At 44.9% G+C, this 56,989-nt stretch overlaps 1 protein-coding gene and 1 long non-coding RNA gene across 8 annotated transcripts; one reads left to right on the top strand and one right to left on the bottom strand.

Annotated features, from left to right (window-relative positions):
- Positions 1-16,415: 16,415 nt before the first annotated feature.
- LOC139037044 (uncharacterized) lies at positions 16,416-20,575 on the bottom strand. 3 transcript variants are annotated; one of them, XR_011489822.1, is made up of 2 exons: positions 20,366-20,575; positions 16,416-16,669 (listed from the first exon to the last, which is right to left on the bottom strand). It is a non-coding gene; the product is annotated as an uncharacterized lncRNA (long non-coding RNA). The 3 variants fall into 3 exon arrangements; XR_011489824.1 differs by lacking the exon at positions 20,366-20,575 and adding an exon at positions 20,244-20,359; XR_011489823.1 differs by lacking the exon at positions 20,366-20,575 and adding an exon at positions 20,054-20,235.
- A 69-nt stretch (positions 20,576-20,644) lies between these two features.
- Positions 20,645-56,390, top strand: PATL1 (PAT1 homolog 1, processing body mRNA decay factor). 5 transcript variants are annotated; one of them, XM_020900110.2, is made up of 20 exons: positions 20,645-20,801; positions 22,756-22,867; positions 28,323-28,540; positions 29,366-29,446; positions 30,257-30,451; positions 30,833-30,904; positions 31,387-31,488; positions 31,928-32,017; positions 32,256-32,476; positions 34,065-34,154; positions 36,286-36,466; positions 36,930-37,053; positions 37,863-37,960; positions 38,401-38,460; positions 39,470-39,618; positions 40,885-41,044; positions 44,569-44,724; positions 46,761-46,852; positions 46,948-47,097; positions 54,314-56,390. In XM_020900110.2, the coding sequence occupies exons 1-20, from the start codon at positions 20,787-20,789 to the stop codon at positions 54,366-54,368; spliced, it is 2,421 nt and encodes an 806-aa protein (XP_020755769.2). In that variant the 5' UTR covers positions 20,645-20,786; the 3' UTR covers positions 54,369-56,390. The 5 variants fall into 5 exon arrangements, with proteins under 5 accessions (XP_020755769.2, XP_020755771.2, XP_020755767.2 ...); XM_020900108.2 differs by lacking the exon at positions 20,645-20,801 and adding an exon at positions 21,368-22,668; XM_020900109.2 differs by lacking the exons at positions 20,645-20,801; positions 54,314-56,390 and adding exons at positions 21,369-22,668; positions 47,413-48,046.
- Positions 56,391-56,989: the final 599 nt, after the last annotated feature.

The following is a 56,989-nucleotide window of genomic DNA, read 5'->3' as shown; positions in this document are numbered from 1 at the left end:
TAGCCCAAAATTTTGCCTTCATCACATAAAATTTCAAGGGACTTGCATCAAAATAATCATATGTTTGATCCAATCTCTAAACCCTTTAGGTAACTAGATATTGCAATACTTAATATTAATTTTCTTTATATAAAAATAGCACTAGTGATCTTTAGAAGAGAGATTATTCTAGCTGTTGCCTTCTGGTTTATCAACACTGTTATAGAGTATAACATCCACGTAACACCCTAGGAACTATTTTTCAAAGCTGTTTCATTTTTTAAAACAAATTCTATTGGCATACAGGTGATTTACAACGCGGCGTTAGTTTCGGGTGTACCTGTGCCCTGTGCTCAGCGCATCTGACTCTTTGCAATCCCGCAGACTCTAGCCCGCCCGGCTCCTCTTGTCCATGGGGTTTTCAGGCAAGAATCCTGGAGTAGGTTGTCATTTCCTCCTCCAGAGGATCTTCCTGACCCGAGGATGGAAACTTGCTTCCCTGCCTTGGAAGGCGGATTCTTTACCACTAGCACCTCCTGGGAGAAGCCCTTTCAGGCGTGATTAGGAACTGTTTTTAAAACAAGGGAGAGAGTGACATCATCAAGGCAAAGTACCAGTGAAAAGTGTCAGGTCTACTCTAAAAGCTACTAACAGCAAATGATAGAGGCTTTTGGCTTTTCCTGCTTTGAAATTGCTAAGGGCTACCAACCACTGTTGAAGATGTAAATTTAGTTGTTGGTTGTTCAATACTTCTGGTGTCCAAGCTCTGAAAGGGGAATGCCTTACTCTAAATAAAACAGAACAAGATGCCAAACTGCTGAAGAAGAGCTTTGACTTAACAGAAATCCCTGCAGGCAAGTCTGATCTCTGAGAAGGAGTAGCAGTGACAAGGCGTATACCATAACCTGGCACTTGTTTCTGGGCAGGGATCTAGGGATCCCCACGAGATTAGTGTCAGAGATCCCTGCAGGAGCTGTAAGGATTAGGGACAGTGGGAAATCTTTAGCATTATACTTGGCTTAGAAGACAGGTTTATTCTTCTATGGGAAGGTAAGTTCTCAGCCAAACCCAGCATCTCTTTTAGCTGCCTTTTAGGGTGTCAGATTCTTCACCTCTGTGTTTAAGATCCAACTATGATGATACAGACAATAGTAAAGATACAGATGATACCATTTAGAGTTCCTCATAACAATGAAATGATCCTAATTATTCCTTAGGATAATAAAGATGATCTGTCTTTGGTTTTTATAACATCTGAAAAATATGGAACGCTGGCAGCACCACAGAAAGTTTTGACTTTCTTTTGTTCTGTTTTGTTTTGACTTTCTATCCAGATAATCAGACTTATAGACTTGCCATTCATCACGGGACCTTGTTCTCCCAATTCAGTGCATGTGAAGACAGACGAAGGGAATCAACTGAGCAATTTCCTGTTTGGGTTCAGAGTAGAAAAGTATCCGATAACTTCAAAATGAAAAGAACTGAGAGGTTATGCATCTAGTCAAAAGAGTGGTAATGATCTTTTCGCGAGTAGACAGGTCAACTCCTTAAGATCCCATTATGTAACACGAATCTGTGTGGTCCTAAACTCTCAAGTGGAAATTCTTTTGGCTCTGGCTCCAAGATTCAGGATGGTCTAGAGAAGTTCCCTACTAATTTTTGTTTCTTATAAAGGATCAAAATAAGACCCTGCATTGAACTAGTCTTTACCGGAACCTCAAAATCTCCCAGACTATGATATTTATTCTCTCTCTTTCCCAGCACATAAAAGTAAGAAATCATTGATTTATTCATTCATGAATTCATTCCTACATTGTCTCCTACATTCTGGTACTAGTTGCTATGTGTGCAATAGTATGCACAAGATTCAAGAGCCATGAGAGACCCTCCTTCTTGGAGAACGTGAAATGAGAGAAAAATATATATATACAGTCTTAGTCATCAATTACAGTAGTTAAAACCCAGGAAGGTAAAGGAACCCTGGCAATTTCTCACAGAGTTAGGAATATTTTTATGGTCACTGGATTTCTTCATGAGACTGGGTGATACTGGTTCAACTTGGAGTGATAACAATGCCACACCAACGTGCTTATACCTTGTCCTGTGCAGATAATCAGATGCGGGAAGACATATTATTGTACAGAAAGAAATGAAAGCAGAAAAAATGATCATTGGGTTCTTATACGATATTACATCAGAATAACTCATGCTGTCTGATTAAACTCACACAGGGCCACTAGTGCAGTTTTGATCAATCAATCATAATTCCTAGCCTGTTATGACAACACCAGGCCCTGTATAAATCATTCCTTCATTTACCCTTTACAACAATTCTATAGGGTAGATGCTAATTATTTGTACTTTGAAGATGCACCTGAAATGCACAGAGATAAGGCTGTCATAGTTACACAGCTAGCAAGGCCTTCTTGAGTCCAGACTCAAGTTTTTGTTTTTTCATTTTACCAATTAATCTTTTATTTTTTATTTCACACATCAGTATTTTATAGAAAAAAAAAGAACCTCCTAAACTCTAATTAATTACAGTGTTTTCTGGTGGCTCAGACGGTAAAGCATCTGCCTACAATGCGGAAGTCCCAGGTTCAATCCCTGGATCAGGAAGATCCCCTGGAGAAGGAAATGGCAACCCACTCAAGTATTCTTGCCTGGAGAATCCCATGGACAAAGGACACTAATAGGCTACAGTCCATGGGGTCACAAAGAGTCGGATATGACTGAGCGACTTCACTTTCTCTCTTTCTTCTGATACTTTCTAATGTAAAGAAATTTTTACATAAGTTCAATCTGTAAACACAATAATTGGTGTGTTAACACTTTGAGTCTCATTTAAACATTTTTCCATATGGTTTTACATATATCAATACTATTTAATGGCTATATAACCATCTATGATAGCAATCATAATATATAAAAATATACTTATCCAGTTTCCAATTACTGAGTTTTTTTTAAATTCAAATGAATGCAATCACTAGAAATACCTTCACACAAATAGCGTTTTTTTCTTTAAAATATTTTCCTGGGCATGTGCTACTGAGTGAGTTAGATCTATCAAAAGACAGCTTGGTTATAGAGTTCTTATTACAGTCTTCTAAATAGCTCTTAACCCTACCAGACTTTACTGCCAATTTTGCGGACCAGTCGGTATGACTGTGTTTTGAGGAACCAGAGGTTGGCCCCTGTGCCGCCTGTAACCACAGCTTTGAGTCTGTGGACACATGAACTGCTTATAGGCACAGCCAAGTCTCACTCATGTAAGTTTTATTCACATCAGTAGTATTTTTAGAGTAGCCCAGCCACAGACACCTTGTAGATTCAAAGAACTAGCTAGAAATTTGGGGTGAAATTCTTTTTATCTTTTCCTCTAGTTTTAAATGTCATTAAGGTCATGCCTCTGCATATAAAAGGTCTATGACCTGCGAAAAGTCATTCACTGGTTTGTCCTGGGTTCCTTGACTGTTTTCAGTGATATGATCACAGATGGTTCATGGTTTTGGGACAAGAATCAAGCCAAGATGTATGTCATCATTGCTATCTACAAGGAGATCTAAATGCTGTAAATCCCTGAAAGATAGTGAGTCAAGTTAATTACACTTTCTGTGTCCCAGCCCCAAGATGAAGGTAGTAATAGCTAACTTCCTACCTGCTGAACATTTTAGCAACAGTTAAACAAGCTATCTGAATGTAAATACATTGGCGGAGTATAAAGTGGTCTTTAACAAATTGTCCCTGACTTGCTGGAAGACATTTAGTCATGCCCCAAGGTTTGTGAAGTGAAAGTCGCTCAGTCGTGTCAGACTGTTTGTGACCCCATGGACTGAACAGTGCGTGGGATTCTCCAGGCCAGAATACTGGAGCAGGTAGCCATTCACTTCTCCAGGGGACCTTCCCAACCGAGGGATCGAAACCGGGTCTCCTGCATTGCGGACAGATTCTTTACCAGCTGAGTCACAAGGGAAGCCCAAGGATTATACCCAGTGAATGTCTCCCTCTGCTCCCAAATACCCCTTCTAGGGCCTGAAGAACAGCTAAACTGCTTCTGGCAAATAAAATCAGATAAGGTGCTATTGACCAATACAAAAGCATTTACCTGGCCCTCTTAATTTACACGCCCACACCCATCCATCTTAGCTCACATTTTCTTTTTCTGTTTGTTTTTTTTTTTTTTCACATTTTCATTTTAGCTGGGTGAATTTTCTTTTTTATCAGGGGGAAAAAAAATTTAGGAATGAAAGTCTTTATGAGACCCTTCAAATCTTGCCCGTCCGGTAAATATCTGAATGTCCTTCCCATGAGGGTGACTCTGACCCAAGTCCAAGTAGCAATGAACAAAACACATGAGCATTTGGGCGGCTTGTTGCATGATGACTGCCGGGTGGGAGGAAAGTTTATGTGTGTGACAGCACTACAAAGCATCAGAAGCAAGACACTTGTTGTTTTAAATTCTCGTTTCCCTTTGAGAGCCTGTCTCTTCTAGCCCAGCACGCTCCCAATAGTCTAGAGCAGGAGTCCTTAAACTCCAGGATCGAAGGCCCGGTGATCTGAGGTAGAGCTGATGTGACAGTAGAAATAAAGTGCACAATAGCTGTAAGGTGTTTGAATCTTCCCCAAACCATTCCCATCCCCTGCACCCCAGTCCAGGGAAAGATCGTCTCCCAGGAAACCAGCCCCTGGTGCCAAAATGGGGGAGCGCTGGTCTGGAGAAATGTGCCTTCGGTGTTCCGTCCCTTTGCAGTGGTGCAGCCCAGGGCAGTGAGTGCCCAGATGAGCAAGGCACACTGGCCTGATCTCCTTCACGCAGAGATGCAGGGAGAAGGAGAGAGTGGATATTCTCCTCATATGGGAAAACAGTGGGAGCTCTGAGCTCTGAACGATTTAGAGCCAAACTGGTGGTGGAGTCGCTCAGGCGTGTCCGGCTCTTCCTGACCCCATGGACTGTAGCCCACCAGGCTCCTCTGTCCATGGGATTCTCCAGGCAAGACTACTGGAGTGGGGTGCCATGTCCTTCTCCAGGGGATCTTCCCGACCCAGGGACTGAACCCGGGTCGCCCGCATTGTAGACAGACGCTTTCCCGTCTGAGCCCCCAGGGACGTAAAAAAGCCAAACGCAGGAGTGCTACTAAGATGGTGCGATTTTAGTGGCCATGTTTTCTACACCCAAAGGAATTAAGCTGCACCAGGCTTATAAGACACAAGGAGGATCCCCTGGAGAAGGCAATGGCACCCCACTCCAGTACTCTTGCCTGGAAAATCCCATGGACGGAGGAGCCTGGTGGGCTGCAGTCCATGGGGTCACAAAGAGTTGGACATGACTGAGCAACTTCACTTTCACTTTCAGGCTTATAAGAGGAATATTTTCCATCCATGAACCTTGAAGTGAAAGTGAATGTGAAGTCGCTCAGTCGTGTCTGACTCTTTGGAACCCTGTGACTCCACCGTCCATGGGATTTTCCAGGCAAGAATACTGGAATGGGTTGCCATTTCCTTCTCCAGGGGATCTTCCCCACCCCGGGTTCAAACCCACAGCTCCTGCAGCTCCTGCCCTGCAGGCGGATTCTTTCCTGCTGAGCCATCGGAGAGGCCCATGTACATACACAAATGTATTTGTATAACTGAATCACTTAGCTGCACACTTTAGACTAAGACAGCACTGAAAACCAACTATAATTCAATAAAAATTTTAATTATTAAAGCTTTAGGTGCTAAAACAGTGTCTTCACCATCATCCTAAAGCACGCAACACTTTCTTTCCTAATACATTTCCTTCTATTGTGCTAGAAAACCCAACGCACCAGCTTTATGGGGGATGAAAACCAAACAGAGATGCAATTAGTTCCGCTTTCACCCGTTTTCTCCCATCCGGAGGTGCAACTGTTGGGTCTTGAGGCTTTCCTGCTGTTGGACGTTGGCAGTCTCGCTGGCAACGCTGCCGTCTTCTCAGCGTCTGGGCACAGCGTTCACACACACTCCCGGGTGCTCTTTCTGACCGATCCGGCGGTGCTGGAAACCTTTTACTCTTCCGCTGCTGCCCCTCTGGCTTTGGCCAGCCTCCTGCCCGGGGGGCCAGTCCCATCGCTCTCGCGGGTGTGGCACACAGACGCTCCTCGTCTCTCTGGGCTGTGCTGACTGCATCCTCGTGGAGACCGCGGCTTATGATGGGATTGAGGCTCTCCGGGACCTCCTGCGTCACACCCTCGTCATGAAAAGACAGCTGCGCACCCAGCTGGCCGTCGGCGCCCTGGTCCTTGGTTTCGTCCCAGCCTTACAACTGACAGCTCAGCTTTTCCACCTGTCTTCCTGTGGCCACAACAGAATCACGCATCTCTGCTGCGATGCACTCCCGATCTGGCGGGCGGCACGTGGAGATACCCGAAGGCAAGAGGCCATGATCTCCACTGTGGGTGTCGTCGCCTTAACCGCGGCCCCACCCTGAAGATGCGCGCGGCAGAGGGACAGCCCGGGCGTGTCCACCTGCTCCTCACCCCGACTGTGGTTCCTCCAGGACGGCTGCTGTGGCCTCGTCCAGCTTCGCCGCGGCGCCAGCTACGGCCCAGAGACGGGCAGGTGCTGTCTGTCTCTGCAGCTTCGCACCCTGGATCTGAGAAACAGGAAACTGAAAGACGCCCTGCGTAAGGTAATGAAGAGACATTTACGGAACTCAGAAGTGTGGGAGATTCTGGGCTCATGTAAATGGCCGGAAATAGTCCTCCAGAAAGTGATGGACTTGGGGATTAGACGATCTAAGCATTGGGGCTTCCCTGGCGGCTCAGATGGTAAAGAATCTGTCTGCAAGGCAGGAGACCAGGGTTCGATTGCTGGGTTGGGAAGATCCCCTGGAGAAGGAAATGGCAACCCTCTCCAGAACTGCTGCCCCAAGAATTCCATGGACAGAGGAGCCTGGCGGGCTACAGTCCGCGGGTTCACAGAGCCGGACACGACTGAGTGACTAACACACGCACTTGGGGCCCTGGGCTTACTAATTACTTTACTGCCAGGAGACAGTAGTAGACCAGCTCCTGTATCTAGCTCCCAAGTATAGTTCAAGCTGCTGAAAGTAAGACAGTATCACTTACAACCTGAGAAACGAGAGTGAGTTGGGGCTTTCCCTGATGGTCCAGTGGCTAGGACTCAGTGCTTTCACTGCCAAGGCCCCAGGCTCGATACCTGATCAGGTATCGACCTGCAAGCTGCATGGCTCAGACAAAAGTAAATCGATGAGAGAACACACTCTTGACCAGCAGGTATTTCCGTTTTGTTCACTGATCCACCACAGTGCCTAAAATAGTGCCTAGTGTGAAAGTTGCTCAGCTGTATCCAGCTCTTTTCAACCCCATGGACTATACAGTTCGCAGTATTCTCCAGGGCAGAATACTAGAGTGGGTAGCTTCTCCCTCCTCCAGGGGATCTTCCCAACCCAGGGATTGAACCCAGGTTTCCCGCATTGCAAGCAGATTCTTTACCAGCTGAGCCACCAGGGAAGCCAAAAACATTGCCTAACTAGACACTCACTACATATTTATTGAATTAATGATCACGTGACGGCAAAGAATGTTCCTATTTCTTGGTAATCTCTCCACAATGCTATTCAGAGATTTGCAGATACTGGGTGTTCAATAACTATTTGTGGAGTACCTGAGAGTCCCTCTAAGAGCTCTAATGATTCTTCAAATTTCCACTCATAAACTCTTCTTTATCTCCTCTCTATTGACTGAGTTTGGGGAACTGTTTATTTTGAGGTCAATTAGTCTTGAGAAGTTGTAAAAGTATAATACATTAATATCTGATATGTCATTGAAAACAGTGTAATGCGTGATGCTTTAAAATTAGAAACATCTTCATTCCATTTTCTTCTCATTACGAATGGGAAATTTCAAGAAGGGGTGATGGCTGTTTGGCAGAACTGGAATGAGACCATCCTCCTCTCTGCTCTTGCCTGTCTGTGTTGTGACGGTTCTACCTTTTTTCCCTTGGTGTGGCATCCAGGACCTTAGTTATCCAACCAAGGGCTGAACCCATGCCCTTTGAACTGGGAGCACAAAGTCTTAACCGCTGGACCACCGGAAAGTCCCTCTAGCCTCACCAGTTAAACCTCAGATAAGATTTGGGTACTTTATACCTTAGGGATATCATAGAACACGGAGCTTTGATATCCTGCTTCATCCTCTAACTTGTAGCACAAACATCTGCCACACTCCAGTAGTCTTCAAAAACATGACTGTCGTAACATATCCATTTATTTTTACTGGCATTTAGATGCCTGCCAGGGCTTACCCAGTAGCTCAGTGGTAAAGAATCTGCCTGCCAGTGCTGGTGACATCGGTTAGATCCCTGATCCGGGACGGTCCTACATGCTTTGGAGCAGCTAAGCCCATGAGACTTATCAAAAAAAAAACAGATGGCTACCAGCGCTTCACTGTTCTAAGTATCACTGTGATAAAAAGCCTTACATATAAGTCACTGTGTATGACCCTGATTACTACCTTAAAGTTAAAATATTTTAACCCCTACTTACACACTGCCAAATTGCGTTCTAGAAAGACCACTAATTTGTACCCCCACAGATGATTCACTAAGGTGTGTGCTCAGTCAGCCAGTGTCCGACTCGTTGGGATCCCATAGACTGTAGCCCACCAGGCTCCTCTGTCCATGGGATTTCCCAGGCAAGAACACTGGAGTGGGTCACCACGTCCTCCTCCAGGGGATCTTCCCCACCCAGGATCGAATCTGAGTCTCCTGCATTGGCAGGCGGATTCCTCACCACTGAGCCACGAGCAAAGCCCCATTCACAAAGGTTCAGTTCAGGCGCTCAGTCATGTCTGACTCTTTGCAACCCCATGGACTGCAGCACGCCAGACCTCTCTGTCCATCACCAACTGCCGGAGTTTACTCAAACTCATGTTCATTGAGTTGGTGATGCTATCCAGCCATCTCATCCTCTGTCGCCCCCTTCTCCTCCTGCCTTCAATCTTTCCCAGCATCAGGGTCTTTTCAAATGAGTCAGCTCTTCAAATCAGGTGGCCAAAGTATTGGAGTTTCAGCTTCAGCATCAGTCCTTTCAATGAATATTCAGAACTGATTTCTTTTAGGATGGACTGCTTGGATCTCCTTGCAGTCCAAGGGAATCTCAGGAGCCTTCTCCAACACCACAGTTCAAAAGCATCAATTCTTTGGCACTCAGCTTTCTTTATAGTTCAAGTCTCACCTCCACACATGACCACTGGAAAAGCCATAGCTTTGACTAGATAGACCTTTGTTGGCAAAGTGATGTCTCTGCTTTTTAATATGTTGTCTAGGTTAGTCATAACTTTTCTTCCAAGGAGCAAGTGTCTTTTAATTTCACGGCTGCAGTCACCATCTGCAGTGATTTTGGAGTCCAGAAAAACAAAGTCAGCCACTGTTTCCACAGTTTCCCCATCTATTTGACATGAAGTGATGGGACTGGATACCATGATCTTAGTTTTCTGAAGCTTTAAGCCAACTTTTTCACTCTCCTCTTTCACTTTCATCAAGAGGCCCTTTAGTTCTTCTTCACTTTCTGCCATAAGGGTGGTGTTTCATCTGCATATCTGAGGTTATTGATATTTCTCCCACAATCTTGATTCCAGCTTGTGCTTCCTCCAGCCCAGCATTTCTCATGATGTACTCTGCATATAAATTAAATAATCAGGGTGACAATATACAGCCTTGACATTCTCCTTTCCTGATTTGGAACCAGTCTGTTGTTCCACAAAGGTACTGACCTTATAATTTATGATCAACCCTGGGCTGGTTTCCTTCCTTCCCTTTCCTTCTCCTTTTTTTCTTTCTTTTTCTCTTGTTATTTGTCAACTTTATGGTTTTACAGTAGCAACTATTTATCTGGTTTATATTTATTAATTCATCTTTTTATATATTTACAGCCACTTAAATTTGTGTGATTTTTTTCTAAAATGCTTAAACAACTTTAAGATTTATTTTTGTCTTGGTATTTTAAGTCAACACTTTCTCATATGTGTGGAAAATATTTTAAAATTTTGTTAATATTACATATATACATATGTATGATATATTTATTATTATGGAATTAAACATTTAAATTTTGAGGTTTTTCCATTTTTACAGTAAAGAAATCCTGAAATTTTATCCTGAAATCATAAAAATATTCACTCATATTTTGTTCTTGCTGCTTTATGTTTAAAATTTCACAAGGAACTGATCTATCATTGCGTTATGTGCTGTGTGTTTATTCTGTTTTATGCTGTGCTATAAGTTTAACTTTTCTCCCAAAATAAGTAACCACTTGCTTTAGTGTAATTTTCAAACCATGTTTCCTTTATCCATTGAATTGAGATGTCATCTTTATAACACACTAAAGGCAGATGGTGACTGCAGCAATGAAATTAAAAGACGCTTACTCCTTGGAAGGAAAGTTATGACCAACCTAGATAGCATATTAAAAAGCAGAGACATTACTTTGCCAAGAAAGGTCCATCTGGTCAAGGCTATGGTTTTTCCAGTGGTCATGTATAGGTGTGTGAGTTGGACTGTGAAGAAAGCTGAGCGCCGAAAAATTGATGCTTTTGAACTGTGGAGTTGGAGAAGACTCTTGAGAGTTCCTTGGACTGCAAGGAGATCCCACTGGTCCATCCTAAAGGAGATCAGTCCTGGGTGTTCATTGGAAGGACTGATCCTGAAGCTGAAACTCTAATACTTTGGCCACCTCATGTGAAGAGTTGACTCATTGGAAAAGACCCTGATGCTGGGAGCGATTGGGGGCAGGAGGAGAAGGGGACGACAGAGGATGAGATGGTTGAATGGCATCACCGATTCAATGGGCATGAGTTTGAGTAAACACCGAGAGTTTGTGATGGACAGGGAGGCCTGGCGTGCTGCGATTCATGGGGTTGCAAAGAGTCGGACACGACTGAGCGACTGAGCGACTGAACGGAACAGAACTGAACTGAAAGGCACGTTTATGTTACATTCTTAGCTGTTTACTTTATTTCATAAATCAGTCTGTATATTCCTGCACCAATACCACCTTATTTGCATTCTATTTTATAATCATTTCATTGCAACCCTATGGACTATAGCCCCACCAGGCTCCTCTGTTCATGGAATTTTCCAGGCAAGAATATTCGAGTGGATTGCCATTTCCTTCTCCAGAGGATCTTCCTGACACAGGGATAGAACCCACGTCTCCTGCATCTCCTGCATTGGACAGTGGATTCTTTACTACTGAGCCACCTGAGGAACCCCATTTGATAATCATTTACATCACAATATTAGAATCTGGTCATCTCTCCAGAAAACTGCCATGATGAAAAGGTCTGGAGTTTGCCTTCACATAGGCTGTTCTGGTTTTAAAATACATCCACAAATTCTTTGATATGTCTCTCTTTACAAGGTGGGGCTTAATCCTGCTCTCTTTGAGTGTCGGGGTGTACTTAACTTACTTCTAGCAAAAAGAATGTGGCAGAAATGATGACAAATGGCTTCTGAGGCTGGGTCATAAAAGACAGAGGCTGCAGCCTGACACTCAGCGTTATTCACTCTAGGAGCACCTCCCGCACCCTGAGGACGATCAGGAAGCCCCACGGAGGTGTCCACGTGGCAAGGAACCACAGCCTCCTATGAGTAGCCAGGGAGGAGCCCATGCCTTTGGCCAACAGCCGTGTGAGTGAGCCATCCTGGATCCAGACCCTCCAGCCCCAGGCAGGCCTCCAGAGGACGGCGACCTCCCGAAACACTGAGCCAGAGCCAGCTGAGCTGCTCCCAGACTCCCAACCCGGAAGCTTTGTGAGGTAATGAATGACTTTTGTTTGAAGCTATTCGGGGGGTATTTTTTATGCAGCAATGGATAACTAACGTGACATGTTAGTGCACACAAACCCCATTGTCTTGGGAGTGATTGAGATGAACATGGCAGCTATTAATAGGTTGGGTTTCAGGGGGATTTTATATATCCTTTGCCTATAGGCCACCAAGGAATCAGGACGTACACCTACCAGAGATTTAATAAGCTCCCAAATTACAAAGATTCCCCAAGCCTCCTCTGAATATATCCCTTCCTCACACACAGTTATAATAAACACAGGTAGCGGTCCTGGTGGTGGTGGTGGTGACTTCTTAAGGGGAGACAGATATTTACCTCATGAGGTTTGACTTCTGTCTCCAGAGGTTTCTGAGCCTGTCTTATCCAAAGGGCCTGAGTTCCTACTTCTTAGCCCTTGTGACAGATTGTATTTTCCAAACATGACCTTGATGTCACACATCCCTTCCCACATGTTCTCCTCACACGATAATGTTGACACTTCCCCTCCAGGAGTGGGGTCCATCTTTCCCTCCAACCTGGATGGACTTGTAACTAAAGCAGAAGTGATGTTTTGTGACCTTCGAGGTTGGATCATAAAAGGGACACACCCCAGATGGACCCTTCTGAGACACTTGCTCTTAGAACCCAGCCACCATGCTCTGAAGAAAGTAAGAAACCCCATAGAAAGCCCACAAGTAAGTGCTCTGGCTGAAAACCCCACTGGGCCCCCAGCTGACTGGTAGTATCAAATGCCAGATAGTGAGTGAAATGTCAGATGATTCCAGCAACCAACCACTGAGTCACCCCCAGCCTTCAAGCAGTACCAACTGATGCCACCTGGAGCAGAGATGGTCCCAGCCAAACTGCAGATTCATTAGCCAAGTCAATCATTATTGTTTTAACCCACTAAATTCAGGGTGGTTTGCGCGTTATATAATCCCAAGTTCACCACCAAATCCTAAATGTCCTGTGTCTTATACTATGCATCTTGTGTTTTCTATGATAATCTATCTTACTCAATAGGGAAGAAACTAAAGAAAACCACAGTGCAGACATCTTCCTAATCAAACTGTGTTCCTGTCAGCTAACAAGCGAGGGAAACAAGTGTGCCTGAGTGCTTAAGCACCCTTATAATTTCATCGGGCTTCTGTATGATTGTTTGTGGAACACTGCCAGGCTTTCAGTAGTATTCATACAACGCTTGCAGATTTTCAGACTTTGTTGAACAAGCTTCTCTTCCTTTTGTGAATTTGGCCCCAAAAAAGAGAGCCAGCCAAGGTCCCTCCAGTAACAACAGGCTCATGAAATAGTCTGAATCTCTCTCTCCTTCTCCCAAGTGCCCCAGGAAAAGGCCAGAAACTAGAAGCTAACCTATCCTTCCTCATTTGCTGCTGTTGTTTAGTCGCTAAGTCCTGTGACACTCTTTGCGACTCCACAGACTGTAGCCTGCCAGGCTCCTCTGTCCGTGGGATTCTCCAGGCAAGAGTACTGAAGCAGGTTGCCACTTGCTACTCCAGGGGACCTTCTCAACCCGGGGATCAACCCCAAGTCCCCTGCACTGGCAGGTGAACTCTACTGCTGAGCCACCAGGGAAGCCCAGCCTCTCTCATTTAGGGGTGGGGAAGTATGGGAGTGTAATGCCAGAAACATGGCACCACTAAGCTTGGGCATAGGAAAGCCAAGGTATTGGACAGGAAGTTAAGTGTGGGAGCTGATTAAGCTTTCATGGGATTTGCTCCCTTTCTCCTGACCCTGCCCATCCCCATTTCTTTAGCATTAGCTATTGCCAGTGAAATGGGCACATATATATTTTGAATGGGATGCTGCCATTCAGCCCAGTCCTGATGATTCTGCAGAAACCACAGGAAATCAAGGGGAGGAGGTGATACTACAGGGTACTTGAAGAGCACCTGGACCTACAAGGTATAGTGTGTGAAGTGTGTGAACCATCTCTTTTCTATATGTTGGTTTACAAGTAAAAAGAAGAACTCAGAAATGTTTGAACAATTATAGTTAGGTGCTGAAGCAGGTGTTGCGGAGAGAATGAAGTGCTGAATAAGAAACAGTTTCTGGGAATTCCCTGGCTGTTCAGTGGTTATGACTCAGTGCTGCTGCTGAGGACACGGGTTCAATCCCTGGTCAGGGAACTAAGATCCTGCAGACCAAGCAGCCCCCAAAAAAGAAAAACCATTCCTTGCCTGAGTTGTGTAAATCAGGGGTTCCCAGCTGGGCCGCACAGCAGGAAATGACCAGCATCCAGTGAGGAAGCTGAAGCTTCATCTGTGTTTGCAGCTGCTCCCCAGAGCTGTTACCACCGAGCGCTGCCTCCCAACAGGTCTAATGAGAATGCATCGCCTGATCATCTGAGGCGGAGCTGAGACAGGGACACTAGTGCTGGGGAGAAGCTGCAAATACAGACTGTTTCCAGGGAGGCTTGACTCACAGGGACCACCATAAACCAGTTGCTTGCAGACTCATATCAAAACCCTATCAGCGAGTGGCAAGTGACGGTGAGCTGTATAATGATATCACAATGTAAGAACAATAAAGTGCACAATAATGCACTTGAATGCATCAAATGCATCAAATAAGTAATGCATTTGAAAAATCCCCAAACTCTCCCCCTCTCCACCAGTCTGTGGAAAAACTGTCTTCCACAAAACTTGTCCCTGGTGCCAAAAAGCCTGGGGACCGCTGGTGTGAATGATGAGGGGACTCGTTCTCAGTGCCCCACCTCGGCTCTGCAGTGCTGAGTCAACAGGAAATAACAAAAGCAGCAGCACTGCAAGCGCCCCCTTCTCTCAGCAGTTCCATAATAGACACACGTGCAGCAAGACTGGCTTTCTGCTGTCTTATCCGCTAGTGCCACGGTCCACCCCAGCAGACCACCAGCTTTCCTCACCTCCGAGAGCCCCCCACTCACAGACTCACACAGGAGAGATGTCCCTGCAGCCTGTGCTTACTGCCAAGGCCTTGTCAGCACCAAGCTGCCCCTTCTGAGATCCTGCTCCCCTACTCATTCTTGACTCTCCTTTCAATGCCCTTCATAGTTCCACCTAGTGAAATCTTTCTTTCCATCTTTAAATAGTTTATAGAACCAACACTTAAATGTTAAAACGTTTCCTCATTATACCACCAAAAGTTACCTTGGATGCCCCACCATGGTTCCCACATACCACGTGGGGTAGGCTGAAAACTGGCCTCCCAAATGCTCCCCCAAGTCCTGTATGTTCCTTTATACAGTAAATGGGATGTTTGCAGATGAGATTAAGCATCCTGAGATGAAGAGACTACCCTGGATTATCAATATGCAGCCCCTCCCCACTGTTATCACAGATTACTTTACAAGAGGGAGGAAGGAGGAAGGGAGAGAAAAATGTGACAACAGAAGGAGACAGACAGATGACAGTCTGGGAGATGCTAGGCTCCTTGCTTTGAAAATGGAGGATGAGTCTGTGAGCCAAGGGATGCAGGCAACCTCTAGAAACTAAAAAAAGTAAGAAAACAGATTCTCTCCTAGTCATCTCTGGAAGCAAGAACACAGTACTACACCCCATTTTAGACTCTGACCTCCAGAACTGCAAAAGAATAAGTTAGTGCTGCTTTAACCCATTAAGTTTGTGGTAAGTTGTTAACAGCAGCGAGAGTAAGCTAACACACTACCATTCAACACTTAACTCGTACCTAATAAAGCAACCAGGCCATGATCAAAACAGTACATAACAGATTCTCAGCTTTTTACATAATAAACTGTCAAATGTATCACAAGCTGTTGGAGGTCATCACCAAGAGGACATGACATGATCACGTGCTGACCGCAGAACTGGACCCTGGATACTGGATGCGCCACACCCCCTCCACTGTACTCAGAAGGTACGTTCTGTCCACCTTTCCCACAGTGGGAGCTATTTCAAGGACAAGAGAGTGAGGTGTTGTGCATGACTGGACTCTGTTCAGGGCTCTACATGATCTTTAAAGATTCTGGAAGGTGAGTGTGGTGAGCTACTCATCTTCTGACTGCCCGACAGACTCAGCATGTGAGTCCTCTTGCTTTGTAGGTGCTTCGTACCACCTGCCAACCTGGAATGACTCTCTTGTGTTTCCTCGTCCACCGTGTATGGGGACCAGTCTATGAACCAGTATGAGTATGGGCCATGTATTTATCTCACTAATGAGAAAACCAGCAAGATGGTGAGGCTGGTTTAAAAGAAATACAAGAAAACATGTACCAAACTGAGTGGAGAAAAGAATGCTGAATTAGACTCGAATGTTAAATATACCAGTTAATATCTGGGGAGGCACTTAAACGGTCCCCTTTGGGGTTACCTTTTCTATCAAAATGAAGTCATCTCAACTGGACAAAAATAATTTGCAATTTAGCAATCTTCTACAAAATAACATGTAACTTGTACCAAGTTTTGCACCTCACTAACAGTCAATACTAAGTCAAATAAAACTACCTCCCCTAGAACTTCAAGTTACCCTTAAGCAGGCTCATTAGACAATGTTCTTGTTAGAACACAAAATGGGCACATAGTAACCCTTTTCCTTATTTTCAAGTTACGTGTAACTTTTCTAAAGAGATGTCCCAGGTACCTACTAGTAGTAATAAACCACTCCGGAATTTTGTGTTTTAAAACCACCATTTTATTGTATCACCACAGTATCATGGGTCAGGTATTTGGGAAAGGCTCAGTTGAGTGATTCTTCTACTCCACGTGGGGTCGGATGGGGGTCCCTCGATGATATTCAGCTGGTAGTTGAGTGGTCTGGAGAGTCCCGGACAGCTTCATTCATCATTCCAGTGTGGCTGGTGATCTGGTTGCAGCTGGACCTCTCTTCCTCTCCATGGAGCCTCAGAGCCTTCCCCTGTGATCTCTTCGGCAAGGTAAATAGACATCTAAGGTGGACCCAGTGTCAGCCTTCTTAGAGACTAGACACAGAACTGACACAGCTCACCTCCCCCACCTCTCCCTTGGTCAAAGCCATCACAGTCCAGATTCAAGGAACCCACCTCTTGATGAGAGAACAGTCAAAGAATCTGCAGGCTCTTTTAATCTACCACAAGTTTTTGTCTTATACATTTTTATTTTCATTATACTGCTAATCTTTTTGTCTGAGGTCTGCTGCACCAAGAGTTCCCATAACTTTCTAGGATGTCTATCACAACTTGACTATGTGAGAAATGACCCTCTGGGCAGCCTACCACTCTTTTTCTCCCTCTCTATAACCCTCTGCAAGCATTCAAGGGTAATAACTGAAAGCAGTGGTTCTCAAAGTGTTGTCCCAGAACCAACAGCATCAGCATCACTTGGGAACTGTATAAATGTAACCCTTAGGTCCCACTTCATAACTACAAAGTCACAAACTCTGGGGATGGGGCCCAGCAGCCTGTTTTAATAAGCCCTCATGCTGAGGCTGGGAACCACTATTGTAGAGCTGTACATTACTTAATGAAAATTAATACAACATCTGAAACCAGTCTCACAAGAAAGTACATTTTATGTTCTTTTACCACCATCTAAAAAAAAAGAGGATGTCTAGATTCTGTAAATACCACCGAAGGTCATTTTCAACTTCTGAAGAACAGACAATGCGAAAGCATGGTGGCTCTCACTAACTGATGTCCTCTCTCTGATGCCACAACCTTCTTTCATGCACCTGGCATGAAGGAGAGACTTTTATTCCATCCATTCAAGGGACAGTCTCCAGAGACCTCATATCGTATTTCTCCAGAATTACCTGTGAAAATAATTTGTACCTTCTCCATCTGAAGAATAGGGTTGTTGGGACTTCTCTGGTGGTCTAGTGGATAAGACTCTGTACTCCCAAGACAAGGGACCTGGGTTCAATCTCTGGTCAGGGAATTAGATCCCACACGCAGCAACTAATACGCTGCACATCCAAATAAATAAATATTTTTAAAAAGAAAAGAATGGGCCTGTTATGTAGTTTAAAAAATACACTATTTACCTAAAGGGATTCTCATGAACCTCCATTAAAGACAGGCCTCACAGAGAGAAAAACAAGTAAATTTATTGATGGTCTTTATGATACTTTGCTTTCTGTTTCTTTCACTTCCGCTCTTTATAATTTTTTTCCTTATTCTTTGAGATTATCCTATTTTCTATACAAACTGCTTTAGCTGTATCCTAAAAGCCTTTCTATGTTAATAAGTTTATAGCTTAGTTGTAAATGTTTCCTACTTCCCACTATGTTTTCTCAAGTAGTTCATTAATTAGAGGCGTGGAGTTTGTTTTTTAAATTCCCGATTTCTAACATAATCATCAGAAAACAGGATCCACAACATCAGGAATCAGCACACTCTTTCTGTACAGGCCAGATGGTAAATATTTCAGGCTTTGTCAGCCAAACGGCCTCCGTTTTAAGTATGCAACTCTCCCTTGGTTCCCTAAAGCAACCAAAAACAGTATGTAAATAAATAAGGATGGCTGCATTCCAACAAAACTTTACTGACAAAAACAGGCAGCTGGCCAGGTTTGACTGTGTGTCACAATTTGCCAGACTTCCCATGGAGTGCAGTGATAAAGAATCCTCCTGCCAGTGCAGAAGACTCAAGATACTTGAGTTCAAACGACCCCTGGGACCGGAAGATCCCTGGAGGAGGAAACAGCAACCCCCCCCCCCCCCCCCCCCCAGTATTCTTGCCTGGGAAATCCCATGGACAGAGGAGCCTCGTGGGCTACAGGCCATGGGGTCGCACAGAGTCAGACACGGGTTTGCCGCTGCTGCTGCTGCGTCACTTCAGTCCTGTCTGACTCTGTGCGACCCCATCCCTAGGATTCTCCAGGCAAGAATACTGGAGTGGGTTGCCATTTCCTTCTCCAGTGCATAAAAGTGAAAAGTGAAAGTGAAGTCACTCAGTCATGTCTGACTCTTCAAGACCCCATGGACTGCAGCCTACCAGGCTCCTCTGACCATAGGATTTTCCAGGCAAGAGTCCTGGAGTGGGGTATTCACGGGTTTACATGGCACCAATTCTTTGATCATTGTTAAGACTTGCTGGTACCTAGCATATGAAATTGTGTAATGTTGTATGAATGCTTGGATTCTAATTTCATCTTGTACTTAGCCTGCTCCATTTCAAGCTTTAGGTCTGGCCCATGTTAACATTCACTTTTGTAAAACCATCACAGTGATTAACAGATTGGATTTTTGGAAGCAGAGAGACCTGGTTGCCATTGCTATAGGTGGTTTAGTGTTAGTCTCTAAGTCTTGCCGACTCCTCTTTGCAATCCCATGGACTGCAGCCCACCAGGGTCCTGTGTTTGTGAGATTTTCCAGGGAAGGATACTGGAGTGGGTTGCCATTTCCTTCTCCAGGGGATCTTCCTGACCCAGGGATTGAACCTGGGTCTCCAGCACTGCTGGCAGATTCTATGCTGACTGAGCTACAAGGGAAGTGGTTTAGGATAAATTATTTAACATCTCTAATCCTCAAGTTCCACATCTATACAGAAAATAATAGTACGCATCTCACAAGTTCAGAAGGTAAAGAATCTGCCTGCCAATCCAGAAGGCCCAGGTTCGATGCCTGGGTCAGGAAGATCCAAAGGGCATAGCAACCAACCACAGTGGTCCTGCCTGGAGAATTCCAAGCACAGAGGAGCCTGATGGGCTACAGTCCATGGGTTGCAAAGAGCGACACAACTGAGCGATTAGCAGTATCACTATCTCACAAACCGCAATTAAGAGTAGTAGTATTAGAATCATCATGCCACTGAACCACTACTCTGTGAAGCAGGTATCATTAAATCCACTTTACAGAGAAATTAAGCCTCAGACACGTTTAGGTAACTTGCTCCAAACCTAATAGCCAGTGACAAAGCACTGCCTCCCACCCAGAACTTCCTGTTCCAAATTCACAATTTTCACTCCTCAGACTCTGATTAAGCTGGTAAGGAATTTATGCCACTCCTAAGGCGAGGCTGCACTCTGAGACACCAGGAGAAAGGAGTTGCGAAATGCCCTCCTTAATTCTTCGAATTAATTCTTCGTGGTGAGAGTTTAATCCTCAAGGAGAGTCCTGAGGCCGAAAGGGCAGGACGGGCCGCGCTACCAGAGGTAAATCTCCCCATCAGGCTTCCGGAAGCACGGCGCCCCGGGCAAACGCCTTCCCAGGCTTGATCCTCTCAGGAGCTGGTGTCTCCCAGCGGCACCCTCAGCCTCGAAGACCGTGCTGCCCACGGCTGAGTTGCCCTTCTCCGCTCTCCCACTCTGCGCGCCTGGGGCCTAAAAATACCTCTCGGGTGGAACCTCCCTAGTCTTCGGCTTTTTTCTTTTAACGCCCTCACCACTTAGACACACATAAATCACAGCCCCGATCTGCTGTCGGCTCAGCGGGTGACGTGCCGCTGAAAGTGGCGACGAACGCAGCCCCTTCCGAAGACCCGAACGTCTCCCCCCGCCCCTCCCCCGCATTCGGCGCACACGGTCAGTCGTGAGGAGCTCCGAGCAACTCGAAGACGGTGTTGGACGTTGTAAAGACAGTCTAGGAATCTCCATTTCTTCCAGCCCAGGCTAACTTAAGCCTGCGACTCTTCAAAGCCCTGACCTGTGACAATCACAAGGCTTTTTCTCCGCCCCGTCAGTGACGGAAAACTCGTGACTGGAACCTGAGCGCCGGCCAAGCGCAGAGGGCCTGAGGGGGGCGGAGCTACAAGCCCAGACCGCGAGGAAGCCCCCGACGGGCGGCGCGTGCGCAGTCTCTCTCCGCGGGACCTCCTTCCCGCCGCTGAGACCAGGAAGCGGGACGCCAAATCTGTCCCCGCGCAGCCGCCGCCGCGGGGCGCCGAGCGGGACGGCCGCCCTCTCCGAGGCGCGCCTGCGCACGTCCCCACGCACGCTCTGGCGTACGGCGGCGGCCAGGGGTCCCGAGCCGGTGGAGGACCCGCGCGCGGAGGAGCCCGGAGAGTCGGCGCCTCTTCCCTCCCTCTCCCATTCCCCTCCCCGCTCCCTCCCCCCCCTCCCCAAGAATGTTCCGCTACGAGGTGAGCCGCCGCGACCGGAAGTGACCCCTCCCCTGCTCCCGCACAAGCCCAGCTCTCTTTCTGTCTGTCTCTCACGCGCGTCGGTCCCGCGCTTTCGGGGGGCGGGGGTGGCCGGGGGGACCCCTCGGAGGGCGTCGGTTCTGGGGTCGCGGGTTTCAGCAGCGGGTGGTGAGCCAGCCTCGGGGGTGGGGGGGGGCGGGACCGCCCAGTCGGCGGCCGGCGGAGAGAGCTGACCTCTGTGTTGGGGTGGGGTGGGGTGGGGTGGGGTGGGGTGGGGTGGGGTGGGGTGGGGCGGGCCCGTGAAGTACCGTAACCAACAGCCCCCCGCCCCCTCCCCGGAGGGGCGCCTAGGGGAGACCTTTGCTGCCGCAGCCGGTGATTCCTGTGGAGGAGTCACTCGGGAAAGGCCAGAGACGCGTTTCCCGCCCTGGACACGGAAGCGTCTCCTCCTCACAAACGGGCGACCGTGAGGTCCCCGGGGCCCGGACTTGCCTTCTGACTGGGGCCGAGAACTGTTGACTGAAGAGGACAGGGGGTTGGGGAGGGGCGTGTCCCGCAGGAGTCCCGGGAGACGCGGGTTGGGGGAAGGTCCCGGGAATGCAGGACCTGTCGAGAGTCTTGGCGCTGTGGCTGACTTGCCGTGTGACCTCTAGCGACTTCTGATCCTTGGACGGGGTTTCTGGGATTTGTGGAACTGACGGTTGGTCTAGGTGATCCCTAAGAGTCTGTCCAGTTTGAGAAGCAGTGATTTGGTTCGATAGACTTCCGTGATTTGCTAGTTCTTCGAGAAGTTGCTTCTGATGTGGAGACAGTCGCCTGCTTGTTTCGTGTTGAGTTTGGGAGGACTTAAGATGGGTAGACTGGCCCTTGAACCTAACCTTTCATTTGGGAACAGCCTCGCTGAGAGGTGGTCAGTCAAGGTATATCAGAATTGTGACTGCAGAGAGAGTGTGGAGTCCCGACCCTGAGTCTTTGAAAACTGTGGACACAAAGACCTGCTATTTGATAGGAATGGCTCAAGATCAAACTGGCTTTATGTAAATATGGAGAGAAGTGATGAGATGCAGTAGGCAAAGTTCCCAAGAAAACTTGGAAAATTAATCAGTTGAGAAGTGAAATGAAGAGCGAGGGAAGGGAGTGTTTAGAACACACCTAGGTTGTAATGGTGATATTTAGCATTGTTTAGCAGTATCCAGTATTTGTCTAAAACTTAGCCTTCTTTGAGCCTCGCAACACCTCTGAAGGAGATGGTATTGTCCCTGCATTACCACTTAAAAGAGACTGTGGTTTAAAGTCTAACACAGCCTGAGACACAGTAGGTGCTCAGGAAGTATTGAATGAATTAATCAGAAGGGGTGTGGCTTGTCCAGGTTGGCATCACTTGGAGGAGTAGAGACGGAGCTCGAACTGGTCACATCACAGTTTTTCAAGAGTTCGCTGTGATTGAAAACTTAGCTTTCTCTTTTACCACCAAAGTTTCAGCCTATAGGAAAACAAAATGGGTGAAGGAAAATGAAGAGAAAGCTTTAAAAGGGATTCTAGTTGAGAATATGACATGAACATGGGGAAGATGAGAATTTAAGTGAAAAATATTAACTCAGGCAAAATAAAGTGTTCATTTTCAGTTGTCATTGTAACCAGTGATGGAAAGGAAGTTGCAGGCCTAATTTCTTGGTTGCATGAGGAAATGCTATTATTAGAGCCTTGATAAATAGAGAAATGGAAGTTTGGGGGAAGAGGTTAAATAAATAGGAAAGAGAAGTTGAAAGAAAAGGTACTGAATCTTCCAATGTCAGGGAAATTGGGGGATAGAAAAAATGCCATCTGTACAGAAAGTCATAATGAAGCTATTGTGTTGATTGGTAAGGTAAGAAGAACATTTTTAGAACATTTTGAAAATGAAGTTGTGAACTTCCTGAATAACTAATCTTTTTTCTCTCTTTTTTTTTTTTAGTCTTTGGAGGATTGTCCTCTGGATGAAGATGAAGATGCATTTCAGGGCCTGGGAGAGGAGGACGAAGAGATTGATCAATTCAATGATGATACATTTGGATCAGGTGCAGTTGGTAAGTGACAGCTTTCTTTTATAATGTCTTGGTCTCCTGCTCTTTTCAAATGCTGTCTTTTATCAGCATTGATACTTTTGTCTTAGCAGGAGTATCCTCATTCACAGAGTTGGCAGACTTCTGTTCTTCACTCCAAGCATCTACCCTGCTCCTCTCGGCTTCTGTTTGCCTCACTTACAAAACCAGGTGTTTCTCTAGCCTTGTCCCTTCCAGTTTTATGATCTGTGGCCCTCAGTTGACACTATGAGAAAATCACATGATTAAGGAAGTGCATATTTTATAAAGTCTTAAAATAATCCTAGGAGAAGGAAATATTTTTTCTGGAACATATAACTTAAGGAAAACTAGTGGACTAGAAGAAAACTCAGATTCAGTTATGTATGTTTTAAAATTTAGTTGATCAATAGTATATAGCATGATCCTGCTGTTGTACTGTAGTATATTCAGTAAAATAGAGTTTTTGATTCCAAGAATTTTGGTGATAGAAAGTCTTAATAAGTTAGAAAAGTGCTGTGCACAGATGACATTTTCTCATCCCTGGAGATAGAAAATATTTCGGGAGTTGGAAGAGGTTAAAAAATTAAACAGCCAAACTAAACTAGAGGTCACAGTTAAAATTACTGAGATGAGAAACTGAGGGGGCAAGTTTATATGATAAAGTTCGAAAATTGAAATTCTAGAACAAGCATTCTTATAAGTTAAAATTAAACTGTACTTAAAAGATGAATAGGTAAGGGAATTCCCTGGTGGTCCAGTGCTTAAGACTGAACTCTCACTGCTAAGGGCCCGGGGTCCATTTCTGGTTGGAGAACTAAAATCCAGCATGTGCGAGGCCAAAATAGAGAGATGCAGCTGTCCTTTGCTTTGACTGATGGTGTTGAAAAACGACAATGACCACATTTACCCTGGGATGTGTGACTATGTGGAGTTTCCTTGAACTCTGTCTAAGCAACAAATATTCAAACTTAAGTAATAAGAAGAAGAGGAAACTTATCAGTATGGGGTAACCCCAAAATGTTGAATATCAAAAACAAACAAGAGGTCTTTAAAAAATATCGTATTAGTTACTGGTTTTGCAGTGACCAAAATGGCTAAAGTTTGTTTAAGCTTAGACCGAGTTGAGTGAACTGGCAAAAATGAAAAAATGTTCTCTGTTCAGTCAGGGTTTACAGAATTCACTGGAGAGCTAAAGCTGCTGCTTTGGGGAGCAGCAAGAGAAGTATTTAAAGTAGAAGCAAGGCTCATTGCAACAGGGAACTGAAGACCTTTTGGATTACAGCCATAATTTAAGGGATGAGCTCATCCAAGAGGATGACATGATCTAAGATGCTGTTCTTTCTCCATGGAGATCACAGGGAAGGGGAGGAAGAACAGAGAATGACAAAAGCAGGGAACTGATGGGAATTGAAGATTATACTTGAAACTTTAGTGAAAACCTAAAGAATACGATAAAGCTACAAACAAGTGTGTGCTTGCTTCTGGAACTCTTTCTCTCTTAATATATTGTACTGAATGTTACCATTTTGTAGCAGATTAGTCTGTATTAAAATGAAGTATATTAAGATGAAATATAGTAAATGTCCTCAGTTTTGAACTGGGACAGGAGAGAAATGGTCTTGCCTTCTCCCTGACCTCCAGAGTGCTTGACAGTTTTTTTCCCTGAATTTCTGTGTTTCTCCCAAGATAAGGAAAGTATTGCCTTAAAAGTATTTTAAAGTATGCAGAATTGTATTTTATGGGATGGAAAAGCGAAAAGTGCACACACATTGAAAAAGCCCCTAGGGTTACACAGTAAAACAGGTGGTAAAAAGTAAGAGCAGTGAAATAGCATGTGGGTAGCCCATTTTTGTACCCTGAGGCACAAGGATGGTTAAGGACTTCTTGGTCTACAGAGTCCATAGTGGAGAAAAGATTTCCAAATGTGAGCCCTTAACATTGAAACAATTGTAAGGTTAAAATCCTAGTTCCTCCTAACACCTTGATATAAATAGTATACAGATTTATAAAAAGAAAAGTTCTTTCTAAGTCCACCTGTGACTTGTTCAATATATTTCCATAGGTGAGTAGAGAATTTAAACAAGAAGGTAGAATGTTAGACCTGTGATATATAGTTTGACTTGATGGATTTTAACTCAAGGAGTGAGTATCTTGAGTAGCACCTGTTAATACAGTAGTTATTTTAAGTCACTGGCTACAAATGCTCTGATGTCACCTTTCTGTAAGAAACTAGTCAGTGTCTTTGCATGGAAAAAAACATTTGCATCATCTTTGAGCAATAAATGGGCCACAGTAACCTCAACTCATTCTCTAAAAATGAAAGCTTACACTTCCAAGGTGCTTATTATATGCTCGGGACCATTCTAAATGTTTTACATATATTATTAATCCTCATAGCAATCTTATGAGGTAGGTACTATTATTATCATCATTTCAGCCAATGAAAAAGGAAAGTGCCAGAGAGGTTAAGTAACTATAAATACAGTCAGTGTAAACTACAAGTTATGTTTTAACAGTCTTTGGGGAATCCTTGGAAATCATCTGACTCCACGTGGAAGGATCCTCATTCTTTCTTCCTCCTTTTTACTGATAGCTGCTGAAATCTTTAGAGACTGAGATTGCTCTAAAATTAAATTAACTGTTTCCTCTTTATTTTGTTTTTATTCATATATATCCCTGAGACAAATTTGAAGGGAACTACCACAACAAGTACGTGTTTATAAAAGCACACAGGGTTTTAGTAACTCACATCTGGGTATAGGTTAATTTTTTTAAACATTTGTGTTTATTTGGCTGTACTGAGTCTTAGTTGTGTCACATGAGAATCTTCATTGTGGCATGTGGGATCTAGTTCCCTGACCAGGGGTTGAACCAGGGCTGTCTGCATTGGGAGCACAGAATCTTAGCCATTGGACCACCAGGGAAGTCCCAGAGTATAGGTTAATTAGTTGAAGGAAAATAGGTATCTCTTTCACTTCATTTCTCTTGTTATTTTTTTCTCCTATATCATTTTGATGAGCATGGGTTGAGATCAAACAAACAAGGGCATGTGTAAGTAACACTCTTTTTCAGTCATTCGAAGAAGATACAGAGTGAAGTGTCCTTTTACACCAAGGACATGTGTGGTCTCTGGCATTGCTTCAGGTGATTTTTCACAAAACAAATACCTAAAATGACAACCATGGTGTTCTGTGGCATAGATTTCTTTACTTACATGTTTGAAAAAGTAACAATTCACAACAGAGCCTTTCTTACAGAATATGGCTACTAATCAGTGTTTTTTAAATTAATTACCAAGGACAAGTAGATTATCATCTTTGATGAGACATATAGTAAAGTTAGTAAATAAGATTATGAGAAGTGAATGGAAACTCTTCTACATTAGAATTAATCCATTAACAAATCAGTTTCTTAAATTTGGGTAATGAATGTTTTTTAAAAATCCCATAATTCAGGATTATAGACTCTTTCCCCCCCCCCTTTTTTGGCATTGTTGAGTCAGTAAGGTTGGAAAAAGCAGTTGGTCCTTCAGAGCATGCTTAGCTTACTCTTCTTTAGCAAAGATGGCACAAAATATTAATGTCACAATTGATTTTTGATTATGCTATTTTTTTTAATAACTGATGATTTAGTACTATAAATTTTCATCTAAACTATATTTTTCCTTTACTGTACATAGTACATTCAAATCTACCACAGTGATCCAAGAATACACAGTGGTTCTGATCGTATCAGATTATAAATTTGGAAATCCCACTTAACCCTGTTTTTATCAGTAGTTACATGTTTCTACTGTTAAAAATTTAACATTCCTGAAGAATTGTGGGGAAGTTTCATGAAGTTACATATTTGTATAATGTTTAAATTTTTTTTAGCAAACATGTAAACAGGAAAAAAGAGTAAAGATACTTCTAACAAGTTGCATATGAAAGTCTGAGTCTTTTTTTGAGGTAACTATCATTTATTACACCCTGAGTATATACCAGACACTTTTTTTTTCTTTGCATGTTGTTTCCAGTCCTTCTCCTTTCTTTAAATGAGACACATAGAAAAATTAAGTGGGGAGGATTGTCATGAAGGACCATTTGACAGAATCCTGTGTTGCGATGTTAGTTACAAAGAGAATTACCTATTGTCTCTATGTTGGATTTTGCATAACATGCAAAACTAAAATAAGAAAAATAGGTAACTTATGCAAGAGCATACATGGGGTTTTGGTGGGTTAGGTGAGGCGATGGTAAGAATTAGAATGAGAAGATTATTCAGAGAAGGCGTCAGTGCGGAGGGAAGGACAGGTATCTGGGTTTGAACGCTGAAAGGAGCGGAATAGTAGCACTTTTACGATGGAGGTAGGAGGGAAGGATGAGTGATGTGGATAAGGAGCCTGCAATAAGAGAAGTGATGGAGGTGAGGTCTAGTTCTAGAGAAGCTGATAAAGGCTTCTGAAGATTTTCATCTGCGAAATGATGCTCTGTCAGCATAAACAATGAGAAAATAACTTAGTATGAGTGATACAGACTCTATAGTAGTGTGCAGAAATGGAGACAGTTAAAGAAGAGGGCCAACCCTCACCTTTCCCCTGGGTGTACTTGGAGTAGCCTCCTAACAGACCTCCATGCTTTCCGTAGAGTGACCCCCTTCTCCCCAAATCTGTTTTCAGCACATCAGCCAGATCGATTCTTTCAGCAAGTCCAGCCACATCCTGACCTCCAGGGGCCCCATTTCAGAGCAGCTCTAAAGGACCTTTGAGAGTTCCTTCCGATCCGCGCCGACCTCATTTTTCTTCTACTCTTCACCCTTGTTTGTTCCAGTCCAAACGCAGTCCTTGCTTCTGAAAATTGTCAGTCTCTCATCCTAAGTCCTCTATACTGACCGTCCTCTGCCTGAGACACTCTTCCCCTAGATATCCACATGGCTAACTTCTTAACTCTTGAATTTTTGCTCAAATGTCACTTTCCTTGTCTGTTTCTAATGGCGATGTATGCCATGCACCTAGAACAGTGTTTGTCACATAATAGATGCTCAAAACACACTAATTGGATGAAATGAATGGATTTAAAAGCTTGTAAAGAAGGTGACAGTTATCTAAGAGAAAGTTGTATGCTAGCATGAGTTTTTGCCTAAAATGTCGCAGAATCTCAAACCCACAGGTGTAGTATATGTATATATCACCAATTTAGAAATCAGTTTCAGAAGATAATCTAGATGCCATTGCTAATGTATTAATCTATTACTCAAAACATTTGAATATTATTCCTGATAGGATGTTTGTTCTCAGTAGTGAGAAGCCCACTTTAAATGCACCCCCTTACTTTAAACCTTATTTCATGTGTCTAGGTGGAAATTTAACCTCCCACCTGTCTTCTGGAGTTGGAATTGTTTATTTGGTTAATAGAAGAATTTCATGAAACTTTTTATTCCAATATGAACTCTGTTTCTTTTTCTGATTTCCTTGTAGATGATGATTGGCAGGAAGCACATGAGCGCCTGGCTGAACTGGAGGAGAAGCTGCCTTCAGCAGTTAATGAACAAACCGGCAATGGGGAAAGGGATGAGATGGACTTGTTGGGTGACCATGAGGAAAATCTGGCAGAGAGGCTCAGTAAGATGGTGATTGAAAATGAACTCGAAGACCCAGCTATCATGAGGGCGGTACAGACCAGGCCAGTGTTGCAAGTAAGTGGCTGTGAGCTGGAGCAGACTAGGAATTGAAGCAGAGTGTTGGGCTTTGCTATTGCAATTTCTGGGTGTTCATTGGAAGGACTGATGCTGAAGCTGAAACTCCAGTACTTTGGCCACCTCATGCGAAAAGTTGACTCATTGGAAAAGACCCTGATGCTGGGAGGGATTGGGGGCAGGAGGAGAAGGGGACGACAGAGGATGAGATGGCTGGATGGCATCACCGACTCGATGGGCGTGAGTTTGAGTAGACTCTGGGAGCTGGTGATGGACAGGGAGGCCTGGCGTGCTGCGATTCATGGGGTCGCAAAGAGTTGGACACGACTGAGTGACTGAACTGAACTGAACTGATTGCTATTTGATTTCATTTATTATACTGAGAGAATTACACGTGCCATAGAAATTTGGTGATATTATTCCTTATGATAGCAATTCTGGAGATGAAGTTGGGATATAAGGTATTTTCTAGAATGCTATATAGGGGCTCCCTTGGTGGCTCAGATGGTAAAGTGTCTGCCTCCAATGCGGGAGACCCGGGTTTGATCCCTGGGTGGGGAAGATCCCCTGGAGAAGGAAATGGCAACCCACTCCACTATTCTTGCCTGGAAAATCCCATGGACAGAGAAGCCTGGTGGGCTACAGTCCATGGGGTCGCAGAGTCGGACACGACTGAGTGACTTCACTTTCTCTTTCACAGAATGCTATAGTTTATTTATCTTGAACAGTTGCAGCTCTTTGGGAGCTTTGTTCACCACAAACTGGTAAGTTGCCCAGAGAGCCTGCACTACTCCACACTGTGTGTGTGTTTTCCTTTCTTGCTAGCCCCAACCAGGAAGTCTGAATTCCAGCATCTGGGATGGATCTGAAGTTCTGAGGCGAATCCGAGGACCCCTGCTTGCTCAGGTATTAGACTTTTTCATTATATAAAATTCCTAGCATCCGCAGCCTGGCACCCATTGTTACCCCCCCACCCCTTGCTGGGGCGATGTATAGATGTGTGCTCCCTGCTGGCCTCGTGTTGATCTCACCACCCAGCAGCCACAGCTGAGCCTCAGACTCCATGGGAATGCGCACTTGGTTGTGCTTTCCTTGGAAATGGTTGAAAGGGAGCCGTTAGAACTTGAAAATTTTGGCAGCTTATGATCTCAGTTTCAATTAAAGTCATTTTAGGGGCTTCCCAGGTGACGCTAGTAATAAAGAATCTGCCTGCAGTGCAGGAGTTGGAAGAGGCATGGGTTCTATCCCTGGGCCAGGAAGATCCCCTGGAGTAGGAAATGGCAGCTCACTTGAGTATTCTTGCCTGGAATACATGGACAGAGGAACCTGGCGGGCTACAGTCCACAGGGCCGCAGAGAGTCGGACTCAACCAAGCGACTGAACACACACACAGTCATTTTTAGGCACAACTGTCAGGACAGAACAGATTGATGTTTGCAGTGGTTGAGGGTAATGGGAGATTTAGACTACAAAGGGACGGTACTGAGGAAGTTTGGGGAGTGATAAAACTTCTGTGTCTTAATTTTGGTGGTAGGTCCAGGACTCAGTACATTTATCAGAATTTATTTCTTTACGCCACAGAGGGTAAATTTTACTGGATGTGAAATGAAACTAAATAGAAATTTTAAAAATAATTTCTCAAGGTATTGGGCATCTGTAAAGGTGATTAAGAGATTTCGAGCTAGCTAATTTTTTTAACACTACTTCCTCAATTAGGAAATGCCTACAGTGTCTGTGTTAGAATATGCCTTGCCTCAGAGGCCCCCCCAGGGCCCAGAAGACGATCGGGACCTTTCCGAGCGTGCACTACCAAGGCGGTCCACCTCGCCTGTCATTGGGAGTCCTCCTGTTAGAGCTGTCCCCATAGGCACCCCACCTAAGCAGGTGGCTGTGCCCAGCTTCAACCAGCAGGTACCTCTCATCCACAGGCACTCAGCCCAGGGTACTGGGAATCTGGGCAAAATTCTTTGGGAAATGTGCTACTGAGAGGAGGGTGGAAGTGTGGGGTAGGCATTAGATTAGAAAGAAAAATAGCCAATTAGTGGAGAAGTTAGCACAAATAAGAGACACATTCCCCAATGCCCTTTGCTGATGCTGCTCCTGTTGCTGCTGCCTTTTCATTGGGGGAGAAAAAGGGTAGTTAACCACATTTAGTGTAAATATCCTTTTTAAAGTGTTTTGCTGGCTGCCCACAACCTTGGCAGAGAGGTGGCTGAAAGCTGGGGGGAGTGGGAACACAGAGCATTGTCCACATCCCTTTTTACCTTTAAGATATCCCTGCTTTCCCTAGAGCCTGTGCAGTCCTGTTCCATAGACTTCCCTCCACCTGAAACCAGCAGCTGGAAAGGAAGGCCAATGTGGAAGGTATGGGGGGAGGGTGGTATTGGTATGGCCTAGTTAGGCTCAATATCCTCTGAAATGGTGGAGTCACAGTGGACACGAAAGAGCTGAGCATGGCGGCCATATCACAGGGGCTTCAGAATAGGACTTAGTTAATCCTCCAGCTTTCTTATCATTCCATCTCCCTCACTGCTACCAAAACATATCCTCTTGGAGAGAATTTGCAAGTCAGAATATCTGCTGGTACCTCCCTCAGATAGCATGGAAGGGTGGGGATAACTGGAGAATTAGCTAAATCTTCCTCAGTTAAAAAGTGGCACGTTGCTTGATATTTGTGAGAGGAAGTGACTGAAGGTTCTACATGTGGACCAGAGCCATAGCAGTTTGCTTAGAAGTAGGGCTTCGCATTGAGTTCTGTGTCTCTGCCAGTGCTCGAGGGGAGGGACTATAGGTGGAGGAAAGACTGACTTCACTGAGTGTAGTTGTATGTGTGTTTGTCCTCGTAGGTTCTGTGTCCAAAGCCTGTCCACGTTCGGCCCCCGGTGCCGCCACGGTTCCCTGCTCCCTATGGTGAGAGGGCGCCTCCAGACCAGCTCTGCGGCGTCCCGGTATGTCTGCAGCCTAGTGAAGACGCGCGGTGTGCATTTCCCTGTCAGGGCCTGGTGTGTCGATACCTCCTACGTGGTACATGTTTTCATAATCTCCATGCTTGGATTTCTGGATCTTACGAGTCCCCAGGCCAGGAGACGTGGTTCATCGTGTTCAGCTCTTTCTTACCTCGGCTCATTTCGTATCTTTAAAGATCTAAACTTGACATGATCTGGTTTCGTGCTATTACAGTCCTTCATTCTACTGCTTCCTTTTTCACGTTACATAATCCTAGTGCTTCGTGACTTCTAGCATTACTCTCTCTTACATCCCTTCAGTGGACAGCTCAGCTCCACCCTTTGAGAGTTTTCCTGTCCACGTCTATTCTGCATTTCTATTGAGCTCCCCTGTTATTATGGTATGACTCTAATGTTTTCTATTTTCCTTTTTTTTTTTAAGAACTCCTCCCTGCTGGGCCACCCTTTCCCACCTAGTGTCCCTCCTGTCCTCAGCCCCCTCCAGAGAGCACAGCTTCTTGGAGGAGCGCAGGTAAGCCTAGAATTAGCTCAGCCCGTCAAGAGCTCGCCTTACCCTCCTAAGGTTCACTAGCTCACATCCCCCCCCCCCTTTTCTTTTTTGCTACTAGTCAATTCCTACTGCCTCTTCTTTTCTTCCCCCCATTACTTTCTCAAGCAAAGTTACTGATGGAAGCAGTATTCACTATTCTGTGGATGAAAGTAAGGGGACCTGCCAGTCAACTAAATCCAAGATCTTGTTCTTCTTGCAGTTACAGCCCGGACGGATGTCTCCCAGCCAGTTTGCACGGGTCCCTGGATTCGTGGGCAGCCCGCTTGCTGCCATGAATCCCAAGCTGTTGCAAGGTCGAGTCAGGCAGATGCTCCCCCCAGCGCCAGGCTTCCGTGCCTTCTTCAGCGCCCCACCCCCCGCTACACCGCCACCTCCACAGCAGCACCCCCCCGGTCCAGGACCCCACCTGCAAAACCTAAGGTATACAGAAAGTGCCGCTGTCTGTTCCTTGTCAGCTGAGCATCTTGATCGCTGACATTTAGTGGTAGAAGGTAGAGGTCTCTTTGCTATTTTCACATGATGTATTTTGAGATGTTATTTGATCCTCAAGTTGCCAAACACAGAAATGTTTGATGGTCTCCAAGGTTTCACATGAATCACAGTTCCCTCGAGTCACGTGCTTCCTGGGCTTGCCAGGTGGCTCAGTGATAAAGAACTGCCTGCTAGTGCTGGAGAGGTGGGTTCCATCCCTGGGTCGGCAGGATCCCCTGGAGAAGGGAATGGCGACCCCTCCGGGATTCTTGTCTGGGAAGTCCCAGGGACAGAGAAGCCTGATGGGCTACAGTCCTTGGGGTCGCAGAGAGTCGGACACAACTGAGCAACTAAACAGCAAGATGCTTCCTGCTTACATTTGCACATTAGTCACCTTTTTCATTTCTTCTAAAGTTTCTTATGTCTCACGTATCCATTTGACACACACACACATAACATGCACAGAGTGCTTCTCACTTAACAAGAATGGTCTTAGGCTAAGGAGCAGAGCGGGAAGTCCCTGACAGTCCTGTGGTTAGGACTCAGTGCTTTCACTGCCATGGCCCAAGTTCAGTCAGGGAAACTGAGATCATGCAGCCACAAAAAAAAAGGAACAGAGATATGGATGCTGAGTTGTCAGCTAATCAAAGTGCTTAGCTACTTGCTTGCTTCCACTGCAATTTTACGATGAGAGGTTTAAGTTCCTTCTTCACTGAAATTGTGTTTTTTATATATCACATTGTCTCGGGGTTCTCCTGAGAAGCAAAACCAATAGGGTATACATAAATAAAGAAAAAAAATTTAGAAAAAAGAAAAAAAAAGAAAAAGATTTACTGTAAGGCATTGGCTTACATGATTGTGGGGTTAGGAAGTCCAAAATCCATAGGGCAGGCCAGCAGGCTGGACATTCTGTTAGGAGTTGTGGTTGCAACCTGAGGTCTGAATTTGTAGGGCAGGTGAGCAGGCTGGAAACTCAGTCAGGCCTTCCCATGTTCAGTCTTGAGGCAAGATTCCTTCTCTGGGAAACTAGTTTTCCTTTTAGGGCCTTCAACTGATTGCCAAGGCCCAGCCACATTATCTAGGGCCATCTCTCTTATTTCTTAAAGTTAGCTAATTGTAAATGTTAATAGCATCTACAAAATACCATCACAGCAATATCTAGATGAGTGACTGTCCAAACAATTGGGTATCTTAGATAAGTTGACAAATTAACCATCACATGTATATTTTCAGTGTCATTTCCAAATGTGAATTTGAGTACATTAAAGAGACTTCTCTAACAGTTAGGAGCAAAGAGAATTAAACTAGCTTACTGCTGGTTTACTCAGGTTTTATGATTGTCTTCTTAGGAGTTGAGAATTGTCTTTTGTGGAAGACATAAAAATACACCTATGTCTTCCTTCTGAAAGATCATCTTAGAGTAGACACCAGCATTCCCTTGGGTGAACCTGTGTGAAGTGATCCAGTGTTGACCACATTCTTTAAAACTTCAGGTCTTCAGAAGGACAGAACTGAACATCTTTCCCTTTTTCCTTAGATCACAGGCCCCAATGTTTAGACCAGACACAACCCACCTTCATCCACAGCATCGTCGACTCTTGCATCAGAGACAGCAACAGAGTAGAAAGTAAGTACTTTACCTCCTCTCTTGTGGTTTCTTAATTTAGGTTTCATTTTTGACCGAATTAGCTTGCCTTTTAAGTAAATTTAATCAATATTGAGCTTATTTCAACTGGCTAAGTCAGATCATATGTGCTGTTTTATGTTTTTAATGCACAAGCTTTGAATGACTAGAGCTTACCAACTTATTTCCAAGTTAACAAAATTCTGAAATGCAGATCTGGAGTGGGGGGTGGTCAACATATTATACTCAATCCTTACCAAGTTCTTCCCATACTTTTAACTGCATTTTGTTTACCATCTCGGCTCAGAGGTGGTCTTGAAGTATAGTCTCTAGCATTATGTTTGGGTTTTATGTAAAACCAATGGTCACTTTATTTTTGCCTCTGTTTAATCCTCATTCAAATATATATTTATATATGTGGCCCCAGCTATGTACCAGCTACTGTGGTCAGTTTGGGGGATTGAAAGAACAAGACATACCAAACCCTTGCTTTCATGGAGCTTATATTTTATCATCATTCTTATACATAAGAAAATTAAACATAACTTTGACGTTTTCTCAGCCTTCCCTTTTATGGTTCTTTGTGTATAATTTCCTTTTTCTTTCAAAAAAAAATTACGGAATAATTTTTGCAGAGGTAAAAAACTAGTATGGGCCTTTAAGACACAAAAAATACAAACCATAAAGGAAAAGATTGATAATGTATTTGATTGTTAAAATACGAAACTTCTCAGGCCTGCAGTTGACATTATAGTATTGTGCATTTCAGAATTTAAAAGGGTAGATCTCAAGTTAAGTATCTTACCCCCCCACCCCCAAAAAAGGGAAGAACAAAGAGACCCAAGGAGTGGGTGTATATGTCTAGTGCCTCGTTGATGATGATGGCATCACTAGTGTTTGCATGTGTCCAGACTTACCAGTTGGTATACATTAAATTGTACGGTTCTTTGTGCAGCAGTTATCACTGAATAAAGGTGTTTACAGATATTTTTAATGAAATTGTAAAAATATATTAAACTTCCATATAACAAAATGCATCAAACACAAGTGTGCAGTTTTTCAATAGAGGAAACCTACATGTTTCATAAAAACGAAAAGATTTTTAGGCTTACTTATAATCAGAAGAGTGCAGATTGAAATTAGATAACCATTTTATATCCTCAGCAAAGCATGAAGTATCTCAACACTGTCGTTGTTAGCAGGAATGGAGTATATATAGCCTTTGGAGAGAGAATTTGGCAATAAACAATAATGTTGATAATGTAGATACATTGAATCCTAGCAGTTTTACTTCTCAGAATATACCTGCGTATATTATCAGTGTGGACAAGTATGAAACACATAATATTGAATAAGAATCAAGGAGCAGAATTTTTTGCCTAAGACCATTTATATAAAATGGAATACTACTGTATAATATTTAAAGGTAGATGTACAAGTAATAAAAGTATAAAAATATTTCATGAAGGGTATGTATCAAAGTCAGGATACTGGTTCCTACAGGAAGGAAGGGAAGCTGGAAACTGTGATCTCAAGGGCTGTAGGTGGGCCTTCAACTGTAAACATAGCACTGTATTATTACTTTAATATTACTTTTTAAAAATCTGAAGCAAATTTGACCCAATAATTTTTTCATTAAGTCCAAATTGTGAATAAATGGATTTTTGGATAAGGTTTGCTGGACTTTGCTGTTTAAAGTGTATCATAATTTTCGACATGTTTTGAGAAGTATGTAGACGTGGCGTCAAGTTGGCCTGTGGTCAGACCTCACTGCTGCCAGGTGTGCTGCTTTGGGCAAGTTGCCTGATCTCTTCTGAGCTCAGTTTATTGTCTTAAGTGGGGAAAATAAACGTACGAACCTCATAGGGTTATTGTGGGGCTTACACACAAGTCTACAGGTGAAAGTGCTTAGCTAATGGTAAGGCGCTCAGATCATAGTCTAGTCCTCTGATTATGTATTGCATAGCTCTTTGCTCTCAAATTCTGTTAAGATTCTATTCTTTTTCACTCCTCTTTTAATAAAAGCAAAGGGGAATCTTTTTTTTTTTTAAGTTGGCCTGTTTTACTCCAGTATTGTTACAAGACGTAATTCATGTATCCACTTGGAGTGCATGTGGCCTTATTTCTTTTCCAGTCAGCATCGGAATCTCAACGGTGCAGGAGACAGAGGGGGTCACCGGAGCAGTCATCAGGATCATATCCGAAAGGATCCGTATGCCAACCTCATGCTGCAGCGAGAAAAAGACTGGGTCTCCAAAATCCAGATGATGCAGCTGCAGAGCACTGACCCCTACCTGGATGACTTCTATTACCAGGTGTGTCCTCTGTGCCGTCGGAAGGATAGGTTTAGTCGCTTACCCTGGTGAAGGTGCCCATTTAAATGTTGGGGGAATTTCTTTCTGAGGTAGTCTTCAAGTGAGTCAGAATTCTGTCCCGGTTTTCAAGCTGAAGAATCACAGTATTCACTGAGAGGTTTCATATATGCCTTTTATTTCTAAACTGTAGAAACTCTCAAACCAATATTTTCAAATCTTTTTGGCATCAATAATGTGGTTGTTAAATTAAGAATTTTGGCAGTCTAATGATGTTTTCATTGATGGTAATTTTGAAGGCTGGGATTTTTTGATAAAGTAAATTCTTGGCAATCTAAGAAAAGTTAAGCACGAATACGTTTATAGAGCACGAGTAGCCTTGCTGCCACTGGCATAGATCGTCTCGGGGTGAAGAGCAGCCACGTTCTGTGCTTGCTGCAACTGAAATCATCTTCTCACGTGGTAGAATTACTTTGAAAAACTGGAGAAACTGTCAGCTGCTGAAGAAGTGCAAGGTGATGGCCCGAAAAAGGAGCGTACCAAGCTCATCACGCCTCAGGTGGCCAAGCTGGAGCACACCTACAAGCCAGGTGAGGTCCCTGTCCCCACACCCACAACGGACAGATGCGCTGTGCTGCTGGTAGAACAGCAGATGATGGGGTGGAGAGGTTTGAAACTGATGTGCAAGGTACCGTTGTCCTTGACAGATGCAGAGGTCCGCCGTATTCAAGTACGGAGTGAGTAGCTTGACAGATGGCCCTTTAAGTCCATTTCTGCTTGAGATTCCATGACTTTTTAAAATGTTATAATTTCTAGTATCCCTAACATAGATAAGGGGAAGATATTTCAGACTTTTTATTATTACAACCAAAAAACAGAAAATGGGAAAGGATAGATTTTGATAAGAGATTGCCTTAGATAATACATTGATTTTTATAGTAAATTTTTAGGTCCTGAGTAAAGACTAGAGAACATAGGACCTCGCTGGCAGTCTAGTGGTTACGACTCTGTGCTTCCACTGCAGGGGGCTTGAGTTCCACCCCTGGTGAGGGGAACTAAAATCCCCACATGCAACACAGTGGGGCTTCCCTGGAGGCTCAGTAGTAGAGAACCATCTACTAGTGCAAGGGACAGAGGAGATGCGGGCTCATTCCCTGGGTCAGGAAGATCCCCTGGAGAAGGAATGGCAGCCTGCTTCGGTATTCTTGCCTGGGAAATCACACGGACAGAGGAGCCTGGCGGGCTGCAGTCCATGGCGTCATAAAGAGTCAGACACGACTCAGCGACTGAAACATCTGGCCACGCAGTGGGGCCAGAAGAGAGAGACTGCAGTGGTCTTTGAATGCTGTCTGCCTGCGCTGCTGGGTTTTTACTTGTTGGCAACTTTTTGTCCTTGCAGTGCAGTTTGAGGGCTCTTTGGGAAAGCTCACTGTCTCTAGTGTGAATAATCCCCGAAAAATGATTGATGCTGTTGTGACATCTCGGAGTGAGGATGATGTAAGTAGCCACAGAACTGTGTGTTTAAGGAAGTCTGGGTCAGCACTGCTTCTTCAAGGGTCCCTGGGTTGAAATTCTAAGGCAGCCAGGCAGGACCTGGGGTGGCAGGAGCCTTTGAACTGGGTAACCCTGGCTACAAACAGCATTAGCTGTTTATTCCAGTTTTTTAAAACTATCATTTTCTATGTGTTTAAGATTTTCCAATGATATCTTCAGTTTCCATTGCATTCTCCAATACCTTTTGCTTAGCTATGAATTTAGTTAATAGTTTATGTGTGGGTTTATTCAGTCAACTCTGTGACCTTTGTCCACGTTACTTTTGTTTGGTTATTAATCCTCACAGTACTGTCACAAATAGAATTACCTATAGAATTTACCAGCAGTAAATTATTCTTAACATGGTTAAAGAGTTCATATTAAAAAGTCTTGTCTTTTTTTAGGAGACAAAAGAAAAACAGGTTCGGGACAAAAGACGAAAAACCCTTTTCATAATTGAGAAAGTAAGTTTTAGCATTGCTAAAGTTGCTGTAGTTAGTTTCAGTTAAGCAAACTGTGAAATGTATGTGTACGCAGCACGTGGGAAAGTAAGCAATCGGTTAGTGTCCTGTGGTTTTAATTAATGTACATGTCTGTGTAAAGTGCCTGTTGTGTACAGCGCATGCTGGAAAGGAATGTGGCTTACCTCACCTATGGCCTCATGGAGAAGGCACTGCAGTTCCAATTCGAAGTCCTGGGGTTTTGTCCAAGCTTGTTCAGTTAACGGCTCAGTGTTTTAGGGCAGAGCATCTTTCTAAGAAAACGAAAAGAAAAATTACACTGTTCTGCCTGTGAATTGATTGTCTGTTCAGTCAGTTCGTGTATATTTTTTGACCATTCCCTGAGTGCTGGGCACTGTCCTGGGTTCTAAGGAAAATCAGTAGTAGGCAGTTAGTGTTGAAGCATAAAACACCATGTTTTGGGGCATGAGTATAGGAGTTAAGAGCACAGACTCTGAGAACAGGCTCCAAATCATGTCTTAGTCATTTCTCACCAAGTCTGTGACTTGAGGCAGGTTATTTAACATTTCTGTGCTGTCCTTGGTTTCTTTACCTTTAAAAATGAAAGTGGTAAGAGTCTGTTTCTCACTAGACTGTGGTGAGTATCCCGTGAGTGAGTATTTGCACAGTGCTTGGACAGGGCCTGGGACCCTGTAGTCAAGCTAGCTGTCACCGCTTTTACAGACAGAGGGCGTCTTGGGTGCCGTGGTTCCCGTCGTTGACAGCACTCACGCTGCCGCTGCTGCTGGAAAGTTTGGAAAGTGCTCAAGAAGGGACAGGGAATCTACCCAAAGAATTTTTTTTTTTTTAAGTTGTTTCACTATGTTTCTCTGGGTTTAAAAGAGCAAGTTTTTCCCCTCTGATTCTTATTTCTGTGGGCTCTCACTCTTGTGTTGTTACCTGGTCATCCTAAACTTCGAAGTTGTTTACCTAATGCTCCGAGTTGCTGAGGCCTGCTGTGTGTCTCACTTAGACCTACAGTTTACTGCTTGATGTGGAAGATTATGAAAGGCGTTACCTCCTAAGTCTGGAAGACGAGCGACCTGCCCTGATGGATGAAAGAAAGCACAAAATTTGTTGCATGTATGACAACTTAAGGGGGAAATTGCCTGGACAGGAGAGGTAAGAATTGTGTCTTTTGGTAAAAACATTAGTCTCGCTAGATTCCTTTGAGCTTTATACATTCTGCCCTTACCCTTCCTTACCATTGCAGTAAGCTCAGAGTCTTGCCCTTTGGCCTAACTCAAATGCCACCCCATATAAAACATTTTAGAATCCTTTTGAGCTGGCGGGGGGGTGGGGGGGGGGGTGGGAATCTATGTATCTCAAATTCATTTATTTAGCAAGTACCTTTTCAGTATCTTATTAGGAACGATGCTGGACACTGGAGACAGTGGGAAACATTATTTAGTTTCTTTTGTTGAGCTTACAGATTGTATCTAGTTTATGCTTACTAATGTTCAACCGTGTAATCTTTATGTATTTTCTTTCCTACTAAGATGGAAAGTGTAAACATTCATACCTTCTTGGGATTACCATACAGTTCTTATTTGCTATGGAAGCCGATCAGTCTTCTAGTAGAGACTAAGCTCCTTAGTGTAATTTCTCTGTGTTTTTGTCATCTCTCTCCCACCCAGTATCTGGAATACAGTCTTGCCAATGGTAAATGTTCTATAAATCACAATATTTATTTGATGAATGCAAGAGGACGCTCCCTTTGTCTTTGTCCATTCAAGAGAACTGATGATTCTTTTAAGCCAGGACATACGCAAAACAAAACTTTTTGCAAAGGACCTTCTTTTTAGCACATCTTTTCAGGGTTGGACTGACAGGGAGCTTGGTCAATAAATCTGGGTTTCTCCATAGATTGGACTGTTATGCAGCCAGTAAAATCTGTGTAAAATATTATTTATTGCCATGGAAAAGTGTTCATAAGTTGAGTAAAAAAAACAAGTAACAAGCCATATAAATTATATGGGTTCCCCCCCTTTTTAAAAAATGAAAGATAAAAATATACACAACAGAAATGTCTTCAAAATGATAACACTAGTACATTATCTCTGAGATTAGGAATATTATTTTTTATATATATTTTCAGATTTTGTTTTAACCATGTCATTTGTGTAGTTACTTGAAAGTTAATAAAGGAAATCAATGCCTATAGTTTGATTAGTTTTTTTAATGTACAAGTGTTGAAATGATTTTCAGTATTCATGAAACTCGAAGAATTTACTTTTTATTATTTGGTTGAGAGTAAAGTAATTCTCACTGTTTTGTAGTACAGATCACTGCAGAGAGAAAATGAATGCAATGTGTTCATCTAGTAACATGTGAGAGGAGAAAGTGGGTTTTTACATTGTTCTTGCTGACTTAAGTTGTCCCCCGCAGGCCAAGTGATGACCACTTTGTACAGATCATGTGTATCCGAAAGGGGAAGAGAATGGTGGCCCGGATTCTGCCTTTCCTCTCCACAGAGCAAGCAGCTGACATTCTCATGACAACAGCCAGGAACCTCCCTTTCCTCATCAAGAAGGATGCACAGGATGAGGTGACCTGCCACGTGGGGGTCCTCTTTTCTTTGGGTCTTCACAGTGGATAAGATTTCTAGAAGCCAGACTTCTTATTTTCCTCCTTTTCCCTTTTGTGTTCTTTTACCTAATCTTTGGCTCAATGATTTGAGTATTTAAAGCAAAAACTTTACTCCTTTGTATTTTTAATGCCACATCTTTATCCAACAGACCATGTTCCTAAATGTGAGGAAGCAGTAATTCCATCTTATCTGACACAGTTGTTAAGCTGTGATCTGTATCAGAACTGCTTTGGAAGCAAATAGTTTAGCCTTATCTGACTTGCTGAATCGGTATTTACAGAGAGATCAGGCCCCCAGCTGGGTCTGACCACTCATTATTTGCAGTTTATGATCTTGGTTACCTTGCTGGATATAAAGCATCATTCATGGGCTGTTATTAGTGGCTTAACACTGACCTGTAGACTTACTTGAATGGTGTCCCACAGGAATTGGGCCAGTGCTTTTAAACAGTTTAAACTGGGCTAGAATTTGTGGGTTTTATTTTCTTTATTATTAGTAGTGGTGTTTTAAATTTTATTTATTTTTGACTGTGCTGGGTCTTTGTCGCTGCATGGGCGTTCCTCGAGTGGCAGCAAGCAGGGCCGCTCTGGTTACGGTGCTCGGGCTTCTCTGGTTGCGGAGCACAGGCTCTCGGGTGTGTGGGCTTTAGTAGTTGGGGTACACCGGCATAGTTACTCCAAGGCATGTGGGATCCTCCCATACCAGGGATCAAACCCATGTCTCCTAAATTGGCAGGCAGATTCTTTACTGCTGAGCCACTGGGGAAGCCATGGGCCAGAATTTGAAGTATGATGATCAAGTTTGTAAGAACTGCCCTCTGCTTATTCCTATCACAGTGCTTGAAAGATGAGCGAAATTCGAAATAGTATTAGTAGTCCAAAGCAAGAAATTGATACAGTTAGCACAAAGGGCTAGTATGAGATTCAGAATAATAGAATTTGAGAGTGAACCCAAAAGACATGAACATTACTTTTCTGAAATAATAGAATTGAGAGAATTTCTTCACTCAGCAAATACCTACTAAGCACTTCTATGTACCAGGCACTGATTAGGACCTATAAGTTTAGCGCCTAGTTCTTGGTGCTAGGAGTTAGGAACCCCGAGAGGCCTGCTGTAGTGGAGCTTACCTGCTAGTGAGGAAAACTTGGTTGAATATAGAGGCTAAGACTTTACCTGTATGTGTTAAAGAGTAATAGACCACATCTCTAAATACTGTTTGTTTGAAGTAATAGCAGGTTCCAGGTCTGAGGCATAAAACGTACAAGATAATTACGGAGTATCGTGTCAGAAACCAAGAAAGCTGAAAGATTAGTATGGTTCTGTGTAAAAGATGCACAGACCAACTTGAAGGAACCTCCTTTCGGTCACAATGGGATAATTTGTGTCAGAAACAAAAATTAATACCAGTGGATTGATGTAGATCAGATATGTTTAATGAGTTCATAATGATATGAAAAAAATGTACTAAACACTTTGAGAGATTGCTCGGCCATCAACTCATTATTCTGAAAAGTGGTAAGTATTACACTTACCTGCCACATTACAGCCAAATGTCAAGGTGACTAGAGTGTTGACATTAGGAAGTTCTTCTTTATGAAAGAATTTCAGCTAATAAATTCCAAAGAAACAAGAAAATTGCCCTTTTACAGCTCCTAATGGAAAAAACAGTCCATCTGGGCAGCAGCCATTCCTGGAGCTGAAAGCGTGAGGTTAGAGATGAGTGGGGCTTTTCTCACTTCTTTGGTCGGGGCAGGCTGGCAACACCGAGCCCACAGATGACCATCAGCCCCAGGGAGGGGAGTAGCGTGACTGCGCGCTTCCTGATGCCACGCATGGAGCTCTCGGCTCTCCATGGGGTGTCCATGCTGCGCACCACCCTGCCCCCTCTGCTGAACTGGAGTTCAGTCAAACCTCTGATCCTAATTACCAGTTTTTATCGGGGAAAGACTGAAGATCGGGTCATTGTTAAGTGACACCACAGGTGCCATTAGCCAGATTCAAACTATGGGACAAATGACCCAATTTTTTCAAATAAATGGCTTGAGAAAAGGAGATGGGCAAGTGACGGAGGACCTATTAACAGATTCTAAAAGCCTTAAAGCCACATGCAGCGTGTGGGTCTGATTTGAATCATCATTAGAACAAATCAGCTCCTAGACATTTTTGAGACAGTCGGACGAATTTGAGTTTGGAGATGGATATTAGATGATAATTAAGGAGTTAAACTTCCACAGTTACAGTAGTACTGTGAGAGAATTGAAGTATTGCTGTTTATGAAAAAGATGATGTGATATGGGAAGAACATAGATTTAATGAGGTTGGCAGCCTGTTATTGATTGAATTGTTGAAGTTGGGTTGTGGGTACGTGGACTTCACTGTACTGTTGTTTGTACTTCTGTATATGTTTAAAAATGCTTTGGGCTTGCCAGGTGGAACTTGTAAAGACCTCACCTGCCAGTGCAGGAGATGGAAGACACATGGATGCAGTCCCTGGGTCGGAAATATCCCCTGGAGGCAAGGATGGCAGCCCACTCCAGGATTCTTGCCTGGAGAATCCCATAGACAGAGGGGCCTGGCAGACTACCGTCCATAGGTCGCACAGAGTTGGACACAACTGAAGTGACTTAGCACGCACACAAGAATGCTTTAATTTTTAAAGCTCTGTTTATTTAGAATAGTTGATCATGATAAGGAGTCTTCTCTATCCTTGAATGCTACTTAAAGTAGAACCAGCCATCATTTTTTATGCTGTGGTCATTGAGTGCTGGAAGCACCCTCAATTTCCTTTCAAGCATCATAACCTAGTTACACCGGTAGCTCTGTATTTTAATTTCCCAGTCTGAGCCTTATGGCAAAGCAGAATGAGTGAACTAGCAGGCTGGTATCCAACAGCCTTGAATTCTGGTTCTAGCTACTAGCTTTGTAACCAAAGTCTGAGTTTCTGATCACTTCTCTGATCTATAAACATTGGTTGATCATTCTCCATTTCCTCATTGAGCTTTTATAAAGATAAATCAAGATACAGTTAAGTCTGAAAAAACTTCTCAGTAAGTCTAACTCTCAGAATTCACCTGTGCTAGAGTGCCTCTCGGTATTAAAGTCGCTGGTTTACTCGGCTTCTCTGTTTAGAGCCCTGAGGGTGTGTGCTGTTTACCATGTTTTTAGCCCACAGTGCCTGATACGTGGTGGGCATCTGAGTATTTGCAGAATGAATACCGATGTTTTATCATGTATCTTGCTATGTGTTTGAGAAGTGATTTTGCACCCTTGGTTCACACAGGTAACGCTGTTCTGTGCGAGTGGGAAAATCCTCAGCAGTTCCCGTGGAATCTGCTGCTGAGATGCTGACAGCATCTCAGCTTGTCAGGTCCTCTCTTGCAGCTTGCCTGGGGCAGTGAGCTCCCCCCCGTCCCTGCCCACTCGCCGGTGAGGCTGAAGTATGGTAGCAGACTGTGACAGCCTGTCCGTTCTGTTTTCCATAGGTGCTGCCATGCCTATTGAGTCCCTTCTCTCTCCTCCTCTACCATCTTCCACCAGTGACTGTCGCCAGCCTCCTGCAGCAGCTGATGAGCCTACCTCAGGGCACAGCGGCCCCGGCTCCGTCCAACCCGCACCTCTCTACTGTGCTCCAGAGCAAGGTGAGCCCTGAGCCCGCGGGCCCCCGCAGCCTGAGTCACGGGGGAAGGAAGCGCCGTGGCCGTCGGGGGACAGAGGAAGGTGAGGGGTGGAGCTGTAACCTTCAGCCGGGAGTGCATTTAGCTTGTGGTGACAGAAGCTGGAGATGATAGTGATTTTCATAGGACAGGGTGCTCTGTACCTCACAAGGAGAAAACCTGCTTCTTTCGGGGTGCAGACTCCTCCGGTCCCCGCTGTGCCGTCCCAGCAGCGGCTGCCACGCTTGCATCCTCTCGGGTCCACGGTGGGTATGGATGCAGGGCTCCGCTCTGCATCAAGAGGAGAGGTGGGTTTAGAGGGCTGAAGGGTGTGGGGGAGCTGGCCTCCTCACTGGGACCTCTTCCCAGAGCTGTAACCACCAACTTCTACTTAATCTCAACGGCCAGCGCTCCGTCACATACCACACCCAAGTGCAGGGAGAGCTGGAACATCTCTGAGTTCACGCCATTGTCACCACGGGTGAAGTCAGATCTAGTAGGAGGAAAGAGGATTACGTAGGTAATTAGTGGTCTCTGTCACAAGACATCCCAGTTCATATTTTGTTTATATCAGATTAAAGGTCCAGAGACTCCCAGGGGAAGTGTAAATACAGAAGGAGAGTGTGAGCTTTTAGAACAGGTTTCCACTCCTCGTTGGCCGCGTCCTAGGTTTGTGACCATGAACAGATCATTTCGCTTTGCTGAGCCCTGGTTTCCTGATCTGTAAAGTGGAGGTGATGTCAGCGTCGCTTAGATGAGCAGGCAGCTGTGAATGATGCAGTTTAATGCTGGGTACACAGTGGCGCTCACTCGGGACCATCTGGTACAGTGAAGGGAAAAGGAGACCCAAGGATTTTCTTCTGGCACCTGCAAACCTGGAGAGCCTGGCTCGAAGGGCCGTGAGCACCTCAGAGACTGAGAGGGTGATGGTGCCTTGGGATGTAAGACAGGGACCCTCAAGTTATGTGCCTTCCACATTATTTGGTCTCTTAGCTTTAATTTTGATAAAGGCAGTCAAAAAGCCTGAAGTCAGACGAGATTATGTAACCCGTTGTTTTTCTGACAGTGACATGAAGGGAACTTTGTGGAAAGGTGAGGTTATCCTTGGTGAGGTGAACTCAGAGAGGGGAGGATGGAATCCCAGAATCTGCCCAGCTTCTTTTCATGGTTGATGATAGCCATGATTCACGTGTTTATACTCGGTCTTGTTCATGTTTGTGCCCCTTTAGAGTCCATGATTTCTGCTGTTACTGCCCACGTAGTAAAATAAATATTTATATCTCTCTCTAGAGCATGTTGCTAAATTTCAACAGTCCTAGATATGGTGGATGAATCTGTTTATCCTCTCTTTTTATCTTTTAAACTCTCATTAACATCCTCTAAGCCTTTATAGATAATGTATGTCATTTTTTAAGGAAATGTTTTCTTCACAGCCTGATCATTCCCTTTCTTTGTATATTTTCTCACAGGGCTTTAACACCTGTTTTTTTAATTCAAACTCTATTTTTTATTTGTATTTTTTTTGTTCTATAAACTTTAATTTTCTGTTTCAAAATTTGTCTTCATTGTGACTTTCCCTTCTACATGTTGTGGGAGAAAAGCTAACCTCCCCCACCCCCTTATCTTGGGGCAGGGAAGAGTCCGCTTGTAGTCGAAGGGTGGGACGGGGGAGCCAGGGGCTCCTGTTGCCCTTGAGAGGGCCTGAGCTGATGGGTCAGGAGGGCACGCCTCTGGGCTCTGCGTGGCTCAGAGCAGCACGGCGCGGGGGCCTGCATTCAGCGCCTCCCCTCGACCGCCTGGCCCGGCTGTGGTGTGGCGCTGGCGCAGTGGTCTCTGGGGGGGGGGGGGGGTTCCTGCATTCAGCGCCTCCCCTCGACAGCCTGGCCCGGCTGTGGTGTGGCGCTGGCGTAGTGGTCTCTGGGGGGGGGGGTTCCTGCATTCAGCGCCTCCCCTCGACCACCTGGCCCGGCTGTGGTGCGGCGCCAGCACAGTGGTGTCTGACGCCCTCTGTCTCCTCACAGTTTGGCCTGTCACTGCTCCTCGTCGTCCTGAGCCGCGGGGAAGACCTACAGAGCTCAGACCCTGCTTCAGAATCGGCGCAAAGCAACCCGTGGTCAGTCTGGGCTGTGTTTCTTTTTTGTAGTTCTTTCAGGTCCTCTTTTGTATTCCTTTTCTTACATTATTATTATTATCGGTTTTCCCTGTCAGGACGGAGGTGATGTTCGTGGCAACCCGAGAACTTTTGCGGATTCCCCAGACAGGCCTGGCCAAGCCAATCTCTATACCCACAAACCTAGTATCCCTCTTTTCTCGTTATGTTGACCGACAGAAACTGAACTTGCTGGAGACAAAACTGCAGTAAGTTGGAAACAGGACAATTCCACATCTCACTGAAGTTGGCACTTTAGAAGTTACGTTGAGGAGGTTGGGGGTGAGAGGGCGTAGGATGTCATGAATCCAGTGGAAGAGATTAAAGACTTCTGTGAAATACACGAATGTCTGCTGGATGAAAAGCACTGTGGCCACAGCAGAAACCCTCCCAGGGAGATAAGAGCTGGGGTCCAGGCCTCTTAGTGCTCTGTTAGGAGAGGTCACGCCGGGCTGGGGTTCTGGGGCAGGTGACTGCTCTCCGAGCTCATCCATGCGGGTCTCCTCTCTCTCTCTGTGCCACAGGCTAGCTCAGGGGATTCGGTAAAGGTGCCACACGCGTCCTGGGCCTCTGGCTGCCTCCCGCACAGCTGCCGTCTCCAGTGGAGTGTGGCTTTTAACGAGGGAGGGAAGGTAGCTCACTCCCCAGAGCGTCTGGTGGGACCGAGTCCCACTCACAGGGGTTGTCTCTGAATGCCAGGTACTCTCCACTGCTCTGTGAAATGTGGCTGGGTTCATCCTTGTGCCGGTTTCCTTACCTTCTGTGTGACAGTCCTGCATGTCCCAGTTGACTAGATTCTTCTCCATCCTGCCTTTTCTTTGCCCTCGAGACACAAACATAACCTCTCCCTTCATCCCCCCACCACTGCTCCAGCTCAGAGTAGGACAGGATTCCTTCCCTCCTCGCCCCTTATTAATATGACTGTAGGAAAGCTGATGAAGTAGAAATATATATGTATGCGCGCACACACACCCCAGATTTGTACGTTTATGTGGTCTCCAAAGGGTCCTTAAAGAACGAGTTTAGGCTGAGAAATTTAGTTGACACACTATCCCTTCTCTAACCACAAACCAGCTGATGTGTTTTTAATCTGTTCCTCATCCATCTTGTGATTGATTTGATGGGTTCTACTTGTTCTAATAAAATGTAGGGTATGCAGCACGTGTAATAAACTCAGAACTCCTGGCTGGCCGGTGCCCAGCTCTCAGCTGAGCCGCCCTTGTCTCCTCCCCACTCGGGTTTCCTTCGGTCCTGGCCACCGCGGCGGGGACGGCACGCGGTCAGCCTCTGTCCGGCTCCCGCAGCGGGTACTTGAGCCCGTGCCTTCAGGTGCGCGGAGGCTTGCGGGAGACGGCCGACTGGAGCCTGCCTGCTCAGCGCAGCTGCACCACCCTTGCTCGTCTTCCTGAGGCCGCTGCAGTAAGCCATGTTCTGACTCCCCCTTACCCGTCTCTACTCGGTGTCCTGGGGGAACCACCGCCCCTCCCGGCTCCGGCCCTCGGCCCTCCCCGACGCGCGCAGGCGGAAGCGCTGCCCTTGCCCCTTGGTCTCTTCCGGCCTGGGTCTGCGCCCGGCGGGGCGGCCTGCGGCCAGTAGCCACCCTCTCCCGCTTCCCCCGCCCCGTGAGGGCCCAGGTCTCTGGTGATGCCAGCGCCAGGAAGACTGCAGCTGACTGATCTCACCCGACTGTCCTGAGCGCACCTTGCTGCTCTCACCTTTCCGAATGTAGTGGGGGAGGGGGCAGGTTAAGGTATTTAATACGAGGGTGAGGTTTGCACATGAATGTACAGCAGTGAGGCCCTCTGCACCAATCGGCTGTCGTGTTCGTCTCCCCGCTGTGCCCCTTGCGCCCCGTCCCGTCTGCCCTCACCCCTTGCCTTCCCTTCACAGCCGATCAAGTGAAGGCTTGATGATTATCTCTTCTCTTCTGTGCTTTTATCTTTTTTGTTTGGTTTTAATTAAAAAGTTTCTAAATTTACATTTTTATAGGGTATTGTAAATAAAAACAAATTGTATACTTGAAAAAAAAATGTGCCTACATTTCTGCTTGTTACTTCTGAACATGCTTTTTAACGTGTTTCTAGCATATTTAGATAGATCAGCAAACCTCTTGGTGCTGGGGATTGGCAAGGATGGTATCACCTGATGTTTTTATCTCTTATATTGTCATAAGGGAGACAAATAAAGACCTTATGTTTACGTGATAACTTTCCTTAAAAACCTAGGGTCTCTCCTGAGGGTTCAGTGGCTGAAACTGCAATCCCAGCGCAGGGGAAGCGGGTTCGATCCCTGGTCCAATCCCGTGTGCCACAAATGCATATTTTTAAAAAGAAAACCTAGGATGCTTTCAACAGTCACTGCCACCCCCACCCCCCCACACACACTTTTAACTGCAAAGCAGAATTAGAAAATTCAGTGGATAGACCACAGTTCACCTTCATCTCCTCTAGGCAGCTGAGAGTTTATTTAAGAAACTTCACGAAGCCCGGTTTACCTTAAGCTGCCCTCATGGTTAGTATTTCCTTAGGTCTCATTTATATCTTCTCAAAAGAGGTAAGAAAAAATTGGTACTTCTTTGTAGTAAATTCATGTTAGCTATTTCAAACTTAACCACAGCATCATTTATAATAGGAATATTGGAAATAACCTAAATGCTCACTAGTGGCTAAGTGATAATCTCTGTGTCATGGACAGTTACAATATTTAACCATGAAAAGTGTTTATGGTCTCGTGTGGGGGGAAAGCAGAAAGTATATATGCTTGGAATGCAGTTCTTTTATGAAAATGTATATGTGATAGGGAAGAAATTGGGAGGATATGCTTCCCAGGTGGCTCAGTGGATGCAGGAGACACAGATTGAATCCCCAGGTCGGGAAGATTCCCTGGAGGAGGGCACGGCAGCCCACTCCAGTATTCTGCCTGGGGAACCCCATGGACAGAGGAGCCTGGCGGGCTGCAGTCCCCGGGTCACGGAGAGCGGGGCTGAGCGAGCGCAGTGCTCGGCAGGTGCTCCCCTGAAGACCGCCTCTCAGTGGCGGGACCGTGGGGAGCTTCCTCTTGCTTTCCGTGTTCTCCAAACCTTCCATAGAGAGCAAGCATTGCCTATATTTTGAGAAGAAAGACTATGTTTGAAGAGCTTAGTTACATTAGGAAACAAGAGTATAATGTTGAGTATAAGTAAGTTCTATACATGTATATGACTTTATGGGGGCAGGGGAGGGGATAAAGGAATACAATCCAGGGTGATTGGAGGGCGGTGGCTGCCTTTAAGGGGGTGGGTTGAGGATTTTGTGTGCAGATGATTGTTCCTCATCTTCATTGTACAGATTGTCTTCAGTGAGCATGTATTGCTATTAGAATCAAAAGGGGGTTATTCTCTAAAAACTGCTTAAAATCATAGCCCCCTACCTTCTAGTGAGAAGTGCTAGTAGGACAAGAATGTCTGATCTCATTGTGCTTGATTTCAGAGCCAGTGTATTTGACTTTGAAACGTGAATGTGCTGAAAAAAATGTGAAAGCAAGGCAGTTATCCTGTGAGGTGTGGTCAGGTATTCCATTGTTAAACACTTAAAATGCCAGTGTTAAACAGTTGAGGAATCAAAGAACCACTTTAAGTCCAAGCCGTATCTCCCAGTGAGTTTCTGTATTTACAGAAATTGCATTTTTTTCCTCACTGACTGCTGAATCAAAATGGATGGATCTCAGCTCCATCCACACAGAAAATCTGCTCAGGTCCGTTGCGGCGTGAGAACCAGTCAGCTGGCTTTCACCAGAGCTGCCCTGTCTGTCTTAGAAAGGCCACGATGACCTTCCGAGTTTGACGCAGACCACCGACTGCCCTCCACCGTCTCCCTGTGGAGAGCAGTGAAGTCCTTTGTGTGAAAAGTCCACGTGGGGAAGTAGTGGGAGGCATCTTACACTTCTCACCCAACTATGTTTAAGTATGTTGGCATTGTGATCCTTACGAAAATAAAATGTGGGTTTTCAGGCAACAAGTCTAGTGTCATAAGACTACAGGTAGCAGGGTTTTGACCATTAACCTTGAAGCAGAGGCACTGTAGTGGATAGATGGCAGGTCACCTAACAACCTCAGCTTTGCCTTTTATTTTGTGAATGTGGCATGTAAGACTGTTCCAAGGAGCTTGTTTACTCACCGTGACACTAAGCTCTGCGGTTCAGCCAAGTTCATTCTCCAAGGTAACTGTTAGACAAAATCAGGCCTGAGACCTAGGAAACATCTAGACGGGGACTAGGTAATCAGTGATGTGTGCACTTTTCCCTGTGGTGAGTAGAATATCTCTTAAGTCGCTTATGATTTAGTACCAATCTAAAGGACTCCACCACCACCCCCAGAAAAACCCTGGCTGACAGTTTGATATATTGTCCTCCAGGTGGTTTCTCTATGCATAGGCAGTACACAGAATAGTAGATAGTGGATTTTTCCTAATGCATCATGGATATCTTTGTATGTCGATATAGAGAGATACCCCTTTTTATTTTAATGATTGTATCGTGTTCCACTGCATGCCATAATTTAACTGCTCCCCTGTTAATAGATTCCATCCTCTTAGTTTTTGCCAAGTTATTATCGTTCATCCAGCAGTGAGCAAAGGTAACCCAACAATTGCGATTCAGTTGCTCAGTCATGTCCGACTCTTTGTGACCCCATGAACTGCAGCATGCCAGACTTCCCTGTCCTTTACCACCTCCTAGAGCTTGCTCAAACTCATGTCCATTGAGTCAGTGGTGCCATCCAACCATCTCATCCTCTATTGTCCCCTTCCCCTGCTGTTAATCTTTTGTAACATCAGGGTCTTTTCCTGTGAGTCAGCTCTTCGCATCAGGTGGCTGAAGTTATTGGAGCTTCAGCTTCAGCATCAGTCTTTCCAATGAATATTGAGGGTTGATTTCCTTTTGGACTGACTGCTTTGATCTTGCAGTCCAAGGGACTCTCAAGAGTCTTCTTGAACACCACAGTTCAGAAGCATCAGTTCTTCGGCGCTCAGCCTTTTTTGTGGTCCAACTCTCACACATGACTACTGGAAAAACCATAGCTTTGACTGTACAGACCTTTGTCGGGAAAGTGATGTCTGCTTTTTAATATGCTGTCCATGTCTCTATGGCTGTTTTGTGTACAGAGAGCACTGACATTCATTTTCTAATTCAGGTCTTCTCTATTATCTTTTGAAATACTAGAATGGGCAGCTATGATTGCACAGTACCCAAATGAGATTAGCAAGACCATCCAGCTAATAAGTGCTCCGGTTTAAGATTTAAACCGGAAGTTTCAAACTCCATATCCAGCATCGTGGCAACAGGAAGGCTCCTGCTTCTGGATACATGTTTCATGTAGCAGCAGCTGAGAAGCTGCAAGCATTTAAGGACACATCTGCAAACTCTTCTGATTGGGTTTTAATGCCTTCATTTCCAGTAGGCAGATTAAATAATTCCCTCTCAGTAGTGTCAAAAATGTGATTCAGGTTTTAGCTATTGAGGTCTATTACAATATATAAGGATGAGAATTTCAGAAAGGCAGCTGTCAGGCATCTGTGGGCTCCTTTTGGTTTAAGCATTTTGAAGAGATTTTTAAAAAGATTTGCTCCCACAGTTCATCTCAATATTTGGAAATGCATTTTTATTTTTATCTATTTATTTATTTTGGAAATGCATTTTCATTTTGGATGTGCTCAGTCCCAGGTGGTCGGTTCACTCTTCAGCTCGTGGCATCAACGCGGGGACTCCACAAATGCAGCCGTTGCCACATTCCCAGCTGTGCCCCAGTTCCCAGCACAGAGGCCACACCAAGCACGCCTCCAGCTAACATCTTTTCATAAAATAGTTGGGCCACAAAGAAACAGCTTGAAGGGATTGTTCAGATCCTCAAAACTGAGAGGACAGACCTTAATGGCATGAACTCATCTGTGTGTGTTCAAGGCCCATTCCAAATGACACTGTCACTCATCACAACAACCCCTAGGTTGGAAACAATTTGATACAGTAAGCCAGACAAGCACTCATGAATGTCCAGCGTTACTCTAGGTACATAGGTGACAAAGGCTCTGCTCTGGGAGGATCTGTAGTATAGACAGGCCTCGATGAGAAGGTGACATTGAAGCGGGAAGTGAATACTGAGAAGAGGACGACAAGCAAAGGGCCGGGAGGAGCATCCCAAGCAGGATGGAGGAGGGGACCTCTGCCCGAGACGAGAATGGGTGGGGAGCTCCCGGGACCGTGGCAGGAATGGAGTCGCCACACTGCCTTGAAGGGCTTTACTCACATTGCAGCAGGAAGACTTCGCAGAGTTTGTAAGGAAAACTTGGCAGAGTTTTTAAGGAAAAGTACAAAACTATTTTTAAAAGTCATTTTGCTCCGTAGCGGGTGGGGAGGGAGAAATGAGGAATTTGGGGATAACAGATGCACGCTACTGTATAAAATAAATTTAAAAACCCTACCATATAGCGCAGGGAACTCTGTTCAGTGTCTTGTAATGATCTGTAAGGGGACAGAGTCTGGAGAGGCTGTAAGTGTACATATGGATGTGGATGTGTGCACGCGTCGCCGCTTCAGGCTTGCTGCGGAGCGGAAATGAAACAACACTGTAAGCCAGCTGTCCTCCGGCAGCAACAGCAAGGCTCACGGTGCAGCCCCATCGCCCCACCGCAGCGCGGAGCTGCATCTGGGGACAGCGCCCTTGGCAGGGGTGAAGGCAGTTAGGGAGCCTGTGTTGGACACGCACGTGCTGCTGTACTTGCGTAACCAGCAGGGCCTGCTGTGTGGCACAGACTCTGCTCAGTGTTCTGTGCCAGCCTGGATGGGGGGGGGGGGGGTTGGGCGAGGATGGGTCCATGGACATGTGTGGCTGAGCCCCGTCGCTGTTCACCCGAAACTCACATCGGTAATCAGCTATACGCCAGTACAGAATAGAAAGTTCAAAAGAACAAGAACAAAGGCTAGGATGAAGTCATAAGTAAGTAAATGAGATGAAGTCATTAGGGCGAGCTCCAGCCCGCTGTGAGCAGCGTCCTTACCAGCAGCGGTAATGGGGACACAAGCGCAGGGCCTGTGAAGACACCAGGAGGAGACAGCCGTCTCCGTGGCCAGACATCGGAAGAAACCGGTGCTGCTCACACCTTGGTTTCAGATGTCTCGGCCCCAGAATTGTGACAAAACACATTTTCATCATCTAAGCCACCCTGTCTTTGGCACTTTGTTATGACAGTCCTGGCAAACTAGTAGGTGTCAAACATTTTATCATTAACTTTTTTTTAATTTTTAAAAATCCACAGGATAGTAGAAGAATATATATCCAGCTATTAACAATGGTCATTTCTAGAAGGTGTGGTTAGGAAGAATTTTCATTTTCTATATTTGCATTTCTGAACCCTTATATCTTTTATAATGATTATGTTTTTGTTTGTATTAAAGGAAGGAAGAAAAGGGAGAGAGCATGGACATACTTGTCCAACCCTGTAGTGAGTGAGCGGCAGAAAAAGAAAACCTGAGTTACATTCACAGTCATTTTCCAACTTTTCTCCATCTAACAGAGAAGCAGACACCTTGTAAGGAACTTCCAAAAGTGCTCCTTAAAAGAAAGGAAACACCCCCTTGTCCTTTCTTTGCTCTTCTTGCTGCCTAGAGTGCAGTTACAATGACTGGAGCTCCAACAGCCACCTTGGGGCAAAAGGGGACCTCGGTGACAGTAAACGCACAGTGGAGCCGAAAGGAGGAGGCTTTGTCGGAGAAGACGTCGGTGAGCTGCCACACGAGCTCTGAGCTGCCTCCCTCTGGATTCCTTCTGTGATTAGTTTTAAATGTCTGTAGATGCGAGAATAAGCTCCTCTGTGCTTAAACCGACGTACAGTGGGCTCTGTCGCCAGTGGCTCAGTAGCGAATACCACTTGCAATGTGGGAAGGCGCGGGAGACTCAGGTTCAGTCCCTGGGCCAGGAAGATCCCCTGGAGGAGGAGACGCAAACCCACTCCACCACCCTCGCCTGGAGAATCCATGGGCAGAGCAGCCTGGTGGGCTACAGTCCATGCGGTCGCAAAGAGTCGGACACGACTGGAGTGCCTACACTTGTACTTGCAAATAAATCTAATCCGAATCATTACAAAGGATTTTTTTTCAGTCATTCAACATGAGAGTTCATTCAGTGCTATTGGGGAAAGACATTTTTTGAATGATCTTTTAAAAAAATTATTACAAATTTGAAGGCGTTCTTCACACACAGCCTCCATTTTCTCTGAAGTACAGTGCATGATTAGCTGGTGTGAAAATCAAGGCTCAGTGTAGCCTAAAGAGGTTGGTGAAAATGTTAGTATAAGCCCCTGGGAGAAACAGGGATGGGGCAAGCTAGTGATACTTTTTAAAGATAAAGGTATCACAGTAGTTCTGTTACATTTAAACCAAACATCAGTTCGTTGTGTTTATGAAGCCCGATTTAATTCTTTGAATAGTTTCTGTCATTAAGAGAAAAAAAGATTTCCAGGGATCAGTTATATGAAGCCTGCCAAGGTTGAAGAACTTTTTGTATCTATGTTTGAATGCTGGCTTTGCTTTTATAAGATATTTTGCTTGTTTGATTCTCAATTTTTTAAACTGTATATGGGGTGGTAAAACAACTGGAACAGCGACAAAGAATAATTGAAATTACATTTGTAAAAGTGCTTAACACACAGTAAAAGTTGATATTCCCTTGCAAAGTACTAATCTGTTTGTACTTTGTAGGAAGTTCCAGTATTTCTAGGTTTGTCATACCTCCTAGGAAGATGTGTGTGGGGTCCCACTTGGATGAGTTACGTAAGGCCCCTACATAGGAACCCTTAAGTTGTGAACTTTCAAAGACGTGAATGTGCCCAGGGGAGGAATGGAGAGAGACAGGAGGAAGAATGAAGAACCCAGGAGATTCAGGACAGGAAATGGCCAGGGGATTGCCTTTGTTTGAGCCACGGTGTTAGTTTCTTGGGCCCAGGACCCAAATGTATAACGGTGCATGAAGGCTGCCGCAGCCGTTCAGAATGCAGTCCAGCGCTGCCGTGTCATCTAAGACGGGGAAGAGAGAGCCATACAGCCCTGGATCGTTTTTCTCAAGAGGGTAGATGTGGAACTGAATCCAGCAGGGAACCAGGACCCGTGCCGTCAAGGTCAGGCATGAACACGCCTGCAGCTCGCCCCCCGTCTCCTACCGCTGCCCACCCTGCAGCTCTGCCGTCTCCCCCTCCTCCCCCTCCTCCGTCAGTGACTCTCCCCACCTGTTCGCTCGGTGCCAGCCTCCGTGTGCCAGCTGTTGTTTACTGTACTACTGTACTGGAGAAGGAAATCGCAACCCACTCCAGTATTCTTGCCTGGAGAATCCCATGGATGGAGGAGCCTGGTAGGCTACAGTCCATGGGGTCGCAAAGAGTCAGACACGACTGAGCAAACTCACACTCACTCACTGTACTTCTAAGGTACTGTACTGCAAGATTAAAAATGTTTACTTTTTGTCTTTGTTTTATATGAATTACTTGTATGGAAAGTATTATAAACTTATTACAGCGCAGTACTACAGCAGACTGTATTAGTTGAGTATTGTACCTAGACCAACTGTGTTGGACTTACAAATTGGATTTACAAAAGCACTCTCAGAACTCACTCGTATGTGGGGGACTTACTGTAGTGTCTATCAGTCAATAGTAGCCCCTGCTAAGAGGTTAGGGATGTGAATTTTCCCAGCTAGTAGGCAGCTTCCCTTTTAAAAATTTACAATCAATCCCTGTGTGATCGTCTGTAAGATACACAGAGAATGTGGTCTTTGCTCTCTGGTCACACCCAGTTCCCTTGTAAACTACAAGCAGAGAGTGAATAACCTCTTCAGCCGGAGACCTGGCTGAAGACTCTGTCCTCACTTCTGCGCCTTCCTAGTTTCAGTAAATTTCATCATCCTGCTGCACAAACTTGAATGCAAGAGGAAGACCGAAGGGCTGGGATGTAGATCTGGCTCCTTCCCCATACCCAGCGTGCACGACTGGCCACTTCTGCAGAATAAGCACCCAGCTGTCCTGTCTCAAGACTGCACACCTGCAATAGACCAACCCGAGCTCAGATTCCCCCAGAGCTGAG

The sequence above is a fragment of the Odocoileus virginianus genome, chromosome 10 (genome assembly GCF_023699985.2).
Source record: "Odocoileus virginianus isolate 20LAN1187 ecotype Illinois chromosome 10, Ovbor_1.2, whole genome shotgun sequence".
NCBI lineage: Eukaryota > Metazoa > Chordata > Mammalia > Artiodactyla > Cervidae > Odocoileus > Odocoileus virginianus.
Note: the sequence above shows the minus strand (reverse complement) of the source record. Positions and strands in the feature narration are given on the sequence as shown.

Bases quoted from the DNA above. Each gene is read 5' to 3' on its own strand.
- PATL1 (XM_020900108.2), top strand. From the start codon at position 22,591: ATGTCAGGGAAATTGGGGGATAGAAAAAATGCCATCTGTACAGAAAGT. The intron at 22,868-28,322 runs GTAAGTGACAGC...ATTTCCTTGTAG, and splicing joins ATTTGGATCAGGTGCAGTTG to ATGATGATTGGCAGGAAGCA. The intron at 32,477-34,064 runs GTATACAGAAAG...CTTTTTCCTTAG, and splicing joins CCCCACCTGCAAAACCTAAG to ATCACAGGCCCCAATGTTTA.